This window comes from Parus major, chromosome Z, assembly GCF_001522545.3.
Source record: "Parus major isolate Abel chromosome Z, Parus_major1.1, whole genome shotgun sequence".
Classification (NCBI taxonomy): Eukaryota; Metazoa; Chordata; class Aves; order Passeriformes; family Paridae; genus Parus; species Parus major.
Window position 1 is genome coordinate 44,900,294 of NC_031799.1, and position 72,089 is coordinate 44,972,382.

General features: G+C 37.9%; 1 protein-coding gene across 5 annotated transcripts; it reads left to right on the forward strand.

Moving 5' to 3' along the window:
* The first annotated feature begins 2,184 nt into the window (after positions 1-2,184).
* Positions 2,185-54,308, forward strand: PCGF3 (polycomb group ring finger 3). 5 transcript variants are annotated; one of them, XM_015614895.3, is made up of 10 exons: positions 2,186-4,530; positions 25,851-25,893; positions 33,174-33,291; positions 38,032-38,128; positions 41,831-41,886; positions 43,010-43,120; positions 43,663-43,751; positions 45,374-45,511; positions 47,487-47,567; positions 48,998-54,308. In XM_015614895.3, exons 3-10 carry the CDS (start codon positions 33,183-33,185, stop codon positions 49,043-49,045), a joined length of 729 nt encoding a protein of 242 aa, XP_015470381.1. In that variant the 5' UTR covers positions 2,186-4,530; positions 25,851-25,893; positions 33,174-33,182; the 3' UTR covers positions 49,046-54,308. The 5 variants fall into 5 exon arrangements, with proteins under 5 accessions (XP_015470384.1, XP_015470381.1, XP_033376309.1 ...); XM_033520418.1 differs by lacking the exon at positions 2,186-4,530 and adding an exon at positions 30,409-31,453 and having other exon boundaries at positions 25,879-25,893; XM_033520419.1 differs by lacking the exons at positions 2,186-4,530; positions 25,851-25,893 and adding exons at positions 30,409-30,471; positions 31,392-31,453.
* Positions 54,309-72,089: the final 17,781 nt, after the last annotated feature.

Genomic DNA, 72,089 nt, shown 5'->3' on the forward strand with positions numbered 1-72,089 from the left:
AGTTTGTGGATAAAAAGCTTTGAATTAAAAAAAATAAAATAAAAAAAAAAAAAAACTGAGATGAGCCTTTATGTTTAAGGAGCATCCCATGTATGTGTCCTCCATTCTAGATTGGTTTTGTTTATACTGAATGAAAAATAAAACATATGCTAGATATGTTGTTAATGATCATTTTAGTACTAAGTAATGTGCTGTTTAAAAATTATTATTAGTTAATTTGGGATAGGATACTTGTGAAGTTTTGTTTTTATTCTTTTAGTGCAAATCAGATTAGAATAAACTGTGATACTCATCATGTATTTAATAAAGGTGCTCTGAAAGTCATAAAATTCTTTGGTAACAAGGGGAATAGAAACAGAAACTTTGTACCCTTTCAGTAGCTTTACTATTTCTGTTAAAGCTATACTTGCATACAGTTTATAATGTGTTTAAGGGACTACAGAAGCTGTGCAGAACCCAAGATACTTGGTGAAAACATAAGGTGTACTAGAAGAGGGTCAGGTGACTTTCTAGAGATGCATAGGTGCACAGTGACAGAAAGCTTGGAAATAAAACATTTCATAAAACAATTTTTGAGGAAAATCTATTGGATTTCTTTCTGTGGGCTGATCTAGCTGCTTTGATCTTGTTACTCTTGTGTCACCATAGAAAATCAAGACTGAACACTTGTAAATGCTGTAATAAAGTCTACTTAGAGTTTGTAATTATCCTAGCCTAATACTAATACCAAGAATGGCAGAAATTAATTACTATGATATAAAAGATTTCTGCTACTAAGAGAGTGTACAGTACAGCATTTAGTCACTGCAGCAGTCCTGCTCTTACTGTCTACTTACGCAATTTAGAGGAGGTCATCTCAAAGCTCTGTATTTGAGATACAGGTAAGTTCTCTCATCAAGAGCCATTCTACACTTAATTTAATAGCTTTCATTTCTGTTTTCCCATATGGTCATTTAATCTAAGTATTGTGGCCTTTTTAGCTTTTGTCATGTAATGAACTCCCAGGATTGAAATAATTCTGGATTCAATTCCTGAACTCCTTGGGCAGTACTGTGAGAAGAAGTTGAAGCATTTCCATTGAAACTCTTAAGTGGAACTACTAAGCTTTAAGCTACAAAATGGATGTGGACATGATGTTTTGAAAAACATGCATATTGATAGCATTTCACTCTGTAACTTAGATCTTAAATTATGATACCAGTTTACAAGAAAGTATAAGGACGTCTTGTATTTTATAAAAGAAATATTTTCTTTACTTCCTGCTTTGGAACTACATGTTTGATACAAGTATGTAGTAATTCAGTAGTTAGTAAGTGAAAGCTTGTTTTGATAGTAGTGTTTGGAGATGCAGTTGATTTAAGACTGTCAGCATTCCTGAGAGTTTATTAATGTAAACTCTGGTCTCTTTTTGTCTGTGCTACTGAAGATGTTTAATGATGTTTGAAACTTCTCTGATTTGCTAGGTTAGGTTTGCTGTCATGTTTAAAGAAAATGTGAAGGCCAGTTTGACTGGAGTAGGTTAGAAGCTAGGTGGAAGGTGACCATGTCTTTTAGCCTATACAAGACTTATTTGGAAGCTCTGTCTTGAAGTAGTTTTGCATTTGTTACACCTCCCTTTTTAAAATTTAAGCTTGCTGTATTCGACTGCAAGTATGTGAAAATCTTATATGCAGTACAAGAGAAAAAAGAAGCAGATTATTCTGTGTTAAAAGCAATCTTACCTATTGTGATATGTAACACAGTTTCATAGCTAACTGAAGAAACACTATAAATAGTGGTTTGTTCTATAATTGCTTTGAAGAGTCTGGAGAAAATTTGGGTCTCGTATTGAAATTTCATAGAATCACAGGATGTTTGGGTTGGAAGGGACCTTGAATATGATTTTGTCCCAACTTCGCTGCTGTGGACAGGGACACCTCTCACTAGAGCCAGGTGCTCAGGGCAGCATCCAAACTGGCCTTGAACACTTCTAGGGATGGAGCATCCACAGCTTCTCTGGGCAACCTGTTTCAGTGTCTCACCACCCTTACAGAAAATAATTTCCTTGTAATATCTAGTCTAAACCTCCTGTCTTTCACTTTGAAGTCTTTCTCTCTTGTCCTGTCCTTACATGCTCTTGTAAAAAAATCCCTCTCTTTTCTTGTAGCCTGCCTTCAGGTACTGGAAGGCTGCTACAAGGTCACCTAAAGTTTTTTCTTTTCCAGGCTGAGCAATACCAGTTTGCTCAGCCTTTCCTTTTAGGACCTGCTCCTTCCCTCTGATCATCTCGATTGCCTCCTCTGGACTTGCTCCAAAAGGTCTGTCTCCCTGTGCTGAGACCCCAGAGCTGAATGCAGGGTTAGGGTTAGATCCATGTGGGATCTCACCAGAGCAGAGGCAGAATCCCCTGGCTGGCCACCACCAGCACCCCCAAGTTCTTCTCCCCAGGGCTGCTCTCCATCTATTCATCCACCAGCTTGATTGGATCAATAAGGCTTCCAGATCTGGATGCAGCTCTGAGCCCTTGCTCTAGAGTCCCTGAGCTTGGGAAACCCCTGTACAACTTGATCTAGTGTTTACCCCCACACTTATCTCAGTTACTGCTTGTGATGCTGCCTCATTGACTGAAAATTAGCTTTTCTCAAGTTAATTTTACTGAATAAGTTCATCTATACTTAAATCAACAGAATATGAAATTGAAATACTCAGTGTGATGGGAACTAATTGGACAAAAAACCTTGTGTGCTACTGAAAGTTTGATTGAAGTTTGTAGAGACCTGAAGTCTTTAAATCATACTGGAGAGCCAGCACTGTAGGAACGAATAAACCAGCAGTGAGTTCTTCAATGACACTATTTTCTTTCCCCTCTCTGCCTTTTCTTTTTTCTCCTTAATCAGAAACAGTACTTTAGACTAGGAATTTCAAAGTGTATGTAGGAACTTAAGGGTCTCTTTATTCCTTTGACAAACACAACACATACTTTTCAAAAGTAGGGGGTGGTACAGATCATTAAAAGTAGGGAGAATGACGAACTCTGGTGAGCTCAAGTTACTTGTTCTTTGTGTCAGAAAATGACTGTTCTCACAGTTATGACTGCCTTTTTGAAATCACAATTATAAGCTGATGGAGCCAGTGGGGGAAATTGTTGAGGGGGTGAGAACTGGAGTAAATCAAGGTATGTGTGGTAGCATTACGATAGGGCAGAGATTGTAAGGAAGAAATATGCAAGAGTGATAATTAGTCTTTTTTTGTAGTTTTGTTGCCAGCAGAGGAACTTCCTTATAGTTCTGACACTATTTTTCATCTCTGCAAAGTGGCATGGAGGAGGCTTATTCTCCCTGCAGACATTTATTTTGGATGATTTTGAGAAAACTATTTTGTATTCTGAAATTTTAACTGAGAGTAGCTTAGAACTTTGTCTACATTAAAAATGTCTGTATTCTGGCAGTAGTTAGGATCCTTCTTGTTTGGTACTGAGACTGTCCTTACTGGTGGAAACTGTTGGTTTATGGATAGTGTAAGTTCATTTTGATTTAAGACAGAAAGCATTCTCTTAAATACACTCTTAAATACATTATTTGGTGTCAATGAGAAAATCCTGTGCAGTGCCTGTGTAATTAAGAGAGGAAAAGTTAATTTTTTAGGTTAATGGAATGAGTTTGATGTTATTTGCTAACTTGCAAATGGCTGTTTTGTCAAGCTTTTCACTTAAGAACTTTGTTTCCTCTCTACATAGACAGCATACAATACCTTCTCTAGTTGATTATTATCCAGTAACATCGCAATTATTATATATAATGCAGATTTTGTGTGAATTATGATGATGTTATGCTAGTACAGGTCATCCTTTTTCTTCTTTTTCAATATGTGTGCAAACAATATAGTTTTTGTAAACATAAATGTCATTTTTTCATGCAAATATGTCAGTGCAGTGTTTGATGAGTTTTCATTTAATGTGTTGTGCTGTACAGTTTTTTTCTAGTTTGTCACCTGAAAGAACAAGCTGAAAGATATAGTAAAGCTGGCTAAATTATAAATTCTTCATTTATGAATCATTGTATGTAACACATATTGCTGTATTTGAACTATTGAGTTCATTGAGTATTGATTGGCATAATGAAAGCCATGGGTCAGTTGATTACTTAGTTAAAGGACATTGCCAAATTTATTTTAAATGACTGGACAAAAGGTTTTTATGATAAAAAATTATTTGTTGTACTAAGCAATGGCAATCAATAGAACAGATCTGAGGAACAGGACTTTTTGGGTTATTTTTTTTCCAATATAGTGCCATCCTTTGTTCCTCCTGAGTGACTTTTCCCAAAAATTATTTGAACATGGAGACATTTAGAAGCTTAAGCTCTTCTTTGGCACTAGTAATCAAGATGGTCTGGGATCTTTACTCCTGCATTTCAGATGATCGTATTTCATACTTTTTTGTTGTGATAATAACTGGATTTTTCTTTCATTTATCTTTTTTTCCCTAATATATAAATTATGTTCTAGACACAAGGACTCAGATATTGATTTCAGGATTCAAAATAGGAAGAGGTAAGGGGATTTTTTATGTACTGTGTAAGTATCTAATAATGCATGTTCCTGAAAGTATATATGCTTCTTTTCCTACATCCAAGTATTTGCATTTCAGAGCACAGCTTCTATTAAATCTATACCTATTAAAGATACTTGTAATAGTATTTCATCACTTTCTTAAAGTGTTAACGCACTGTATTCAAACCCATCTTCTTAAGGCTTGAAATGGTATTCTTTCCATTTTTGAGTATTCCTTTCCTTTGAGGTCTGGACCCCACACCAGATTGTTTCTGTCTGTAATTAGGAAAGCCCCCCCCAGCTGAAAGTGCTAGAGCAAATGATTAATCTTTCTTGCTTTAGCATTGTACTAATTGGTTGTTTACTGCCTGTTTTCTAAGCTTTACTGAACCTTTTTTAGGAAAAAGCAAACATAACTTGTTAAATGCTCGCTTAAAATTTCTTACCCACATGTGCAAGTTGTCCTTGCCATGTGCAAAAGACTACACTTGTGGAAAAGTTCTTTGGTGTGAAAAGTGTAGTAAAAAATTACACTCTTGTGTGAAATCCGTGGTCTTAAACATTTACCTTTTGTAGTAACATTTGCATGGATTTATTTAATTTGTTGAAAGAAATGAGTAATTAAACTACCTTCTCCTTGTAGCAGTTCCCTTAAACTAATTGCAAAGTAGACTTGCATCTTAAGTAAATTTAAGCTTTAAGATCATGCTTTTTTAATTGGTTTGCCATAACATGATGATTACTTCACAGATATTTAGTTTGAATATTGGCAAAAGAAAGTTCTCTGATTTATGCTTACCCTGTTCTCAGACAAATTGCAGATGCCCAATATTTTTCTATTTTCTTTGAAAAATCCATATGGGTCTTTTCTGTGATTGAAATACTGTGATAATAACATATTTTACCAAAAGTTTCAGTCTAACTATTATTGAGTAGGAGCAGTTGAATTGAAATGCTTTTTAATAGCATGTATACTTGTTAATAGTAGTGTCAGGCTTGGTAGCACCAGAGTAAGTAATTTATTTGCATATCAGTTTATTAATTTTTTGTTTCTATTCTTGTACTTCTCTTTCTTGATTGATGAGGTAGAAATCCCTCCCAGGATCAGGGTATTCTGCAACAATTTCAGAAGATTTGTGTTTATATTAGTAAAATACTTAATTTGTTATTCTTTGACCATTTGCCACAGGGAAAGTAGCCTAGACTTATATGGGCTTGTATTAGATATGTTGTAAACGGCACCACACCAGGTAAAAAGGACTCTGGGTGGAGCAGTTTTCTTCACCTTCTTGCTTGTGAGATTCTTTCAAGTTTTGATAAAAGTCACCAAAAGCAGTCTGCACCTATGTGGTATTAAATGAATTTTGGCGCTTCAACGTTTTGTTTTATTCTCTTGGAAATACATAGGTGTAAAAATTACTGTATTAGTTGCAGTCATTTTTAATGTAACATTTTAGGGATAATCTTAGATACTGCCACTGGAAATTATTTATCTTAATTTGTTTTCTCTAATCTCTAGCAGTTACTCAAATTATGTAAGGTTATTTTGTCCATACAATAATGGCTCTTGGGTTGTGTGATTATGATTAAAAATGGCTTGAATTTGGACAAAGTTTTGCAGATACATGGAGGATAATATTTTGTTTATTTTCCCACTGGTTTTGGTGGCTTTGGTTTTTTTTTTTTTTTTTGGACAAGGATGTATTTTACCATGGGCTTTTTTCTAATTTACTGAATTTATCAATGCTATGGATTGAAAATAATTGTAGAACTAATTCTTTACATAAGCGATTCTGTGGTCAAATATGTAAATCAGTTATGGTCTTCAAATGAAATATTTTTGCTTCCATTAGGGAAGAGAAAGTACATCCTGCCCCCATTCTTCAGTTCTTCTCTCCATCACTCCACCAAATGGGTCAAATTACTTTCTTAATGGAATTTGAGGTACACTTTCAAAGGCAGTGCTCTGTCAGAGCATTTGTTCTCCAAGTCACAAGCATTAGTTGCTAATGAATTGAATTTCTGGAGGTGTTTGGAAAGTGTCATAGTTTTTTGGTTTTTTGTTTTTTTTTTTTAGTCTTTAGAATGGGAAATTTAGAGTATAAGTACATGTGAAAAGTTTCTCAAGTCCTCTTGTGTAGCTTCCTTTATTAAACTTGCTGTTACCTTAAGATATATTCACTGTAAGAGTGAAGAGAAGGGAAAAATGAGCTGCTTTTGCTTTCCCCCCCCAAGCTTCCTTAGCCGTTTATGGCTTCTCATAAGTAACCTTTTTTTCAACTTACTCATCCATTATCGCCATCTGCAGAGTTTGACAATTTTAGCATTCAAATGGAAAAAAAACCCCAAATTCAGCTCTCTTTTCCAAACTTTCATCCAAAAACCAAAGGAATTATTTTTTTTTCTTATTCCTCTGAAATGACTTCTTTCTAGTATGAAGAGATCTATACATGGTAAATCCTAAGAGCAGAAAGTCTTCGGATGCTCAGGATTTGCTTTGTGGAGATCGCTGGGAGACATGGTCCTTTCTGACCTTGTCAACCAAACCTTTACTGGTGCATGTTTATTGTGATGTATGTTGTGTTCTGAAGAATGGAGGGAGACAAGTGTCAGTGTGGGTGTCATCTTTTAAAAAAATACTACATTTTTAATGAAGTTGGTCAGTTATGTTATTTTGATTGTCTCTTATGGTATAGTTCAGTCACCAGAAGCAGGTCTTTTTGAATTGCAGAGAAGGACCAAATTCAAGCCTACAGATACTACTAGCAGGTTGCAGCAGTTAATAACTTTCAGTGAAAGATTTTCTTCTCTCTTTACTGTATGTTATACATCCATCTAGAATTTGAATTTTTTTGTAGGAGGCAATAGGGTCTATGAAAGTGATTTGGCATTAAGAAATTATTGAGGGTAGTTTAAAAGTGTATCTGGAATATGATTATTAAGATAAGTACCAGAGATAGTGTTTATTTACTTTTTCCTTGCATGGACTGTCAGACTCTGTTTAAGCCGAGTCTTTTTAGAGAATAGTTTCTTGCTGTGGTTTTTGAACAGTTTGTATCAATGTGCAGCTGAACAGTTTTGCGTGGAAATGGCTGTCTCTTTGAATGTTAATTATTAATTCTGTAAGTTCAGTGATGTTTCTAGTGATGGATACCTTTTTATACAGACTGAATAAAAGATAATTACAAAAAGCTGTAGCTCATAAGTGACTTGCCACTTCTTTCTTTGTAATTTGCTGATTTCTGATCTTAAACTGTGGATTAGAAAAATTTGTCAGTATATCAGAAACTCATTATGTCCATGTGAAATGCTGTCATGACTCCTCACAGCATAAAAGTAATTTCAGACATTATTTTAGTCATTATTTGTCTGCTTTTATACTAGTTTTCCACATAGGTGTTGTTACTTTGTTTCACCTATTAGTACTGTCTTTTTCACTTGAAGTTGGCAAGAGCTAGGTGGTTTTTAGGTTGCTGTTCCAGTTTCTTTTTTTTCACTAACGATATCCCATTCCTTTCAAAGTTGATATCAATGTCTGGTTTTAAAGGATTCTGAGTTTTGTGTAAAGAGCTAAATACAGAACATGTCTTCAATTCTTCTTTGGACTAAAACTAAACTGTTCTAGAGACTGTAAAGTACCATTACCAGGACTGGATAGGGAAGAGCAATTTCACTTTTGCACTTCTCAAGTATCTGACTCCAGAGAGACAGGACTCTGTTTGGCAAAATGTCTATAGACAAGGCTGGAAAGGGAAACTTCTACTAGCTGGATTGCGTGATTTTTTTATAGTGTTGCAGTAGTGCTGATATGCTTGTAAGAGAAGCTGGTAACTGTTTACTTTCTCTGGGATTCAGGTAAGCAGCTGGTATTTGGCAATTTAGCAGGGTTTCCTTGGCTACTCCTTCCAGATTAAACTATCACTCTTAATGAACCCAAGGAAGGAAATGCAAACTATCATTTTGACAGATCTTAATAATGTATACTGTTAAAACAGTGCTTGAGAATTATGTCTGTTCAGCAGGTCAGTGGATGTAGCTCTTCTTACACCTGCCTTGTTTCCTGAAGTTTCTGCTTGCTTTTTCGCCATATGAAGCCTGTACTGCCATAAAGTTGCCTTCATCATTCATTTGTGATAGTATCTGTTAAAATAAGCACCTGATGTGTAAGAAGGTTTTGCTTCCAGGGATTAGAGAGGAGAGGAGTGGACAGTTCCAATCAGTAGTTTCTAAAACTGCAGAAGTGAGTTTGTCTAGGCTCTTGCACAAGTGAAACTAGTCTCCTGGGGAGATTTTGTTGACTTAGTAATTTAGACCTTTCAGCTCCTGCATACTGCAAATTTTCTCCATTTGAAATACCAGCAAATGTCACATCATGGCAGTGTTTAGGTCACAGCAAAGAATTCAGATGTAAATGCTGAAGCCTCTCATGCTGTTGTTGTCCACTGTCAGCAATGTTCTTCATTGACACTGACAGACAAGAATAGTGATGGTGTAATGGTGTCAGTCTGCTGGTAACAGAGTTTGAGGAAGTATCTGTTAATGACTTTGATGCAGCAACGTTTGGAATTATCAGGTTTTCTTGAACAGTGATGCATTATTAGACTGCAGTGAAGAAAATTCTCAACAGTTAGACTTTGGAAATCTTTTCTTTCTGCAACATTGACAGTTAAATATAAAAACAAACCCCAAACTCACAAACCTACCAACAGTATAAAACAAAATAATAAAAAAAACCTCAAACCAAAACCCAGCAAAACAGAAAAAGCTTTGTTAACTGCGGGTGTTTTTTCTGTGAAGTGTCATTTCATTGAGGAAGATAATGCATGTTTTCATATTGCTAGACATTTAACTTTTCCCCTTTGTTCCTACATGCATGCAAAACACCAGATCTAATGATGACAAAAAAAATGAAAATAAGTAGAATGTGAGTGCTTTAAAGGTATAATTCTTTCTACAAGTGTAAGTTTTCAAATGCTGTTACCCTGCTGAGAATATTTTGAACTGGAAAGTGGAGTAATCCTCATTGCTGAAGTCATTCAGACTTGGAAGTGTAGTAGTTGTTTTATATGAGCACATATAGCAACACAAAGAAATTTCAGAGATGCCAGGCTCATGTCTTTAATTATTTCATTAAGCCTGCCACAAGCATGAGTGGAATCTTTCCTTCACATAATGGGAGCAATCCTAAGTACAAACATAGTAAGACAAATTCAGAACATATGAAATGTGAGAGACATAGCTGATGAAATGTAGTTATGAATGTCTTCTGTGTTTTGGTAGAAGATACTTTGAGATCTCTCTGCTGTCTGCTGGTTCTAATGGATACAGCACCTAATTGGTGAAAGGTTGTAAAGATTAAAAAGAAAACCTCTTAAGATGGCTGGGTTAGTAGTTCAGGACTGCTCTTTATGTTCCCATTTTTATTTAATATGGTAAAACTGGTATGTTCATCATGTCAAAATAAGCTCAGATCTTAAAAGCTAGAATTTTACTCTATTGAAAGGATGTGGTTTCATGCTTATAGGGTGAGTGTAGGCATTTTTTGCCCTCAGTCCTCCCTCATTCAAACTACTATTTTTCACTTTGCTTTTTATTACCTGTTAATGCATCCATTTCTTTCGTAATTCCTCTCATCTATTCCTTCTTCTACTAGAAGCTTACTTTTTTTTTCATTCTAATGGCAGCCTTCCTTTTAGGCTTTTTATATTGAAGGCTGTTATTTGAGTGCAGTTTGCATTGGTACAGAGGGAGAAAAGGAGAGTTCTGCTAGGTTTGATTTGTCCAGGTTGCTGTTTTTTCCCTGCCTTTGTAGGGTTGACAAGTGCTTATTCGTTGCCCTTGATTCTGCAGAAGACAAAAGGGCCTAAGGGGTTTTTGTGCAGCTGAGGAATAGTGTCTCACATTTTTCAGACAGTTTGGCTGCTCAGTTGTGGGCTGATGTAAATGGCTTTCGGACCTCCACTGCTGGCTGTCCACTTTCTTTCAAGGGAAGTTTATCACATGTCATCAGTGGTACATGAATGAAAAAGACTTAACCATGAGAAACATATGTGTAGTAAAAGGCCTGTGGGGTTGACACTGAAGAAAGGTCTGTTAGAGTAGGAGTGGATGCTGCTTTGTGACAAGTGCGCTCTCACTAATAAGTGATGATTTTTTTCCTGGCATATTCCTGTATTTCCTGGAGTGACTGACAGGTTTGCTTTAGCCCAAGTGTTAATGGGTTAATATATCATTGAAATTATTTGTTGGTCTCCTTGTTAAAAAAGGGAAGCCTTTAATAGTGTATTCTAGCATATATTTGAAAAGGAGAAATCTTCCAGTCTTTGTAAATAACACATCAAAGCCTCTTGTGGTTTAACTCCAGCCAGCAGCCAAGTAGATCCCTTTATTATCAACGTGGTTCAGCACACATCCAGAACACAGCCCCATACAAGCCACTGTGAAGAGAATTAGCTCTGCCCTGTTCAAAACCAGCAGATTCTACCCCTTATTCCGTACTATTTGCATCATGCTCAGGTCCCACACTATTCAGTACAAGTGCATTAACCACCATTCCACTTTCCACTCTTTGATAAAATACTCAGGTGTCATTCCCACAGTCTGTGGCCCACCCCTGCAAAATGTCCATGATATAGCCTTTGATTTTGTTTAGTCCATGACTTTGAGCTCCATCTGTTGTGGTAGTCACTCAGGAGAGGAGATGCATTGCATGCAATTACGGGGCACCAAAGCCAGCTCAGATTGTGTCACTGCTGTGCTTGGACTTCTTGGAAGGCTTGTCCTCTGTTGGTTTGAGTAGTCCTGTTATATTTATTCCTGTAACATACAATTCAGATAATGGAACAATTTAATGATATATCCATTATAATCTCTACACCTGATCCTTTTGGGTTTATAGGGTATAATATTGCAGTGAACTCTTATTCTTGTCCCCAACCTGGTTGCAGCAAGGGGTTCCTGTTAGAGTCGACTGTTAGTGGAGTCCACATCATAGTCCTCCTGAGGCTTCAGGGACACAGCCTCCTTCACCATGGTCTTCACCACAGGCTGCAGGGAGCTCTCTGCTTCCCCTACTCCAGTGTGAGGCCCCACTAATGGGAAACAATTGTCCTTGAACTTGTCCAGTGTGGGTCCTTGCCACCGGCTGCTGTTGTTCATAAACTGATCCAATGAGAGTTCCCCATGGAGCTACAGGTCCTTCCAGAAAACCTGATCCAGCATGGGCTTCTTACAAGGTCTCAGCTTCCTTAAGGCATCTGTCTGCTCCAGCAGGGGATTCTACCTGGGCTGCAGGTGCATCAGTCCTCCACCATTGAAGCATTCACACATCACCATCTCCAGCTCAACTTCAGACTGAAGTTCAGCCTGTCAGCACAGCAGCACTACCCTGGCCATCTGCCAGCCCAGGCACATTGATGTGGTGTTACCAGTGTTCCCCGGCACAATTCATTAATGTGAGAAGCAGCGCAGCAGTACAGAAAGCAGCAAAAGCAAAAAGCGAGCACTAGTAAGCAGTTGGTTCTTAACACACATCAGGAAAGCAAGCCCTATGGCAAGCACAGGAGGCTGCTGTTTACCAGCTGAACAGTACTAACAGCTATGTATTCAGTCTGATACGTCCCAATGGAATCTGTCATTATCTTGAATCCTTTGTGCCTCACGTCTGGTGCAAAAAAGGACTGTCATGGTTTAACCAAGCCCCGCACAGCCTCTCACCCACTCCCCTGGAGCAGGAAGGAGGAGAGAATCAGAAGGTCCTACTCTAGAAAAACTCATGGGTTTAGATAATGGCAGTTTAACCGGAAAAGCAAAAGCTGTGCACAGAAGCAGAGAAAATAAGAAGTTCACCACTACCCATGGGCAGTTGTTCAGCCAGGAACAGGGCCCCATCACTTTTAACTGTCACTTGGGAAGACAAATCATGCCAAATGTTTCCTTTCTTCCCCCCCTCCCCCCCCGCTTAATATACTGAGCATGATGTCACTTTACAATTACATTTGTTTTGAGAGAGGAAAAAAGATGGAAAATGTTTTCAAAGCCAGAGTTTCAAGACTTCAAGTTAAGAATTGAGAGAATTGAATGCTGAAAGAAATGGAGGACTGAACAGCTGTAAGTAGAAAGAAAAATAGCTTTTGTGCTCTATTGGTTAAAATCCTGCTGTAGTATTTAATATGAAATAAATAATGCAAACTATCAGGTTTGTTTTCACATTGCCAGGCATGAGGATTGTGTCTGGGGTAAGAAAACTGCAGCAGCAAGAGTTCCAAGGAGACTGAGTGTGTTTTATCATTGCTGCAATTTATATTTGAAAGAATTGAATGTCAGAATAATGAGAGATGTGTATGAACAGAGTGCATCTTAAGAGTCATCCCAGGCTTTCAGAAACAAAAGAACAATTTTGCAAGGCACCTGTGTAATTTGAATTACATGGTACATGGATAGCTAATTTTCTGTAATTTACTATCTGTACATTTGAATCCAGAAAGACTTCAGAATACCTGCTAACCACTTCCAGGTTATGGAGCAATTCTAGCAACGTTTTCTTGTCATCTGTTGTAGCAGTGCCGAGGCAATTATTGGACAGATGGGTGAAGTTAAAAGCTTTAGTCACTTAATTTTTAATTATAGGTACTTTCTCAGGCCCTTCCAGATCTTTGTTTGGATTAATTAACCATCATCAAGTGCTGCTATCTGGGCTTGATCTACATAGATACGTGTAAAAAGTGACTGCTAGTAAAGTGTGCCTTCAGTTGAATTGTACTTGACCTTCCTACTTTTTACCAGCTAGTAGCTTCTGGACTCTCACTACATATTTCTGTTTAAGAGCTGCTGTTTTACTGGTCTGACAGTGTACCTGGACCAGTAAGTGGAGTCAGGTGACTGAAAACCTGAATTTTTAAGGGCCTTTTAATAGATACCAAGAGGAATTGTCTTATGACTATTATATGAATATTCTTCCCCTCTTTTCCAGAAACAATTGATAGAGAAAATTATAATTTCTGGTAGACATGTGTGATGAAAGATATAAAAATCCTAGTACTCAGGCTATCATAAAGTTACTTACCAGGGACACACATTTTTCTTGTCTTTGTTAATAAGTGGTTGATTTCTGAGGTTATAGCTTTTATTGTATGAGAAGATGCTTTCATTGTGTGATTAGGATTTTTCAACAATGGAAGTCAAAACATATATGTGTAAATGGAACAAGGTAGGCAAATATCACCATAGCTTAAAGATTTTGAGGAGTTGATGGCACAGATCCATAAGGCTTCTTGCTTCTTCATGCTTCTTGCTTCTTCAGGCCCTTGTTTTCTTGTCAGCATGGAGTCAGAGCAATCAGTTCAAATGTACACCATCAGATTCAAACGACAACTGAAAGTCATTTGTTATTTTGAGTTGTCCATCTGTTCTGCAGAGGTCTTCATTATGAACATTACAGTTTGTTTCAGCTTTGGTTAAGATCTTAAATTACTTCTCTGAAGTGCATGGATATTAAACATTCAAAAAGTGATGTGAAATCAGGTAGTAAAATCTCACTGAAGATTTTTTTTCTTCATGAGATTCAGGACTGGTTTTGATCTCAGTTTTAATTCAAGAAGTCAGGGAAGTCAATGATCTCTTGGTCTCCTAGTCCATGTGAAACAAAGTGCTTTTTAATGACTTGTAGTTTACATCTCTAAATTCTCAGCAAATAGGATGTTGGAATATATTCTTCAAGTCTGTGACAAATGTCTCCATAACATTTTTGTCAAGACTTGATATGTGATAGCACTGAAGAGTAGTATTTACTTCAAAAGCCTCCTGCCTCTAGCAGTGATTTTGATTTCTGATAATGAGTTAGATTTTATTTAGAGAAGGTCATAGTGTTGTTCATTACAGAAAATAAGTTCACTACTTCAATAATGCTTTGCTTTTATAATATTTTAAGACTTTAGGAATTTTGACACTCTTAAGACTGCTTCCCAGTTTTATCCATGCTTGTAAATGCATGTTGGTTGGAAATGACCTCAGCACTAAAAAAAGGAAATAGCAGAATGTAAAGAGTAATCTGAATGTAATTAAATCAGTGTTTCTTTGTCAGAAGTTGGAAAATGTTTAGGAGGATAAAATCTTGCCAGACAAATGTTTTTATTCAAGCTATCTTGCAGAGAATTTTATCTGTTGTTGTACAAATATTTTTCTGTGTCCTTGTATTTGTTACTTTGTTCTTAGGGCTGTGTCAAGACCTTGTCATGAGCATCTCATGGGATGAACAGCTAAGCCTGTTTTAATTGGAAGAAGGGTCTGGAAAGCACCTAAATTAAGAGTTTTAAAGGAAGTGGTTTCACAGACTGCAGCCAAGCTAGTTGTGTTTCACTGCCAAACAAATTTCAGTTTTCACTGTGTAGTGCATGCTCTTTGCTTGAGCATTCTCAAGTTCTCCATTAACCTTCCTGTGAATAAGTGAATTTGGTAGTCCAGCAGAAGATCATCCACAGATTTGAGTCATTCCCAAAGCATCTCTAAGCTTTGAAGCAGCACTGCCTGCCTGGAAGATACTGTTTAAATGTGACTCTATTAGGAAGTGCTTTGAACAGTACAGTGATGATATTTTAAAGTTCTGCTAATCCAGACAGGCTAGATGTCAGTTAAGAAAACATATTTTCTAATGTAAAGTGCAACAAAATATTTTTCTTGCAAGGAATTTTTCTGACAATGTAATTTATAAAAGCTTTTCTAAGCAATGGTTTCATTAACTAAATTGTATTTTAAATGTATACCATACTCGTCTATATAGGACTTTGTGCACATACAGTAAACCACAGATACAAGTAATAGATACACAGTAGTAAGTCCATTTGATTTTTTTGAAAATCCATCAAAATAAAAACAAATAATAACTGATATTTTAGAACTTTTAGACCATTAAATCACCTTTTCTAGTTGGATCATATTACAGTTTCATGAGATCTCTTAGGTTTTCTCTAACAAAATGAAATATCTGCTTTAAGGGAGTGTTTTCCTGTTGTAGTTCTTCTCTGTTTATGCTGCAGCTGCCTAAGTCTTACCAGAATAAAATGGAAATGGCCTACATTACCATAACGTGATTTCAGATAGATACATTGAATACTTGCTGTTGGTGAAAGCAACTGTGTCAAAATGGTTTCTGTGGAGGACAAAGTAGTGGCTGAGCTGAAATACGAATTGTACGGGTTTGCATGAGTTAAGTGAGTTTTAAAAACTACGCCCTCCCTATTAACAGATGAGCACAAAAGTTGCGAATAATAATTTTTTTGTCTTATGACTCTTTATATTTATATTTTATATACCTTTTTTTTTTTTTCCTGGAGATGGTACTCAGTCTACCAGGGTTTGTAGAAGAAAGGCATAAAATTCTTGGTAATAGAATTCCCTCCTCTTTCTAAATGGGCTTAATAGTGTGATAACTGACATTATAGTTAACTAACCATCCCTAATTTCAGTGATACAGAGTGCAAGCACAACCAAAACCAGTACAAGGCACAAAGTTTTAAAGGTGTTTTGTTGTTTTCAAAACCTTTTTGTCTTGCCCTTTCTTTCCCTCTACTGATTCCTTTCCCTTTTGTGCTGCTGGCTCCTGCTCTGCCCACTACATTACTTGTCTCAGAGGTTAAAAGGAGTGAATGATTTGGAAGGCTGGAGCTGAAAATAAAAGAATCAAGTTTCCTTAGCAGCTGGCACTGCAGGTACAACAAAACTTAGAAATTTTTGAGCTGTTGCAGTAGGGCCATTTCATATGCTCTCAGTCTGAGTCTCCAGATACACTGCTGCTCAATGCAGATCTTTTGCCAGACACTCTTCCTCCCAAGATACAGAAATTCAGTACAATTTAAAAAGCTTGTAAATCTGATCCCAGTGATTAGGGTTTCATACTAATGCAATTCAATATCCTGCATCTGAAATTTGGCTGGCTAGCCAGTTGCCTCCTAGTGCCCAATGAAGAAAATGTTGATGTGGAAAAAGCATGTTTAAATTATAGGATTTCACAACACTAAATATCCCTGTATTTTTCTGGTAGTATGCTTACTGATGTTTTAAATGTCATTCAAGAAACCTTGAAGAGTTGAATCACCTTTTTATCCCCTTTACTGAGGTTTACAGTCTGGGTTTAGTATGTAAGACAAACTTGTAAGACAAAGTTGAGGAATACTGACCTGTAGCATGTAGTTTTGAGATGACTTCTTGGAGACAAAATAGTGAACCACTGTATAAAGAAACAATACTCCAAACTGTAGTATCCTAATACATTTTGGTAAAGTAATAGGAAAAAGAAATTAGCCATTCTGAAAGTACTCTGAGAATTGGATTTAACTTGTGTTTTGTACATTTTTGGCTAGCTACAGGAATACATGGTCTTTATAATTAATGTTTCTTTCTCTATGATAAATGTTTTTTCCAGTAGTCAGCCCTTTTTTTTTCTTTTTTTAATCCTTTTTCTTTTGTAACAGCAGCAGTCTTTGGATTAGTTTCAATAAATCTTGAATATTGATTTTAAAATAAGATATTTTACAGTGAAATCTGTATTGAACTAACATGCTCACGTCAAAGCACTATAACTGCACTTACTGTAACTTTTTAACTTAATACTCTGAAAGAAAACTGAAACTACCTATAAAAAAATCTCATACAATGTATTACTTTATGTTCATTATCATGTTTATTTCTGATAAGAAGTGCCTGCCATCTGTTGCCACTTGAAAAGCTTCCTATTGATGAGCTATGGAAATATGATCACTTCCATAATAACACTTCCAGTGTGTCTTGGGTGGATGTAATACATATTTATCCCTTGTCTGACTCTAAGAAATGTTGAGGTAGTGGAAAAAGTGGAGGAGGAAGGATATGGGGAATAACGCACTGGGGCTGACAGTTGTGATGGTAGGTGGGAAGCAATCAAGTAAGTAGGCCAGGTTGTTGCATTTAGTGTATATGTACATGTTCCTTATTTTAAAAATCTGCCATTCTCTTATTTTTCACTCTCATTGCTCTTCTTCCTAAACAGAACCTTTTAAAATGCCAACTCTGATTTAGTATTGGCGCTTTATGCATATTAATATAAGACAATTTTTAATCATCATTGCTTGACGTCAGGAAAACCTTAGTCTTTAATTTCTTTGCACTGTGTTTGCTTTTGCCTTCAGAGCTGGAGGCAGCTAATGCCAAAATCTGTCTCCAGCTTCCTATAGAAAAGCAGGATGCTTATTTTTCTGCTCTGTTGGATTCCCATTTGTACATTTTAACTGCACTTCCATTTTCTTTCCTCATGACATAGTCCTGCCACAAAACTCTGCAGTGGGCTTCTATAATAAATATTTGGAGAGGTTACAGGTAATCTTTATGGGAGGGGTTTAATAATGGTTGTGCTGCAAGTCAGAGTGAGGGTTGACATAATTTGCATTTGTTTTTCTGCAGCTAGCATACTGGGAAGAAAAAAACACATTTATTGTAATTTTCCTGTGTTTGCGGTGACCTTGCTGTATCAAAGGCTCCATCTTAGAGAAACTATAACAGCCTGAAGCACTGCCTGGATCATTTAGTTAACTCACAGTGTCTTTAAGTAAACAAACAAGGTGCCTGATTATTTTTCTACATTATCTGAAGTATAAGAGTATTACAGATATTTGGGAATAAAGCCCATCCAAATTTAACTCTTAGATGGTTTGCCCATGTGGTTTCTTTCCAGTGTATATTTAATTTAAATAACTCTTTTTGTTTTCTCCTCATCTTGTAAGTAACAGTCATACAGCCCTCTCAGACCAGGATATGATAGGTGAATATAGGAAAGACAGAGGGTTTTTTCTTATTCACACAGTGTTCTGATGTTTGGTCCGGTTTCATGTCATTCTTCCTTAATGTCTTCATCTAGAATTGTGCATTATTTCAGAAGGTGCTTTACTTAGTGGCTTACAACCCTGCACTTAAGGCAGACGGTAGTTACTTGAGTTGGCCCATGATATAGTCTGGATTAGTCTCTATCTGATTATGGCTGCAGTAAATATCGTTAATGTTTGAAGCCTGTGCTTTCACATGTTTGGATGGAAGGCACAGTCCATCTGTCCATGGGAGGTTTTTATACTGCTAAGTTTTGGCATCTGTGAATTCAAATCTGCAATGAATTTTGAGTCTGGTGAAACTCAATATTTATTGAAAACGAAATAGGAATCTCAGTGCAGGGATTATGTCTTCCTTCTGTGAAGTGTTCTATTATGTTGTTGGTAGGTGAAGATGTAGATGTGTTTTTAAAGTAAAAACTGTGTATAAGTACTCTCTAGTTAGTCCATTTTTCTGACAAATAGATATTTCTTGTCTTCAGTTGATTATATTAGAGAAATAATGATTACTTACTTGATTTTCTATATATCTTCCTTAATTTAGTGCTTTATAAGCATCTGTTAGTTTAGTTTTATAAGCATCTGTTTGAAGATGTAAAGAACACTAACGTTGATGATTTTGATATTTGTTTATCTCTTTGGCTGCAAACATTGATGGATCAGTTTTGCAACCATCTATTAGCTAAATTTAACAGGTTGCTTCACAGTTCAGGACTCCAGTGCAGTCAATTAATTTTAATAAAGACTCCAAATCTAAGCAATGTATAAGAGAAAATACTGAAATAAAACCTTATATCAAAATGTCATTGTATTCAACCCTGGTATTATTCACATGTTTAGTAAATGAGATTTTAAAGATACTTGGCAAACCGAAATTGAATGGCTCTTGTTGTTGTTTGTGGTGATGGCTTTGTGTGGGGGGAACTAAGTTTATTTTTAATATGTTTAACATTTTAATAGTACTTATATCTTACAAATTTTCTAAGAAAGTTAATTCCTGTGACAGCTGGGAGGAGGTGGTGTTTTATGTTTATCATTTGCTTCTTCAAATTAAAATGACAGAAAATGTTACCAAAATTTGTCTGAAGGGGTGTGGGACCCAGTTTTGAGTCACTCAGTCACTTAGACTTCAACTTCATTGCTATTTCTCCTGCCTTAATGAAATCCTTCTTTTCTTTATTATGCCTTTCACTAATGACATGTAAGACAGAAATTTTGAACATCTTTGCTGCTTTGACAATTTACTGCAGGGCCTGTTTCATTTTCTCTGGACAGAAACACATGTTTGATGGAGAACTACCAGATAGATCAGTCTCTCATTGTACCATAAAAGAAAGTATGTGATATGAATAGAGAGTAGATGGGTAGATTTAACGCTACTGTGTTCTGATTATTGCTTCTACTTAATCTCAAACATTTGTGTCAGTTTTTACATGTCATTTATTATCAGTGCTGTCTTCTATTTTACATTGAAATGAATGAAACCTGTGTAAAAGTGAATGTGTTTTGCTTTGGGGTGGACATTTCTTAAGCCACCTTAATGCAACTATTAGTAATGGTGTGAATACACTCCAAGTAGTTTTTCTTTAAGCAGTTAGTCAAGTCTCCTCAAAAAAAGAGCTAGGTTCTTTTGAGTATAATAGATCAATGGTCATTTTCAAGGATATTTTCGTAAAAGTAGTGCGATATCAAAGACTTCCTTGTTTTGCATTACCTGATAGCTGACATTATCATTAATCATGATCCAAGTTCTATAAAGTGACATGGCAAACTCAATTACAGAGAATTTGCCTCAAGATCACATGGTTTGTGCTTTGGTTTACTTCTCAGCTCTTTGTCTTTTGATGAATGTGAAATGTGAATTGGCTAATGAATAGGAAGAACTTCTAGACTAAAAATCTGTCTAGCATAAAGTTCATCACTTAATCAGTCTCATGGGTAGCAATATTGAGGATCAAGTTATACTTCCTATGTATAGTAAATTTTACTACAGAAGTGTTCAGATGGAGCTTATTTGGGTTGCTAGCTTGTTGCTGGGAGGGAGAAAAAAACATTTCACTCATTTGTTTAGTTCCAGAACAAAGACTAGAGATGAAAAAACCAAAATAACTAAATCTAAACAGCCTTTTCAGTTACCAACTCTCACAGTTGCTTTAAAACTAGGATTGTAAGCTTTGTTTTTTTAAAATTTTTTCCAGTATTCTTGTTTCAATAGTAATGCTCTTGTATAAATTAGAAATTTTAATGTCTGTATTTAGGATGCTTTTACTTGCTGTGTGCAAAATAAGGTGGGGGTTTTGTCCTTGGTTGGCTTATTTGGGTTTTTTCCCCTTTTGTGAATTCCTCTGAGCTGTACTTGCAACAAATAAACTTAGACCTGGGAGTATTTCAGGGAGAAAAATGTGGTAGTCTAGAGTTTGAAGTACTGCTCCAGTTCTTCTTCTCCTATCACCTTCCCTTTTGCTTAGTTGTCTTCTTGAAGTTTGTGAATATGTTTGTTAAGCATTGTTCTTGGAAGCAGTACCTCTGACACAAGTGTGTAATAGTATGAGTTACTGGGAAGAAATCCATAACTTTCTTACATCTTATAAAGTTATGCCTGCTAAAGAAAGTTCCTGGTTTATTAAGGAACAGTGAAATATCCCAGCATCCCCACACACCTCGTCCTTCCCAAATACTGGGATACGTAAAAACAAAATAGATGTGGATGTTAGCTTGGAGTATGAAGGCATGGTGATTTTCTTCCTAGTCACTTCATGAAAACCAAGTGCATTCTGATAACTTTTATATAGGCCTTGTATTGACCTAGTTTTTGATCTTGATTGACTGACTTGATCTCCTTCAGTGACAAGGTGACCCACTTAGTGAATGAGGGAAAGGCTCATCTTGTTTATATGAACTTTAGTAGACCCTTTGGCACAATTTTCCACAGTATTTTTAAGAAACTGGCTGCTCGTGGCTTGGACAGGTACAGTCTTTGCTGGCTAAAAGGCGCTCTGGATAGCCAAGCTTAGAGACTGGTGGGAAATGGAATTAAATTCAGTTGGCCATTGGTCGCAGATGGCCAAGTGCTCAGTATTGGGGCCAGATCTGTTTAATGTTTTTATCAGCAACCTGTATCAGGAGATCCAATGCTGCTTCAGTCAGCCTGCAGATGACACAAAATTGGGTGGGAGTGTTGATCTGGAGGGCAGGAAGGCTCTACAGGGTTATCTGGGCAGGATGTATTGGTAGGCTGAGGCTGGCAGTATGAGACTGAACAAGGCCCAGTGCCATGTCCTGCCCTTGGGTCAGAACAACCCGATGCAGTGCTATGGGTTGGGAGCAGATTGGCTAGAAAACGTCCCAACAGAAAAGGGCCTGGGTGTGCTGGTTGACAGTGACTGCACGTGAGCCAGGAGTGTTCCCTGGTGTCCAAGAAGGCCAATGGCATCCTGGCTTGTATGAGCAATAGTGTGGCCAGTGGGCCCAGGGCAGTGATTGTCCCCCTACACTTGTTACTGGTGAGACTGCACCTCGAGTTCCATGTCTAGTTCTGGGCCCTTCATAACAGGAAGGACATTGAAGAGCTGGAGCGAGTCCAGAGAAGGGCAAAGGAGCTGGTGAAGGGTCTGGAGCACAAATTCTATGAAGAGCAGCTGAGGGAGCAGGGGTTGTTTAGTCTGGACAAAAGGAGGCTTGTGGAAGCCTCAATCTCCACCTGCGAGGAGGCTGTAACCAGGTGGGGGTCAATCTCTTCTCCCCGGAAGCAAGTGATACAAGAAGAGGAAGTGGCCTCAAACTATGCCAGGTGAGGTTTAGACTGGATATTTGGAAAAATTTCTGTGCTGAAATAGTGGTCAGGCTTCAAACCAGGCTGTCCAGGGTAGTGTTGGAACCCTGAAGTTGTTGAAAAGATGAGTAGATGTGGCACTAAGGGACATGGTTTAGTGGTGTGCTTGGCTGAATCCATAGTCTATAGTGCCAGCAATTACAGGGAAGTGAGCGAGTGCTACTGACAAACCAGCCAAGCTCGCCAGCATGGACAGGCATGTGTGTAAGGGGGAGACAGGAGGAACTGACTATTGGGGTGACCAGGTGAGTCTGGATGGCTGCCAGGGACACAGCAGGATCTGGAAGTCTCCATCATGAGATTGCTGGTGAATATGTTGTTTTTATATAATTCATTCTGTTTCTAGGCTCCTGGTTTTTTCTGTGTTAATTAGATACAACTACCTGCTTTATTGAAGTTAGACTACTGGTGCCATCTGGTGGTGTTAGGACATTCCCAGGAACAAGAAAAACAACTTATGAGGAATTCCACTGAGATGTGAAAAATTGCTGGCAGGATATATTTTCTGCCTTAACATGTAATTATTCTCTTGAATTAAGTCATAAAAGTCTTACATGCACTCATAACTAGGCTTGCTACAGCAAATTTAAATCTTTTTCTGCTTTCTGCACAACAGAAAGGTTTGTTTCTAGTAGTTTCTTTTATGAAACAGTGCTTTGCAAATAAAACATAAGAGTTTTATTGGAGCTTACAATATTTTAAAACTTAATTTGAAAGACAAATTATCTTCTGTTACTGCATTTTGCTAAACTTAGCACAAACTTCTCAGTGCTAATGTTTGATGTCATTGTGCTCTTCTGTAAGTCACTTATATGTTGTTTCAAGGTGAAAGTTCAACAACATACATCTGACAACAATTGAAATAAAAAACTTTGATATCTGAAGCCAAAGCAACCACAATACTGTTTTCTTTGTCCTTCCATCTGTTGAAATCATGTCCTGCATCCTGCATTGCTTACCTGAGGTAATATCCTCATCCTTCAGAATATTGTACAGGATGTATTGACATTTCTAGCAATGGAAGTAGGACTATGACTGCTTCTCCAGTTCTCTTGAGATAAATTTCTGAGTGATAAGTATCTTCTCTACAATGGAAAAACTTACAAAAGTGGAAGGCACTTTATTTTAATGCGGTGAGACTCTTTAATTAATTTAACTGTTACTCTTCATCTGTTGCAGGTCAGTGTATTATTCTAGTAAGTCAATTTTAAATAAATTTCCTTACAGAGCAGAGCTCTGTCTATTCAGTCATTAACAACTTCTGGTTTTCTATTGCAACTGATTTGCAATTTCTGTCTTTTCAACTATTTTTGTTTCAATCCAGCTAGCTGAAAAACACAGATTCTGTGCTTGTATCTCTTCATAATCTCTGACCTCATGACCGTCAACACTTTACTTGCATTGTGATTGAAATGTGAATTAGACTTAATTCTAGTAACTGACTGCATTAGTTCTCTTATTACGTGGTTGTGCTCACAATATCAGGAGCCATTTTTTAATTCTGTCTTTATGGAATGAGGTGTTTCCAGGCCTGTTCAGCTAGTGTAGTTTGTGGAATTATTAAAATTGAACCTATATAATAGTACTTAAGAATTTAATGTTAATATTTAAAATGTTAATTTATCAATACCTACTGGTCATCTTTGAGAATAATGAAACTGATTGCTGTAGCAAGGGGAGTATTCTTTTTCCACACTTAGTTTTGAATCTCAACAAAGTTCTATTATTGTAATGCTTTGTTCTTAGAGCTGTGACTTTCACCTTAAATATACTGTCCTTGTGAATTGAGGTACACCTGTTGCTTCCAGTACTGTTGTCATTCAGCTTTCAGTGCTGTATGGCTTTAGTACCTTTCTGTAATTATTTGGTGAAATTGTTTTTATTTGCTATATTTAGCTGTTTTTCTCAGGGTTTCCCCACTGTGAGCATTTCTGCTTTTTAGTCAATTAATGTTATTGTGCTATGTTTCAGCAAAAGAAAAATATGCATGCTTATTCTGTTAAAATAGAGCAAAGTTGTAGTGCTTTGTAAATCTGCCATTCATTTGAATTCTGGATTTGTACCTGATAGGCATAACTTCCTGTTTAGCTTTACAAAGCTAGGTGGTACAAACAGCAGTTACAGTTTGATAGTGTGAGAAGTTGTTAAGAGCAATCACAACACTTAGGAAATCCTTCAAAGAAAATATTAGTACTCACTTCTAACTTTTTACAGAATCGGTAGAATGATCCACCTGCCCAGTCTCCAGCAATTAACTAGATTTAGAAAAGAACTGAATTTCCCTGGCTTTAGTTTTCATAGCATCACTATTACCCTGTTACTGGAACAGCAAGAATATGGTGATAATTTAGGACCAATTTGATTGTTGTTTTTTTTTCTCACAAATTGAGTGCCATTTCCTTCTTCCACGTGAACCAAAGTGTAACTTTTCCAGCAGCAATGAGGGAAGATGCATTCCAAGTCCTTTGGAAAGACTGTTACTTGAGTTCATGTTGTGATACGCTTTTGGAGTGGTGATAAGCCTCTGAGCTGGTTTCTTTAGAAGCAGAGTCACTGCTCTGTTCTCCACATTTTGCTGGAGAAATAGAATTAAATTTAAAATGACAAAGTCTTACGGAGTTTATTCTACTGTATGAGGGGCTTTCTGTCCTCAATGGGAATCTTTTTTTGTGGGTTCCAACAAAAGAGCATCTTGTGCAACTTTGCATTGCTTTCAGTTAATAGTAATTCTTTATTTTGAATTCAATCAAAGAAAGTGGAACTGCAAAGAGATTTTTACTGGCATTGTTCTGAAGTTTTCATCAAGTGTTATCATTAACATCTTGTTTTGTCATTGTTTTCATAATTCCTTTAGCCATGTAACAGCAAAATCAGTAACTACAGTCTATACCTTTGATGTTTTTGGACAGGAAGATGGAACTAGTAGTACTCTTTACCTGTCTCTGTAACAGCTGAATCTTCCCTGTGTGAATCAATAAGAAAAATTGCTTCTTCTGTCAAACTTAGCTATTCACATGAGATTGCATCACCTTTAGCCAAAGAATAAAGTTCTTTTTTACTATTTTTTAAAGTACAATTTTATTCACAGAATCACAGTCAAATTATTCTGTCAAATACCTAGAGATTCTGCCAATACTAATTATTTCCTTGAAAGTATTTTGGAAGATTAAAATACAAAGTGCAAATTGCTTGAAAACAACTTGAAAACTGAGAGTGCGGTTCATCTAAATGTGCATCTTCAATTCAGAGTATTTTCTTTCCTTACAGACTTTCTATCCATAGATTGTTGTTCAAGAATTCTTCTTATTTATTTGGTTATTTTCCCAGTCATTTTTGAAGATAATGAGTTTTTTTTTTTTTTTCATCACATGGTAAGAGGACTTCTTAGGACTTCTTTTTTGGTCAGTTTTCCTTGTCTAGTGGGAGACTGTGTTAAAACTTTTTTTTCTTTCTTTTTCCTGAGGATCAAATTTTTCCCCCTTTTCTGGCTTACAAGTGCTTTTGCCCCACTGTTATCTTAAATTAATAGAGATACCTAAAAACTTAGGTGGACTTAGTGAGCTGAGTATTTCTTTGTGGCAGCTGTATTTTGAGGAATTTTGGATGTTAACTTTCAGACTATTTTTCTGTCTTTTCAGGTCTCTGGATGGCAGACTCTGAAAAGAGATGCTGTTTTAAGAGGTATGCCTCATGTAGGCCAAAATATTCTGGACTGGTTTCTATATAAATGATAAGGTTGTACTTCTGAGGAGTCCCTCTGTGGATCCTCTCTATAATCTTGCATGAATAATAGTTTTAGTGCTGACATCTCTCTGAAATGTGAATGCTTGTACCGAGATATGCTGGCTTATCAGTGACACAATTTTAGTTGAGAGGCCTGTAATACATTGCCTAACTTTTTGCTTGATCATCTTAAAAGAACATTGCCATAGTGGACGAAGTGGATGAAGCGCAAACAAAATGAGTTGACTTTCTGAAATGTGCATATCCCCTTCCAGCCTCTCCTGATCTCTATGTGTGTGGGTTCATTTGTTTGCTTGTTTCTTAATTGGGAATTTAGTCCAGATTTTGTAAATGTCCTCAGTCTCTTTTTGGTGTTTTGTAAGACTTCCAGACAGTGAAAGGCTGACACCATGCCAACAGTGTGGTTTAAAGTAATGTCAGCTGGAACCAAGATGAAGAAATACTAATCTTTTTGCAAATTATCTTTTTTTTTTCATGTTAGCTGAATGTTTGGAACATTTTCTGTGTTTGTTTGGGATTTCGTGTTCCAGCACTGAAAGAAAGTGTCTCTTGTCTCTTCATTGTTGGTATGTTGTTTCTGAATAATTGATTGCTTGGCAGCTGTTAAGAAAACAGTCTCTTCAAAATGGAATTCTTCTACCAGGTCTCCCATCCATTTCAAGCAGATGTGGTGGCATATTAGAAAAGTAGGCTTTGTAAGAGAAAGATTGGTGTATTTTCTTAACTTTTTTAAACAGGATCTCTTAATTCTTTATAACCACTTCAGAGGGCTTCCTATTTTTCTAAAGCAGTGCAATGCTGATTTGTTCTGCCTCCAGAATAATAATAAGAATGAAGTACTAATAACTTGGGTTAAGAGTGGCTCTTCAGTTATTAAGTAAGATTTAGATGTTGCTCGCTTTTATGCAGTGTTTACAAAAGTCCTAAAGAAAGTGATGCTAAGAATTAGGGAGGATGTTACTGCTATTTTCAATACAACCTGTATAGAGAAATTGAGATGAGGGTACTGCACTGCTCTTGGAGGTGCACACTTGTAGACTGAGAGGTGTTGTATGCAAGTTGCAATGCAGAGGATTCCTATGAGACAGTAGGAGCTTTTATTGCCAGGGAGGGTGATCTGGCCCTGGATCTGGCCCTGGATCTGGCTGCCCAAAGAGGCTGTGAAATTTTCATTGTTGAGCATTTTCTGAGTGAAGCAGGAATAGCCCACTGTAACTCAATTTAAGTGGGCCCACTTTGAGTGCAAGGTAGAGCAGCTTGGAGAGGTTACTTCATTATATCCATATGTAACATGCTGAAGGGACACTTCTTATGAATTTTACATTTCCTATAAAAACAGTTGAGGCTCAGGTTGGTGTGTTGTGTGTCTTTTTTGTGTGGTGGTGGTTTTTTTCGTGGGGTTTTTTTTGTTTTTTGTTTCATTGTTTTTTTGGGGGGTTTTGGGGGGTTTTTTGGTTTTTTTTTTGTTTTGGTTTTTTTGTTTGGTTTGGTTTTTTTTGTTTTTTTTTGTTTGGTTTTGTTTTGTTTTGTTGGTTGGTTGGCGAGTTGAAAATAGTTTTGTGATTATAGGTCTGAGGAGTTATTTCTTACTATTCCTGCAACATGGTTTTGAGGAAGAAGAACTGTATTTTGGCTTCAGTGTCCATTTGTTGACTCACTAAAAAATAAGATTTTAAATTTCTTTACTGAAATGTCATGGTTCAGTCCGTGGGTTGAAAGTTTCAAAGTTATCTACAGTTCTTAAAGTTTGAGATTGCTTGCTGTCATAGGTTTCTATTTGAGCAGGTAAATCTTAGAACAACTAACAATTTAATGTAGGAGAACTAAAGAATTTCTGTGTTACGGAGATTTGACTTTCTTTACTTTGGCATTGTAAAAACTAAATTAAAGGATGGTTTTCTGTTGTTTGTTATCTGCTGTAAGGGTTTAGTGGGAGCCTGAGGTTTTGCAGTGTTCAAATGAGCCATTAGGTTTGGAAAATCATATTGTAAATGTTCCGAATTTGGTCTGTCCTCTAATTTACCTGTTTTCATATAGAATGGTAGCTTTCTATGAAACTTTCTCCTCTGAGCTTGACTGTGATCCTGTGAAAGATTTAGAAGCTCTTGAGCACGCATCTTCTACAGTGAATGATGGGTCACATTACAAAATAAGGAAAATGTAAATAGTCTTTTAGAAGCTTGCTAGTCTTACTAAATCCTGCACAGTCTAGGGAGTCTGTAAAAAAAGTAGTATCAATTGGGTGATACGTTTTTGGTCTGATTTTTTTTTAATATATTTTTTGGCAAGAAGGTATCAGCCTAGGTTGTGCTCTGGAAAAATAAACTTATCATCTGCTGTTATTGCTTCAAGCTGGTGTGCATGACTTTACTGTCAAGCTGATTCTCTGTGTTTTCTTTTTACAGCAGTCAGTTCTAGATGTTGAGCTCACACTAACTTCATGGAGTTGGTGTCTATGATTGTGATGGTCTACCAGTCATCCATAGCTTGAGAACAGTGTTTAGTAAGAAGTTCAGCTTGTTTATTACACAGATAGGCAGAGATAGTAAATTCATAGGATCACATGATAATTCAGGTTAGAAAACACATCAGGAGTTCATGTCCTTCATGTGATGTAACCTGTAATTGGACCTGAGGGAATGGCATTACCTGTGTCAGGGGGGATTTGGGTTACATATTGGGGAAAGGTTCTTCTCTCAGAGGCTAGTTGGGCACTGGAACACAGGCTCCCCAGGGAAATGGTCACAGCACCCAGCCTGACAAGAAGCATTTGGACAACACTCTCAGGCACATGATGTGATTCTTAGGAATTTGGACTTTATGATTCCGTGGGTCTCTTCCAACTCAGGATATGCTATATAATCCAGCTGCTCAAAGCAGAGTAAACTGAGGTCAAACCAAGTGGCTCAGTGTGTTATCCAGATATCTGTCTGTGTTTTTAAGCTGCACAGTTTCTTGGGAAGGTGTATTTAGACTCCTGTGGGTTTTGTTTTTAAGGTTAGATTACTTGTTTTGGAGGTATGTGAAGTAATTTTTAGCTTTCCATTCAGCATATAACTGTTTGAGAGATGGGAAGATGTGTTCTGTGAAAGAGATACCTGAAATTCAGATTCGAAAAAAATACCCCTTTTTCAAAGGGAAGGTGTTTAAGGGAGACCTGGATTTGTCTGAAAAATAGAAAAGTAGGTTGTGTGATTCTTAGTCAAACTTGATGTTTTGGATGTTGTGTGGTTTTGCTGTTTAGTTCCAGTTTGTATGAGATTGCTGGCATGAATTAATTGCGTGTGCAGAACACTCTAGCCTAAGCAAAAGGATGTCACTTCATTCAGAATACTTTGGAGGAATCCAGCATCTGGCAAACATGCTTTGCTTCTTTTACATTACTACATGTTTATATACCAAAAGTAGCTCTTTGAAAGTCTACTTAAATAATAATAAAAACAGATGCAGAGACTTGTGAAGGACAAAATTGAGATTTTCTCAAAAAATTGAGATTTTGTCAAGAGAAGGGTCATCTTGCATTCATGGGAGGCCAGCAGTTAAAAAAAAAACTAGTTCGGTCTTCATTTGCTACAGTTTGGTAAACTCAGTATTTGCATGTTTGATAAACTCAAATAAACTGAAATTTTCAGGGTGATTGGACTGATATAAATCTTAAATATTTGGGAAATATATTTTTAATTAAAATCTGTACTCTTAATGTTAAAGTAGCAGTCTTTACAACAAGCTGGGATTGAGATAACATAGAACTTGGACTTGGCATATCAATTATTATATACAGTGTTAACATCTTGTGAATATTTTGAACTTCCATCTTGCTTCTAATATCCAGATCTAATGCACATTTTTCTCCTGCAGCAGTGTACTTCAGATTATATATGATTACTTAAAATAAGTGTGTGGTGTGTTTTTTTGTGGTGGGGTGGTAACAACTTGGTTATCTTATATGATAAAAGTAGTACTTAATTTTTGTTTGGCGGTAGGCTGTAGAAACATGGGTATCTTGGGATGCCTTCCCAAAAGCAGATGTGTGGTTCAAATAGCCTAGTATCCCTTCTGAGGTGATAGCTAATGTATTCCAGGTAGGAACATGAAAGACATTCTGTATTAGCCACCTATTCACATGGAGAGTTTCTTCTTAAGCATTGTGTGTAGTAGCTTAGCTTTGTATTTCCTAGTATGACTGTATATTATCTAAAAATGCAGTAATAATGAGAAAAAAAACACCAACTCGATGATGAAATCTGAAATTATGTTATTACTGAAGTGATACAGAGCAGGCAGGTGATAAATGTGGAATTACTTTACATATTGTGGAATTACTTTATGTTTCTAATTAGTTGCTATGATTAGTGGATTTAATTTCTTATATGAGGTTGTAACATTAGTGTCTCTATTTTTTCTTTATATGTGTCATTAGTTCTGCTAAATTTTTTTTCTATTTCCCTTTAGGAAGCAGTTCAAGTTTTCTGCAAAGTCTGAGTATTTATGTTATCTGACTGAACTGACATCTTGGTAATATGCCATTTTTTTGAGAGCTTCTCACTACCTTTCTAAATAGATAAGAAGTGGTCTGGCCTTTTTAATTTTTTTTTTTTTTTTTAATAAGTTCTCTTGTGGTAGCATGTTAACTGCTTTGAAAGGCAAGAGAGTCATTCTGAGTTCTTCTTTTTCCTAAGCCTAGAGGACATGGGTCACAACTGTACAAAACCCAGGCTTACGTAAACTCTGACACTGATAGTTTGCTTACAGACCTTAAAAGTTGTATTGTTTATTGGAGATCCCATGTGTGCTGAAGCAACCATGTCTGAATCACTCCATGAACAGAGAAGAGATCCTTTTCCTGTTTCAATAGCTGGAAGAAAGCAGCTTCTTCCAGGCCTTCTGGAGAAATCTCCTACTGTGGGCTCTATTACCATTTGAAACTGAGATGTCTACTGCCCTGGAAAGACCTGTTACCTTTCTGTTACTTCTTCCAATAGTTCTTACTTTCAGTCCTTTAAACATCTAATGAGTGAGACTTTCTGTCCTCCTTAAAAGGTGTATGAAATTTTCATAAGGTTGATTTGATAGGCTTGCTTTTGATATTCTAGATGATACTCATTTGTCCAGTTCTAAAATGTATACAGTTTTTTTTCCTGTTAAATTGGAAAAGTGTGTATTATTCTTGTTATCATCTTTTTTTTGTTTTTTTTTTCTCTGGCACAATGGGCTTTACTATTTTTTTATATTATTTTTGCCTTTGTTGTATGGTTTTATCACTGTTCTTGTAATATTATACTCCACCTGAAATTTTTTCTTTGTTTGTTGATGTTTCTTCTAGTGGCAGTGTTTATCTCTACTGTTCTGAGGAAAAATTATATTTTTTTTTCTAGAAAATAAACAAATTCTTTGCTTCAGATTTCACTATTAAGTCTTTGCCTCTTCTGCCTTAGTTGTGCTTGGATTCTGCCTGTGGTTATCCTGAACACCTTCATCTGAATTCCTGCCTAGACAAGTAACTAGACTTGTATTGATATAGCCCTTTTTAGGATCTGTGTAGCCTAATTTCACTTTTGTCTGTCATGAATTGTGGTTTTTTAGCATGCTCACTTTGTATTTAACTGGTGTCTTGGTGCCATCCCTTGAACTCTTCTTGAAGTGTGATGTTGAATAGCTCTTCCTCAGCACCACAGAAATGTACATAGCTCTTGCAGTAGCTTCTAACTGATGATCTCATGCACTGACTTGCAAGGATTTAATGTGTGGCTGGTTTTCAGAGGGTTAAAGATAATTCTAGAGTTTAGAAAAGTAATTCAGTTTCTGGGTATAGGTTCTCACCTCTTTTGTCCACCGTAAAACCAATCTGCTCTTTTATTCTGCTGTAATCAGAGGTCACTAGATTTATAACTAAAACTCAAATACTGTAAATTTGAATTTTTTTCCCCCATTGTTTACGTCTTAACTATGAGAACTGGAGGTCTGTGTAGTGCTTTTTGTATAGGACAATGCAGATTTGAATGGGTGGGTGTTGGATATGTTTCTCCATAGTTTATAATAGAACATACGGTACTTCTCTGCACTGGAATAGTTCAGATGGGTGTGGAAGTTTGCTGTTTGATAGTTCTTTTTTCTTAGTACCACTTCACTGAACATAGGAAAAAAAAAAAAAAAAAAAGACAAAATTAAAGATCAGACAACCTTGTTACAATATCTCTGTGTGAAACTTGGGGAACATGTGTCGCCATTCAAATTCTGTAACGTTTTCCAAACCAAGCTAGATGGAAACCAGTATTTGTGAGCCAGGGACAGTAAAATCACTTTAAAGGAAAGCAGTGTAATTTGGTAATTTCTGCAGTGTGAGAACCAAAGGTAGTAGGCTGTAAGCAAGTGTAGCCTGCTCTGTTAATTAACTAGAATGCTGGTCAAGTTCTGGGAACAGTAAAGTTTCCAAAATATTTTTTAACAGTATATTTGTAAAGGCATGGGCTTTGTGTGGTGTTTTCTCTCCAAGGAAATGGTGTTGCTGCAAAGAAAAGTTAAATGAGCTTTTCTATTTTTGATTTCTAATTTTTTTTCCTTTTAAATATGCTTATGTCATCCCATGCTCAAAAAAAAGGAAAAATGTCTAGTTCAAGTTTTAGCACAACATACTGCTCCTCTGCCAATGGGATTATTTTAATCTGTAATGTAATCTTTAATTAACTTGTGTTTAAATGAAAGGGTTTTCAGAAGGTTTACTGTCTGGCCCCATTATTGAGAGACAGATTCAAAATTCTGCTTTAACATAGTGACACAAGACAAGCACTTAAAAGTGTGGTTAAACCTAACAGTTGCTTTGACTTTTCAGTTGTCAAAACATTTTTGAATCTGAAATTACTTTGGGGATTTTCCCCCTTCATATTTTGTGAGTTTTCCATCATTACTAGACCAAATATGATGACTCAAGTTACCAGGATAGTAGGGTTTCACCTTAGATCTGAGTCTGTTGGTTGGTAAAGGAGCTTATTAGTAGCATATAGGAAAGGCCATTTTCTATGCTCTTGCAGTACTGACTTGCAAAATAGTGTGGGGTTTACACTGTTTAGCTTCTGTGAAATGACATAAAAGCTAGTGCCACCACTGTGCGTCCACATCCATGTATGTTGTACCGAAGTCTGGAGCCGGGCTAGCACAAGAGAACCATTTATTCCCAAATGACTACAACTGTGTTACTTTATGATATGTCTCTTCCACAGACACCAAAGATGCTAACAAGGAAGATTAAGCTTTGGGACATTAATGCCCACATAACCTGTCGTCTGTGCAATGGATACCTGATAGATGCTACTACTGTAACAGAATGCTTGCATACTTGTAAGTAGAAGCATAATTAAGTTAAAGTTGCTGGCTTGGTTTTTTTTTTTTTTTTTTTTTTTTTTTTTTTTTTTTTTTTTTAAACTTGATGTGCAACATGCTGTAGTGGTTTTCAGCTGAAATTTAAATACCTATTGTTCATCAGCCAAATTAGTATGTGCTTTACTAGATCGCTTTTCTTTAACAGATGAATTGCTTTCTTAACAAAGCAAATGAAGGGAACTACTTCCTTTGCATCTGTGCTGCATAAACTTGAAGCCATGTGCAATTAGTGGTAATGGAAATATTCAAGAATGCAGTCTGTCTTCATACTAAAGGAATGTGGAATACCTAGTTCTCTCTTCTGTGACAGTTGATGTAGCTTATGTTCTCCACCTGGAGCCTTTCACATGTCTGTTTCTGTCCTGTTCCTCTGCAGAAAGCAGAGTAGTTTATTGATAAAGAAGAATTATATTGTATTGTATCCTAGAAATAAGTTAGTATTCCAAAACATTGTGATTAAGTAGTTTGTTGTTAAGTTACTTTGTGACTTTTTACTTTAATGTAAACAAAGGATGACTTAGAACCTTGCAACACATCCCATGTTTTAAAATTACTCTGCCACAATATTTATGTTCATTGGAAAAAGCTAGTATGTTATTTAATTAGTTTAATGACATAGTCATACATTTTCTTGAAAGGCAATTATTTGGTGACTGTGTCTTCATCAGAAAACAGAAAGTGTCAGCAGACTTCTTCACGTTATATATCTGACAAAGGGGAAAGGCAGTGCTCACAATTTGTTAGTGATTATGCTTTTTATTATATTCCATAATATAATAAAGCTCTGCTTATAATATATAAAGCTCTGTTTATCAGCCTTGATTAATTTGTTGTACTTGTCACGCTTTGTGTTGTTCTGGATATCCTCATAGAATCTAGGATTATATAATGATTCGTTCTGAGATTCCAAGAACCACAGAATGGGTCTGGAATCTATATCCAAACCCCGGGCCATGGGCCTATCTGGTCAACATCTACTGGATCAGGTTGCTCAAAGCCCCATAAAACCTGGCCTTGAATGCTTCCAGGGTTGGGACATCCACAATTTCTTTGGGCAACCTGTGCCAGTTACCCTCACAGTAAAGAATTTCTTTCTAATACCTAATCTGATCCTATCCTTCTTCAGTTTGAAGCCATTCTCCCTTGTCCTGCTAGTACGCACCCCTGTACAAAGTCCCTCCCCATCTCTCTTGTGGTGTCCTTCAACTTCAGGAAAACTGCTTTAAGGTCTCTGCAGAGCCTTCTTGCTTCATGTCTCAATTTCTGTAGTACTGTTTTCAGAGCTAGACTTCTACTTAGTTTTGCCCAAATTTCTTTACTGCTGCTAGTAAGTAGAGTGTATAGAAAATTAGTATCATAACAAGTTAAGATGGCTGTCAGAGAGCTAGAGAGAGGTCATTTTTCATTGTTTTTTTAAAAATAAAACCTCACAAATACCCTTCAGCTGATATCATCCACACTATACCTTATGTTTGCTAATGGAGGATATACATAGATTAATCCACAGTGGTACAGTGCTTGCTGCAAAAGTCAGGGAATGTTATCTTAGAACCTTTTCCTGCTTCTTTTTCTGGGGTTTTCTTTGTGTTGTTTCTCCTTTACTTTGACAGTTTATATTTTATGAATATTACTTCACTCAGTGCTCTGTAGAATTAGTTTTGTGAGAAGAGGCACAGGGTCCTGTCTTTTAAAAAAATCTACATGCATGTTGGCATTGTTTGCATTGTATAAGATAATGCTAATAATGTATGTTCCTGGAAAAGCAGTCTTGCGAAATCTATCATGAAATTACCCTGTGTGTTGAGATGGTGATTTCTCTTCTAAATTATACCACTTTGAAACTTTAATTCTCCTTTACTCAGAACTACACATTTTTCTGAACTTTGCAATTTTTCTCTAATTTCCTGATCTTCAGCCATTCAAAGTCTCTTCAGTAGCAAATGAAGTTCCTGAGTCCTTTAGTGGAAGTAATTTGGAGGACCAAGGCCAGTCCTTAGGAGGAACAGGGCAAGTTTTTTGTAAAACTGAATTCAGGAGGAATTCTTTTATTTGTTTCTCTGCTGTGGTTTTAGCTTATTGGTGACAGGTAGGCCTGTAGGTCAGTTGCTAAAAACTTCATTAGTAGTAAAGTCTTAAGTATTTTTTTTTACTTGATATCTGTTCCCTGATTAAACTGGGCTAGATGATATATGCAGGTCTTGTTAAACTTTGTGTTTGTAATGTCAGTTTTGTTAGTGTTTACATGTGAAAGCTATCCTTCTATTTTATGAAAGGGAAAACCTCATGTTATTGAAGGTTTCATCTTCTGGATTCATCAGGATGATAAAAGGTTGTCTTAAACTAGATACTGAAATGAAGAAAGTCAAGAGAAGTAAAACTGTTAAAATAAAAAAGTGAGCATTAGCCTTTCCTCTTCCTGTTTTTGATGAAACTTCTCTGATGTGTTTAAGAAATAAGAAAATGTACTGCTCAGTTCATGTCCACATCAGTGCCGAAATATCTGGGTAAACAGATTAGAAATACTGGAAAACCAAGGTAATAAAAAATACTGGTAATAATATTGTTTGAAACCATAGAATGATTTCCATGTTGTCTATCCATTACTCTAAAGACTATCAGTTTCAGGAGAGTTTATTAATCCAAACCTGACCCCAGAAAAAAGGAATCTAGGTGGCTGCACTGCCCTTCATGAGCCATCTAGTGGCATTTATTTGGATACTATGCTGAGACTGAAACTTGCCAGAACATTAGCCAATTTGTGACCAGTTAATTTTGAGAGGAGTTAGTGCTTACCTAGTCCAGGCTGGAAGATGTACTGACATAGGATGATGTTTCAGATACCACAGACCACAGAATGCTTTGGGTTGGAAGGGACCTTAAAAAAGTCACCTAATGCATCACCACTGCAATGGGCAGGGGTGTCTTCTGCTGCATCAAGTTGCTCAGAGCTCTTGGTGAAGCTGTGCTGGCTGCCTGCAATCACCTCCCTGTCCTCCATGTGCCTTAGCACAGCTTCTAGGAAGATCTGTTCCATGATCTTTCCAGATACAGAATGAAGGCAGTCAGGTTGGTGATTTCCAGGTCTCTCTACCACTTCCTAAAAGTGGAAGCAATGTTTCCCTTTTTCTGGTCACCAGGGATTTCACCTGACTGTCAGGTATATTGCTGTGAGTGGCTTGGAAGCTACATCAGCCAATTCAAGACACTGGATCTTCAAGACATCTCATCAGATCCTAGAGACTTAAGTGTATTCATGTTCCCAGGTGTTCATGAGTCTGATCTTTTCATATAGTGGAAGGGACTTTACGTCCCCAGTGCCTCCTTTGCAGTTCAGTCTCCTTTGCAGTTCAACTGTGCGAGAGCTGCGGGAAGAGAAATTGCTAGAGAAGACTGAGGCAGAAAAGTAGAATACCTCAGCTTTCTTCTTGTTCATTGTTACTGGTTTGCCAGTCTTGTTCATCTAGGGGTGGGTACACATTATTTTACCACCTTTTTCTGACATACTTACAGAAACTCTTACAATTCTTCATATCCATTGCCAAGTTCAGCTGTGATTTGGCCTTTCTGACCCCTCCTTACACAACTTACCTTACAACATCCTTGTACTCTTTCCAGGATACTTGTCCCTACATCCTCAGTCAGATTCTTGCTTTTATTGACTTGTTAGGAATGGAGTTTTGCTTCACTTTTGCAAATGGATCCACTGTTCTGGCACTCTGCTGGAACAAGCTACTGTGCGAGATGTGTGCTTAATGTGCAGATCTATGAGGCTTTGTCTGACCTCTGCCACCAACAGTCCTGTCACCCTAGGTGTGTAAATACAAAGCACAATGCAAAGTTATAATGCCTCATTTACTGTTACTTTATTTTTTTAATTAACCAGTGTTTATGTAACTTTAGTGTCTTCTTGTTTGAGAGGTAGATGGCACTACAGTTACAGAAATCCTTTCATTTTGTGTGATAAGTGCATTAATACCAAGACTACATGAACTAGTGCGCTTCAAGAAAACCTCTGTTCTTTTCTCCATACCCCTTTCAGTTCTAACTTCAAGTTAGTGATTATAGCATGTAGTGGTGTATTTTATGAGTACTATTTTGGGGCAGGACACAGGAGAGTGGTGTATAAATAGTTTAATTTGAAAGAGATCAGTGATTATGTGTATCCATATACAAATGTGCAGCTTAATAGTGAAAGACTGCTTTAGCAACTCCTAGCAGGACATTTTACTAATACTGAGCGTTTGTGACAATGCAGTTGTTTTTTTTCTGGTGGAAGTTGAGCTGTAGTATACTCTGTGAAGGTTAGAATTAAAATAACACCCAGATAGCCACTTTCCTGCTTCGGATTTTTTTTTTCTTTTTTTTTTTGTGTTGGCTTTATTGCCACCATACACATTTGTTCTGTGTGCAGCCATGGTTAAAGCAAATATGTTTAGTTTAGTATCTTAATGGAAAGTAGTTCCTGTAATGTCATCTATGCAAACTGAATGCTGACCTGCTAGAAATTGTTATTCTAGTAAATTTCAGATTTGTTGTATGTATATGTTTTATGCTGTGTTAAGAAGGTTTTCGATAGGTACGGATGCTTTAATTCTACTGCATCCCTTCCGTGTATCAAGAAGATTAATGAATTAGACATCATCATGCATATATGATGTAAAAAAATAACTTTTTAATTGTGACTGTCTTTGTTACTAGTCTGTAGAAGCTGCCTAGTAAAATATTTGGAGGAAAACAACACCTGTCCAACCTGTCGGATTGTTATACATCAGAGCCACCCATTACAGTATATTGGGTAAGTATAAAAGCAAAAATGCAAGTAGCTTCATTCTGGTTTATACCCTTTGATACAGTACAGCTTCTCCCAAAATTTTCATTCCTGCTCATCAGCATGTTGAATATTTAAAAAGAAGTTTGAAGGAGATTGAGGAGGAGATACAGGATGAAACTTCTGCTATGAATTTGCAAGGCTGTAGCATGGCAGCTTGTTCCAGACTTAAAAACAAATGAATACTTAAATGTTTAATTTCTGTGTGATTTTTAATAGGATTTAGTAATTACTAATTCTGTACACTTGGGTTGTAAAAATTATATATATATATATATATAAATATTTATAGGAGTTACACTTTTAGAAAGTCATCAAACATTAGTCTCAGTTGAACAATGCTTTTCAGCTTCTGACAGTAATGAACAAAATAATTTTCAGCTTTATTGTTCAGTTAATCTTTCAAAGGTCTGATTAGGTCATAGGAGCAGATAAGAATGTCATAGAATCATCATAAAATGGTTTTGGTTGGAAGGGACCTTTTGACATCTAGTTCCAGCTGCCCTGCTGTGGGCAGGGATGCCCGTTACCTGGATCAGATCTCTCAAAGTTCCATGCAGCCTGGACTGAACATTTCTGGGGATGAGATATGCACAATTTCTCTGGGCCACCTCTTCCAGTCTTATCACTCTCAGTGAAATATTTCTACCTATTATCTAACCTACACCTCCTCTCTTTTAGTTTAAAACTATTCCTCCTTGTCATATGACTACATGGTCATGTAAAAAGTCTGTTTCCAGCCTTCCTACGGGTTCTCTGCATGTGCTGGAAGGCTGCTCTGAGGGCTCCCTGCAACCTTTGTTTTCCAGACTCTACAGCCCCAACTCTCTCAGCTTGTTTTCACAGGAGAGGAGGTCTGTCCCTCCCATCATTTTCATGCCTGTCCTCTGGACTCACTCCAGCGGGTCCACATCCTTTTTATTTGAGGGCCCCAGAGCTGAAAGCAGTGGTTTAGGTGGGGTCTTTTGCAGGCAGAGTAGGACAGAATCACTTGCTTTGATTTGCTGCCAGGTTTCTTTTGATGCAGCCCAGGATGCAATTTGCTTTCTGTGCATATGCATATGCAAGTGCATATTGCCAGGTAATGCTAATTCTCCCATTCTTTAATACCCCCAAAGTCCTTATCCTCAGAGCTGCTCTCAATCACTTCTCTGCCCAGCCTGTATTTGTACTTGGGATTACCCCTACCCAGGTGCAGGACCTTGTACTTGGCCATGTTGAACTTTGAGCTTCACATGGACCCACCTCCTAAGCTTTCCTTCCTTCTTCCAGTGTGTGAACTGCCCCACAGATCTTGGTGTTGCTGGCAAATTTGCTGAGGGTGCCCGCCATCCCACTGTCACTGACAAAGATGTTAAACAGCAATGGTTCCACTACTGACCCCTGAGGGACCTCTTGGCTATTGAACCATTCATCACAACTCTTTTGAATGCAGCCATCCAGCCAATTCCTTATCCACCAAGTGCTGCATTGGTCAAATCCATGTTTCTCCAGATAGGGTCAAGGATGTTGTTGCAGGACAGCATCTAATGTTTTTGCACAGTTCCAAGGCAGATGCCTTTCCTCATCTGCTGTCTCTGTAACCTCATCATAGAAGACCACCAAATCTGTCAGACACAGTTTAGTCTTAGTGAAAGCCATGTTGGCTGTTGCCAGTCACCTCCTTATTTTCCATCTGCATTTACATAGTATAATTGCATTTTCACTAAGTATTTTTGTTGGGGTTTTTTCTCCTTTTCTTGTCAGAAAAGACATTCTTTCTTTTCCGTGAGTGCTTTCTTTTCATTTTACTGCAGTGTAGTAACTCTGCTGAAAATGCATTGTGATGGTGTGTCTGCATTAGCTGTTGCATATCAAGTAGTGTTTTGTCTTCCATTATAAAGAACTTGAATTGTTCATAGCATTTTTCAATGTGCCTTTCTCACTTCTATAAAAATTTCAGAAGCAATGGTTATAGCAAATAAGTTTGATTGCACTTCTACAGAAAACTGTCAGTATTTCATATACAGTTATGTTGCTCAAGCCATCCTCATTCAGGAGCCTGAAACTAAGTATGCTGTCTCCACATTTATATAATACACTGATAATATCCTGTATGAGTGTGTAATTAAAGGGATAGGTAGATGCAAATAGGCAAGAATGAGTAAATGACATGTAAACAAAAACAACATATTGGTCTTGTTTTTTTGTTCAAAAAGGGGCCAGGAAACAACATGATATTGAGAACACCTGGAAGGCAATTTGTTATTTGACTTTCGTTGTTGAATAGACTTCAACTCAAGTCAGTTAGAACTAGTTGTAAAATATTGTCTCATCAAAACTGAAGCAAACTTTGTCCTACGTTTGGATATATTCACGTACCTTTTTAAAAAAATAATTGACAGTCTAGAGTTTTACAAGGTATTTGAAAGTAGAGGTTTAAACTTCTATTCATCTCAGTCTGTCTGGAAAATAGGTAAACCAAATGTGTCTCCTTGTTTATATTTCTAAATACTGTTAAATGGCATCATAAAATCTTAAAATTTTTTAAGACCTTAAAGATGATCTGTATGATCTAGTTCCAGCCCCCAGATTGCCACCTCTGATGTAATGATGATGTCTTACTTACATAGTTCTGTTGAAATATTTGTGGCAATGTATTTGCAGTCCATATGTGACACTTCATAGTCCAAGCCTGAGATTGCTACTGGTCAAAATGACATGAATTTAGGATAAGTGATATTCTGAATATTTTTGAATGACATGAATTTAGGATAAGTGATATTTTGAATATTTTTGTAGTGCTACTTAAAATATTGTTACTACTGTTTGTAATGTCGTGATTTGTCGCCGTTTCTGTACTTGCTTACTGATTTCCACTGCAGATTCAGGACATGATACTGCAGATTCTTTGGGGTAATGACATTGCAGCAGCCAAGGCAGACATTTGAATTGCTTCTTAGATTATTTCTTAATTGGAATTTAATGTAATATTTAATTTCTTTTGACACTGTAACTTATTTTAGACTAGAATGGGATTTTTCTGGGTGAGCTGAGGATTTGAGTTTAGAATCTTAAGTGGCCCTGCTGTTCTACTTGTGGTGGGATTATTACCTTTTTTTCATTTGAGCCACACTACCTCTACAAGCTACTTCGGTACATAATGCTTCTCACAGTTAAAATGTTGTCTTTTAAGAACAAAGTAAAATTTAGGTTTTTTTGTGTTCTTTTTGTGTGAACTGTTCTCATGCATTTTAGAAGAATCTTAGTAAAGGTAACTAATCTAGAAGTGTGAGAAATTAGTCTATAGAGTGAGAAACAAGCTATCCTTGATTGTTTTGTAATAAAAAAGAGTTTATCTCTAAGTTGGAAAAGAATTTTAGATTATTAGTTACATAATTGTTTTGATGCAGCAGGATGTATTCAGTGGGGTGATTTCCTCCACAGCATAGTCTTTCTCAAACTTTCGTTTATTTTCTGTCTTAGCCTGTACTTTTTTCATAATTTGTTTTGTATTGCTGTTCTTTCTGATTTAATAGGAATATTGATTGAGAAGTAAAATTCTGCTTAGGTAAATTTAAAGATTTTTGCATATGGTTAGTACTGGAACTTTTTAAAGAGAAATGTTTTCAATTAAGATGGTGAACTTAAACTTTTGATTTTGTTTTTTGGTTTTTTTTTCCTTGCTAGTCATGACAGAACAATGCAAGATATTGTTTACAAACTTGTGCCAGGCCTCCAAGAAGGTAAGTTGTGGTGTGACCTTTTTAAAGGTCAGTTTGCAGATAATTCTTTGACATTAAAAAAACCAAAATTTTCAAGTAATGGAAAAGGGGGTGAGAGGGGGCAACTGAGAAAAATATACAGTAGAAAGCCAGACTCTTTCATTTGTGTAATTAACACCAAGACTATATGAACTAGTACACTTCAAGAAAACCTCTGTTCTTTTCTCCATACCCTTTTCAGTTGTAACTTCAAGTTAGTGAGGATATCATGTAATGTAGTATTTTATAAGTTTTGGGACTGGATAGAGGATTAATAGCTGATTTTTAGCAATTACTTTAATTTAATTTCATACCTGTATTAGCAGCAACTGGGTGTGGGGGTGGTGAGAGGCAACATGGGATGTTTCTACCAAAAGCAATATTACGTAAAGCAGAATGGTCATTCAGCTTTTGAATGTTGCCATACCATAACTGATTTGTTTTTGTCAAACTGTGTACCTGTTGTCCAGGCTTTCTAGAATTCTCAGAGGTGAAATGCAATGCAGACTGCTTTTAGTTTCTATTTTGAGAGTTCTTTCCTATCAGGGAACTTCCAATTTCTGTTTTCATAATCCTATTTGACATTAGATCTGATAAACTAAAGAAATACTTTATAAAACTTTCTCAGTATTTTTTTTCTCTTAATGCATGTTAAAGCTTCCATTTAAATAGAGTATTTTAATCTCTTTAAGCTGCTTTTTAACCAGAGCATTTTCAAATATCGGTGTGATTAAGTAGGTACTTCAAAAATTATTTCTAGGATATTGAAAATCAGAAGTATATATAAAAAATCAAAACCAATGTTTTGACTGAAATAGGGTCATATTCAGAATGGGAGATATTCAAAATTAGCTGCTGTATTTTAAATTCCATCTCATTTTAGCAGTGATGGTATAAGTAGTAATTATACAGATAGCTTTATGCTGTTGTAATTCTGAAAAATAAGATGAGGCATGACTTGATGCGATAGGAGAGATAGAAGACAGTAAATAATGACACCACCACCACTTGTTGGCAATCCTTAAGTGGGAAGGGATTTGGAATAACTTCATAAATATTGCATTAGAACTTTATTACAGGGATTAATATTTGCAATTTTAAACAGCGGAAATGAAAAAGCAAAGGGAGTTTTATCACAAACTGGGCATGGAAGTTCCAGGGGACATCAAAGGGGAGACATGTTCTACAAAACAGCACCTAGATTCTCATCGAAATGGTAAATAGTCCTTTTTTTATTCTATCTTTGGTGGGTGACAGCTAGTAAATTGATCAACAGATCTGTTGGCAGTATGTGCCCAGTGGGTATATTACATTTACAATTTTCCTAACACTGTTTCCTAACAGTGAAGAATTGAGTCAGCATAGGATTGTTGCCTTGTCCCTTATTTGTGCACAGAATTCTTTTTTAGCTGTTACTAGCACATTGCTTGTGGCAAAATCGGTCTCCATAGTAGTGCGTACATGGGGACTGTGAAATTACCCTGCTTCTGGGCTGCTGGCAGCTGAACTCCGTAGGTATTTTCCTCTTTCGTGTCATAAGCTGTTGGCTGCAAGTGTTACTTGAGCCGATAAGCACAATTTGGGAATAGCAAAGCTTATTCTATACTTTTGTCCTGAAATGTGCTGTTTTAATTGTATTAGCATTATAATGCTAATACGACTAAACAACTGACAGCTAAACAACTGCTGAGTTTATCTGGGGTTTATATATAAAAATAATATGTATGTGTCCTGTATATCTGGGTTTTTTTATCTAAGGTGAAACTAAAGCAGATGAAAATATTAACAAAGAAACTTCGGAGGAAAAACAGGAAGAAGATAATGACTACCACCGAAGTGATGAACAGGTGGGCTCAAAGGGCACGCTCCAGTTTTATCTTGTGTTTTAGCTGTTGTGCTTTGGTAGGATAACTTGGATAATCTAACAGAGAAGAAAATAAGCTTCTTTCAAGCTACTTTTTTTGCTCTCTGATACAAATACGATGCAGTTTGGGTAATGCTTTTTTGTAAGCATGAGGTTTTACTTCTGGGTTTTGGCACGAAGGGAGAATACATTCAAATTTTCATGCAAATATCTTTATAGTTCCTGCTGCTTATGAGTTTTCAAAGATTGCTGTCAAAACAAATCTCTGTAATTTTCTGCCTTCTACAGGAGTGTACCCCATTGTTACCATGATACATTGAGCTGAATGTATATTGATAATTACGAATTAAACCTCTGGCACTGTTAACACATTCAGTGCAGGTAGCTCGGGTTGCAATTGCAATGAGAGCTACAGGCTGAGCTCTGGCTGGGAGCCCAAGGCAAGAGGCCATGAGCTGGTAACCCTTCGCACAGGAAGGGGCACAGGGACCTGTGGCACCATCAGGGACTGGACACTGAGATCCAGAAGGAGCTGAGACCCCACCAGACACTGGTGCTGTGAGGGTATGAAAGCTCAGGGGTTCCTTTGTTCAGGGTCCCTTCTCAGAGGCACCAGCTGGAGCTGTTGTTATTTAGTTATTGCACCACAATTAAGCTGTTTGAAGGACATGGATGTCTGAGAATCTGCTATGGGAAACCTGGGGTTGAGCTGAAATCCTGGTCTGACTGTGAGTGTGAGGAGTGTAGCTGTGAAGGGGCTTCATTCCCAGCACAGGTGGTGTGAATGTGACTGCCAGAATGCCTCCTGGATGGTCAGACAGGGAAGCTTCCCTAACAGCACTCTCAGTAATCTACTACATATTTTGTTTTCAGCCTTTAATACTAAGTCAGAGTTAGCCCTATATCAGAAAAGCAGGGAAGCCCAATGTTAAGTTTTGAACACAACCTTGCTTGAAAGGTGAAAACTCCTTTTGGGATAAACAAGCCATGCCTTTTATGTTTTCTGGTTATTTGTGTCCAGAGTAACTTTAGCTTGGGTTAATTTTCTTTTCAGTTGCCATGTGAGGGAACTTTCAAAGGGATTGTACTTGTTACTAAATCCTCCTAGTGCAATACAAGCATATCATCACAAAGAGCTTAGACTGTAACAAATAGCTGGATGTGAAAAGAAATGAGAATTTGAAAAAATAGTCATATAATTTGTATTCATTCTTTTTAAACATGTTAGAATTAAACTCGATTAGCAGTTGCATTAACAGTAAGAAATTGTTAGAAGCAGTCATTAAGAATTGGAAGTGGTTCTTCTTACTTTTTTCTTGCTCTAGCTTTTAACATACAGTCCTCGTAAGCTATTGACAGCCTATGGAATTTGGACTAAAGCAGCGTTCTGACACCAAAAATTACTACTTGAACATTTTTGTCTTATTACTTACACTCAGCTTTTGAGATCTTGGAAAATGTGATTTTTTAAATAGGTGTTTCAGTTTAAAGAATACTAGTATGGTACTTCACTTTATTGGATCAATAAAAACTGCGGGTGGAATACATAAGGGGACTGCAGAAAATTGTTGCAGCCAGCACTTGATTGTTTGCCTTTTCCTGAAGGTAAGCATCTGCTTGGAGTGCAATAGCAGCAAACTGCGTGGACTGAAACGAAAATGGATTCGTTGCTCTGCACAAGCAACAGTCTTGCATCTAAAGAAGTTCATTGCCAAAAAACTCAACCTTTCTTCTTTTAATGAGGTACTATTTTAATTTTTTAAAGTAAATTTACAGATATAAAAACTTTAAAGGGATGTGTTTGTTCCTTTGCAAAAGGATGTATTTTATTTTCAGAAAACAGAAGCATACACTGCTTATTGAATTATATGTTATATAGCCATTTTCTTGTCCTTTCTTGGGACTTTCCACTTAGTTTGCAGTGCATCTTTTCATGTGCATTTATAAATAGTTGAGCTGAAAGGCTTGGTTATATGCTTCCACATATGTTGAAATGGACTCCGGCAAGACGATTTGTTTGATCAGTTGTAGCTGGGTTTATCCCCAGTGTTTCAGGAAGTTTGCAGTCTACAGGGGCCAGGCAGAAACCAACACTTGAACAACACTGAAGCCTGGTTGAAGAGAAAGCACCACAAATACTTTGTTCTTTTCTGAGCTCTTAGTGGAGCTCAATCTGAAGGAGCTGCCTACACAGCCGGAGTGTTACCAGATGCCTGCTTTTCCCTGTCTTTACAAGGAATCATGGGAAGAGTTTAAATTGAAAGGTACAGAAGGAAAGGCAATACTTTGCACTTCTCCTAGATCAGATTCAAAAATTAACAATGTCAAACTATGAATGCAGCCCCTGTTTATCATTTGGGTGGAAATTGGTCACAGTTTTTGGACATCTCAGCTGACTCTTAACTTGACATCTTTCAGTTCCATATTGTGACACTGATTCACTGAATTTCATTAAGACATTTCATCCAAATCAGATCATCTGCTTCCAGTCCAGTGTGTCAACACCTTTCCACTCAGACTTGTCAACAGCCAATTTGAATCTCTTACTACTTTTCTGTCATAGCTTCTGTACACTTCAAACTGACATTCTTTCTGTCTTGTGATTCAAGTGCATCCCCAAACTCTGCCAGTCTTCCTGAAACAAAACCATTTATCCTGTTCTGTCCCCATATGGCTCAGAGGTGGCTGACTCCCAGCTTTACCCCAGCAGCTGCATAGCTAGAAGGATTGTTCAGAAGGCTTTTTTTTAATGTATTCTTTTGGTATATACATGTGTACGCCCACCAGTGTATTGTGCCAATCTGTGACTTAAAGATCTACTTGGTTTCTACTGAAAGAAAGACTTTTCAGGAGTACTGTTTATCCCTTTCTGCCTTCTTAAAAAGGACATAAGTGACTGTGTAATTGTACCAGTACCAAGTAACATAGAAGGAGAATTTGAGTTTGTGGTCACTTGGTTGCTTGATACAGACTATTCCAGGTTTGAAATATTGCCATGTAAGTAGACTTGTATGCGTATTCAGATCTTTCTGGGCTGTGGGGTAAAGCATTGTGATATAAGCCACCTTGCTGGAACTAACTGTTTTCATACATGTTCCCTGGTTTTAGTTCATGTTCAGTTATTGTAGGTGAGTAGTCATACGATCCTTTTGTTTTTTTGTTGAGATACTCACTGTTTCTAATATCAAGATATTTTTTAAAACTGGGGTAAAAATCAAAAGATATTTATTCACGATCTGTAAAAACCCCATAAATATAGCATATGAGTATATGGCAGACTAGATAGTTTTTGAAAAAGTCTGTCCTTTTAACAATGCCATCTGACTGGTGTTAGTTAAAAAAAAAAAATCATACTATGCTAAATAACAGGTCTCTTTGAGATTTTTTGCTCCTTGTTCATGTATGCAGCCTTTTTAAAAGCACGTAAAGCTTTCAGGAAGGGCCATTAGTACTCTTCAGGAAGATAAATCAAGCAGTTAAGTCCAGATCATAATGTGTTTCCTAGGCAGGCATTGACATGGTCTTTCAGTACTCTGTGTTGAGAGCAGATATTATCTTTTCTTTCCTGGTATGTTTTTTGTCTGCAGGACAGCTGCAGGATTACCAGTTCCAGTATATTCAGGGAAAAAGAAGTCTTGTCAAATGTGTAGCATTACGTGAAATATGTTTTTTGGTCTGTTGGGTCCCAATGAATTAACTGTTACCTTTATTTTGTCAGCTGGACATATTATGCAATGAAGAGATTCTTGGCAAGGACCACACACTCAAGTTTGTAGTTGTTACTAGATGGAGATTTAAGGTATGACACAGTGGTACAATGTAAATCATGAAGTGGCTAAATAAAATGTTTATAAAATAACAATAATTTGGAACTATACTGCAGTATACTTTTATAAAAGCTACTTTTATAAATATCTACTACAACATTCTTAGACACCAAGTATTTATTTGTTTCCAGTAAATGAAGGAAAGGAGAAGTATTCATTGCAAGAGAAAAGAGAAAAGACTTATTTTATATATGTCAAATTATTATAAAGTCTGGCAGAGGAAGTAGCAGCTACAAAAAGTGCTGTTTTTAGCCCCTTCAAACAGTAAGGATGAATAGCAAAACCAAACACTTAGGAGGGAAGTCAACACTGAACAGAGTCAGTATGTGTATACATGGAGTTATTGGAACAAGAAGTTCATAATTGTAATGCAAAAGCAACACATTCTGAGCATACAGTGAGTGTACACTGAGGTGAAATCACTTGGTGGCCTTGGATGCATACCTAGAAGCGGTCCACATGTGAGTAGAGAAGCATTTTTCTGTCTTGGAGTTAAAAAAAAAATTGACCTGTGTAAGAGTCACAAGATAAAGTCAATGATCAGTGTTAAAAATGCAGATGTCACAAGTGGAATCTTGCTGGAATCTGTTTCATGCAGTGTTTCTGAATGACCTGGAAATGGATTTGAGTAGTTCATTAAGAGTGCAGTGACAGCAATGACATTATTTAGGTTAGTGACAGATGGATGATAAAGTCTTGGATGAAGTCTTCACAGTTCCTGATTGACCGGTGATTAACACCTGAAGTTGAATGTAGGTATAGATAAAAAGATACAATGCAAATAGTAGGGTTTTGTGGTGTAGCAGGGAGAACCAAACAGGGGCATCAAATTAATATTCATCTGTACATAGTCGACTCTTCACCTGTGAGAGATCTGTGTAATTGAGATGTGGAAGGCAGAACTGTAAACTGTCTTCCCAAGTGAAAGATGTGGTGGATGTAAAATGAAACTGAGACATGGAAGGTCCAGAACAAACAAGCTGAAGCAATTGTTTTCATGAGACACAGAACATCATGGTGCAGGATGTTGTGGTTTTTAGAAGTTTGCCTATTCATAAAAAAAAAAATCAATGGATGCTTTCACAGAAGAAAAATCAAGTGAGAGCTATTACATGTGAAGTAGCACATACTCTAATGCTGCTTTCTAGACATGTCCATTGCTTTGGGGAGTTTCCCAAGATAAACAAATCTGTTCCTGAAGTAAAGGGGAAGGGATTCTTTATCACTTGTTTGAGCCCCACAGATGAAGTTGCCCATTGTCTTTGTCTTGGTGAATTTTTGATAAGTCAGATAGCTGCTCTCATCTTTAATTGAAGCTTTGGTTTATGACACGGAAGTTTTTCCTACTGAACAGATTAATTCTGGATTTGTTTCTTAATTTAATGGTATTTCTCTTTTACAGAAAGCACCTCTACTGCTACACTATAGACCCAAAATGGACTTGCTGTAAGGGAACTTTATTGTCCTTCTGGACAGAGCTTTTTGCAGAGACTATCATCTGGCACCTTCTTAGTGCATCACTAATCACATGACACAAACCAGCTGAATAATTTTGGAAGACTGGAGGGCTTTCATAGTGGACTGTCCTGAATATTTCATCTAGGTATGTTTTACCTAGGCTTCTGGGCAGACAATATTTATACTTTTTTTGTATGGAAGAAAGAAGTTTCAACTCAGCAAGACACTACCAGCATTAAGTTTACAGATACTGAAAACACTTCACAGTTCCATGTAGCTCAGCCTGATTTGTCTCTTACAGTTACACACAGAAAAAAAATTAGAGTGTTGTGGGGTGATATAAATATGTTGCTTTTGACACCAAGTTGCATTTAGTTACTTCTCGCATTCTAAATCTTTAAAAACTATATTTTTGCAAAGTGTTATTGTCTTATATAGTATGCCTGATTGCATTGGCTTTATTCAAGTTATTCTGTAGAGCATTGAACATACCTGATAATACAGTGACTGGTGATAATTTATTATGCTGCATTGAAAACTTAAGAAAATCTGGGAAACCAATAAATTTGTCATTTTTGCCCAGTTATTGCTTTCCCTCACCTTGTGTTTTAATAAAGTTTTGATACTTCTGTAAACGTGTTAATTTGGTAAGACTAATAGAAATAATTTCAGTTGGTTTTAATGTGCCGTGATATATATTTTGCTATGGTATAAATTGCACCATGTAATGACAAATACTCACAAGTGCTAGATTTGTGAATTTCTTAAAAAATAAGCATTTCTTATGTATTTGTGGCTTGCAGAAATCAGTTTTTAATTTGGAGAGACTTTGCTATCACTAGCTGTTGAAACAGTGGCTCTTGGCAACTTTGAGAGTATTGCAGATTTTTCATTTCACTGATTAAAACTTCTTCAGATATTACGGGCAGCTTTAAATTTCTTTAGCTGTTTTCTTATGAAACCATAGCATTTTCCTTACTGGAATTCCTAGCTTACGTGGGGTAGGGAGGAATGGGGAGTCAAGACAAGATTATTTTAGCACCTTTTGGCCTTAACTAGTAATTTTGCTTGCATCAGCCCTAATGGATGCAAGGTAGTACACATTCATGTATGTATGGGTACATACATCTATATACACATATAACTATGTATGTTATAGAAAGCACCCTCAATGGCACTTAGCAGGGCTCACTGCACTTTTTGTAAGGCTTTTTGAAATAATTGGCTTTGAAAAAAAGCAGTAGTTGAAAGTGATTTCTGCAAGCTATATCCACTATGTATCGTCCATAGTACGATTGTAAGAACATTTGTCTGGCACAGGTGTGAAGTCACTGAAAACAGTGTATGCCCTATAACTGCCAGATGGAAATAGTTAACCTAATTTTTGGTTTTGCGTTTTCCTGTCAGCTGAAAATGCTAGTTGCTATTTCTATTATTAAACCCTGTTATTGTTTGATAAATTGTCTTTGGATAAGAAGCCCTGCTTCCTCTTGCTTGCTCCTTTGCTTCTTCTGCTAGAAAGTGTTACTTGATAACCGGAAGCTGATACTGCAAGAGATTATCTAAGCATTTTAAATATTCTTCCTCTTGAGTTTTCAAAGCGCTACATTCCTCAGCACATTTCCCTTAATTTCTCTCTCTGGAGTCTTCAGTTCTCCTTTCCCAGCTCTGCTGCTGCTTGTGCTTACCTCTGACAACAGGGCTCCTTATTTTTGATTACAGTCACAGACGTGAGTGGGAAGGAAATAAAAAAATATTACGTGAGCAGAGAATGAAAGGGAGCCTCCTGAATTGTGGAGATGGAAAGGAGAGCCACACTAAGGCCAGAACATGCTGCTGTCCTTGTGGGTGGAAGTCTAAGATAGCTGCATTTGAATGTTTAGGTTACACAAAAATCCACATCTGGTTCTTGTGTGGCATTGTGTGTGTGCATGTCTGTGATTCATTGAGTCAAATTTGGCTCTGATTTTGTCTTGCTGTTTGTGTATTTTCAGCTTTTTTTCTGTCTATAGAATTACTTGATCTGGCAGAAAAGAACAGATGAGATCATGTGTCTACCATTTTTAAAACTTTCCATGAAAGCAGTGAATGCAGGTGATATGGATGTGTACACAAGCTGACATACTGGGCCTCTCTGGAACTGTTTCTTACATGGTTGTTACTGTTCTAGTAAAGAAGGGGCTGGCTTTGTCACTGAGGCGCTGAGAATATGGACAGGACTGTAAAGAGTCCCCGCTCTCTGTACCCAGAGTATACACACAGTGGCTGTACCTGGTGTAGACATAAAACTAAAGCTGCCAGACAGCATTCTGATTAACCACCTTAATCAGAATATATATATATACACACACACAAAAATATATATACATAGACACATATAAATGAGATCTGTCTACCTCAAGTGTGTGTACTGCAGAAAACTTTTGTATGACTAGGTATCGACGCAGTGCTGTTAAAGTACATTGGGATTTCATTACTTCCTCGTGTACTTGAGCAACTGAGAAATTAATTATGAACACACAAATTCAGAAGCCTTTCAAATCTTTCTCTTGCTGTAACAACTTACAATACAAACTTAAAAGTTTATAACCATCTTTAGAATCACTTGAATTTGTTATGGTGCTATCAGTATATAGAAAACTGTTTATATGGATACATAAATTCAAGCCAGTATTAATACCTATAGCTGGGGTTTTTGCTTATAATTGTGTGTAACTGCTTTTGCAATGTGTTTAATCTGATAAAACCGCACCAGTAAAAAAAAAAAAAACAACAACAAAAACTAACAAAGAAAACCAAACAAAAAACCCCCAAACCAACAAAGAAACCCAAAGTTACTCAGTTGTTTTTCTGAATCACATGTGATAACATCTTCACTATAAATTTGCCCTCGGAAGTGGTGTGACTGTGTCTGTACCATATGTTAGTCTCACTAAAAGACTACAATGTAGAGCAAGGTTTTCTTTGGGTCAGAGCCTTGTTTAATTTCTGTGACACTTAAAAGAATTTATATCAAGATTATATTGGGTAAAGTTATCCTGATACTGTTCAAAGTTGAACTAAAATTTGGACTCGGACATAGATATTTCTTAGTCCTGGTGAGATCATGGTTATTTTGGCTTTTGTGAAGATGCCATTACTGTGAAGTAGTTTTTACAATTTCTTACGCTGGTAAATAGTTGCAGTAAGGAAGTATCTTGTTGCATTATCCTCAGCAGCAATGAGACTGATGAATCACCTGGGCTTAGAGTCTCATTAAGTATACTTTCATTAAAAATAAAGAATTCAGATAGAATATATAATATTGAATTTAAATAAGATTTGGGGGTTTAAATTTTAACTTTATAAAATTATTTATTCTATTTTAAGCCTTCTGTCTTATTTTACCATCCAAGTATTTTTGGTTTCAATGGTTCAGCTTTATTTACGGGCATATAGAATGAAATTTTAAGATGTTTTTACAAGCTTCTTCCTTTTACATTGAGTTTAAGTAGCTTTCATCTGTATGATTTTGTTTTGTACGGATAAAGAGCATTACTTATGCTTTTGTGCAATAGGTTTGAAACATGCATTTTTTAGGCTTATGTTTAAATTGTAAATGTAGCATCTACTTACCATACATTTAAAAGGAATGTAGATGGCTTTTCTCACTTGTTTAAATGGAGTTTTATTTGGGGCTGTTATTTGGGGGTGGTGTGTGTGTTTTATGCTTTGTTCCATTTTTTATTTTAAGAGTGAAATGGGGGATTTAAAATATCTGTAAGTACAAGAACTATCTGTCAGCAATATTTTAAAATAAACGATCTTGCAAGAAACCTTAATGTGAATTGTGGAAGCAATCGACAAGACTTGCAGCCTATCTGAAAATGTTTTGTGCCATTGTTAGGTCTGGTATATTTGTGTACCATCACACCTGGGAATATTTTTTTCTACTGGTTGTGCAATAGTATGCACAACACTGTCACTCAGGAGATATGGGACCATAAAAAATATCAGACTACAACTATGATGGTGCTATTTTTTCCAATAGGCTACTAGCCTTTGAAAGCTTATCTGGCTCTTATTGTCTTTATAACAACACAGTCCTAGGGGATTTACAGATTTTTTTTTTTTTCTACTAGATGATAAATATAACTTGCTATTTTACAGCATTCTGCATATTACATTGAGATAAATATAATAGGAAAAAGCCAACCAGTCTGTACATCAGTGAGATGAATCTTAGGTACATGTTTTGTACAGAAGGCTTTACTGAACAGAAAAACAAAGTTTCTGCTTTTCCTCAGGTAATCACTTCAGTTTGTATGTTTCACTGAAAACATTAATGCAACTTCAGTTAGTCTGCCTAAAGTTGGTAACAGGGAAAGAAATAGTTCCACACACAAGTCTCCCTACAGAAGATATAATTTGATGTTACTTGGGTCTTGAGATCTATTTTTGAAGAAAAAGCTGCAGAGAACAAGATTAAAGAGCATGGAATCATCCTCAATCTCTGCACTAACTTACAATCAGGACAAAAATTACCTAGGAACTTGGGTCCTGTGGCAAGTCAACAGGTAATGTTTTACCTGTTTATTTATATACAACTTAAAGGTGTGACTTTACTATTTGCTCCATATTTTATCCTACTTAGAGTTTTTGGAAATCTTTTGAAGCCACGAAGACCTGTACAATGTCCTGGTAGGGTAGGAACTAAATGTCCAATTCTATGAATATTTACATTGGTAACCTTACTAATAACCTGGATGGTTCCACAGAAACCAGTGGGATCATTCATTCAAACAGAGGGATGGCTGAAGGAAGAACTCCTGAGTTTTGAATACTGATATTCCACTATTTTTGTTATTTCTGTTTGAAACTGAAAGTATTGGTTTGATGGAATCTTTAATTCAAGTGACTTATCTGGACAAAAGGAAAGTTTGTTCTTTCCTTCTGCAAACAGGATCATTTTGCAGTTAAGGGACAATTAGCCAGTGCAACCACTAAGCCTTTTATCCTCATATATGGCATAATAAAGATTCTGGAACTGTCAGAGTGTAAAACCATATTTTTGGCTTAGCTTCATTTAAAAGTTTACAATTTTTTATGCTTTGTGTTGCTGTGTAATTTCTGTACTACTGGTGGCTAGTTTTGTCTGAATAAGCCTTTTGGGGATTAATGCTTAATGTTCGATTTTATGATAGTGAAGCTTGTATCCAGTGTTTTGCCAATGAATATTATATGCTTGTTAATAAAAGCAGAGAAACTAACTGAAATGCTGTGAGGCTGGAAATTTTTGTCCCATTCTTTCCCGGGTAAATAAGGAATTAACCGTCATCGTAGCACTGAATAAATGCAGTGTGACTGAAACAGAGGTGGTGTGGCATTGCATTGTCATAAAATCTGCCTTTTGCTCAAAACACAGGGATGGACTGAAGTATTACTCGACTGGCAGTATGTCTGTGACAATTGTGTGTCAAGTAACTGCCAGATAGGCAGATTAAAACTGCCAGATTAAATGGCTTCAGTCACCCAGAGGGCAAACAGCATTATCCCGGTGTCTTTATGTACCTGGATAAAAAGGCACTTACTTACCTGACCTGTGTGTGTTCCTTTGTTTATGCTCTTGGTCTGTTGGGAACTGTCAGCAACTCTGGGCTGCTTTGAAGGCAGTTTTATTCATACACGTATTTCTTAGTTGCACTGATACTACCCGGGCATAATTGTCCTGAGGAAATTAGGGATTTGCCACCTACTAGCTTCGTTGAAATATTAGTATGACAAACTATCTGCAGAGAAGTCCCGTTGCTTGTGTGTAGTTACTTAAAAGAGAATGAAAATTAGCACTAATTCAGCAAGTTACATTTTATAAGTCTTCCATGCCTTTATTATAAGTGGTTCTAATACTTACCTGAACTTTTTACTACTATTTGCTTCCATCTATCTGTGAAGTAACCAGTGATGGGCCTGGATCCCTCCTTTCCTGAACATGGTATTATTCTAATAAAGAGTAAAAACTTTTCCTCTTGGACTGAAATTCGTAAGCATCACACAAAGAAATTGTGCTAATGCATGTGTTTGCTAGCCCCGAAAGCATTAACCTGCCCTGCAGCCAGTAGGAGCTAACTACATTTTTTTCCCCCAGAGGTAATACAATATGAAAAAGTTTTTACTGATATTTCTTACTGTATATGTAACTGATATTTTCTTATTTTGCTGATTGACAATTCTGCTATAAAAAAAATCATTACTTTGAGTGGAATACCTTTTTTGTGCAATAACTTAATCCTTGGGATTAGAGCAGTCAGGGAAAAAAATCCATATGAATGGAATATGTGCAGGTGAAATAGATAAATTCAGCTGTTTAAATCCAGGTGTATACATAGTCATTCAGGAGTCAATTGGTCTCAAATTAGGCTTAATCCAGTGTCACATATGAATAGAGGTATACTGCAGTGCAAATCTCTATGTACCTCTGTAACCAGTCCCTGCATCTTTAATTTCCAACATCATCATCGTTTAGCTTTTTATATTCTTGATTTTTTCTTAGCCTTCATTTTGATTAGATTTTTGGGGGTTTTTTTGAGAGAGTGAAGCAATGATCTGATGTTAGTAGAGAAAAAGGTTTACAAGAGTAGTCTGAGAGATTCAGCTACAAAGAGGAAGATGTGGTCCCCATCTGTATAAATATGTCTAGTCTTTCACATTACTGTACACTTGCACTTGTCACTGTGTAGAGGTGTTTTACTGAAGGGTTTGAATTGGACCTATCTGTCCAATGCTTTATGTGTTTTGTACACATGATTGCATGTTGATGTGTCCATGGAAATAAGAGCAGAACAAAACTGAAAGCCATTGGCTTCAGTACGAAGACTGATTGCCGTTAAAGCCTTGCCTGTTGTTTTCTGCCCATTTGTAGGTTGTAATTGTTTCTTCACATACCTGAAGAAAGTGAAACTTCATTCTCATTAAATTCTTAAAGGCTATTTGTTTATTTGTTTTCTCCTTTGATGCGAAGTTCACTATCCCTTGCCCAAATCCCTGTTTTAAGAGAACACAAAGGCTTTGATTCTGGGTGCTCCAAGGCTGCATCATATGACAGTTTCAATTGCTGTTGGGAACAGTGCTGACTGCTGATGCAGAAAATAATGTCTCTACTTCAGGTCTTTTCTGCTGGTTCTCAGGAGGGTGCAGAGCAGTTCTGCTTTGGTGTATTTTGTATCGTCCAATTGCTTCTGTTTTTCCATTTAAGCAATGCATTTGTAACCAGATGTATTAGCATTACTTGGGTTATTGTTTACATGCATTTTGCTATTTTACAGAAGTTCCTGGGAAGAGACTTAGTACACTAGTGAATCTGGATGTCAGGTAGAATGTATCCCTTGGGCCTGCTCTCACATCTCTGGGAAAGATCCTGTTCTCTGCTTCATGTCAGTGTTACAGACTGCAGCTGCAACATCTGACACTTAATGATTTCAACTGAAATGCTCATCTTTGAGGGTCTCTCTAGATTTTATTGCAGCCATTGCAGTGGGCATTGCTTTAAAATGGTCAATGCTGTTTTGAAGCATAGATGATGAGTTGTTTCTGGATCCTCTGCCACTGGCACCTCAACAGGTGTAGTGTGTTGTGACTCAAGAGAAAGCAGGCACCTCTTTCTGATGACTGTCTCCTCTTTCCCTAGAAAACAAGCAGTCCCAAGTCTGTGCATTCTGATATGTCAGGGACTACTTCCCCATTCTCTCTTCAAGAGGTTTTTGAGATTAGAGTATCCTTTATAGACAAGGTTGTTTATTCAGGCTTGTGAGGTCTCACAAATAACTTACCTAGTTTTAGTCAGAATGGTTGGAGGCTAAACAGGTACAGAGTTGCTTACAGAGCTGTGGTGGGCAGCTGGGGAACCCCACATTGCTTTAAAGAAGTTTTCAGGTCTGAGATATTAGATGGGTCTTACCTTCAGCATTTTCCATATCTGATTGACATCTTGGTATTGTTTGTCTGGTCTCTGAGGGTCCTTCTCAAGTAACTGTGCTCTCATCTTGCCTTGGGCCTCATCCTCCTGCTTCATTGCCTTTGGTGGGTTGACTGCCTTTGTTGCTGCAGTGTGGGAGCTGTTCCTGCTGGATATGCCAAGGCCCCATCTCTCCATCCTTCCCTGTTCCATTACTCTGATCTGTGGCCCGTTTGATGTTGCAAATTGTGTTGTAAGTGGTGCAGGTGACAGTTCAGCTTCCTGCTTCCAGCTAGGAGCAGGAGCCAGTTCTGTTGGTGTTGTTACGACCCATCCCCTTCATGAAAGAGCAAAGAAAACTCTTGTGAATGAAGCAGGATGAACTCAAGGTCCAATTATTCCCAGAAATAAGAATAAAATCAAAATGAGGTTAAACACTGATGCCTAAAAAAAATTATATCTTTATTTAACAATAAAAGAGGCAAGGAGAAAGAAAAATTAGAAAAACCTAAGGTTACTTTAAAAAGTGTAGTATAGGTCACTACCACACTGTTGCTACCTTTTTTTTGTCACTGATACCAGGCTGGGGCAAAGCAGTTTGTGCCTTTTTTTTTTCCTTATTTTTTGCCATTTGAAGCATCTTATCTCTCCTCTCTGATCTCAGGAACAGTTTAGCTGGGGCTGCCCATCCTTTGAAATGCAGGCACAGTGCCCAATCCCTGTGGTCAAGCCTTGGTCCACTTGCTGATTTTATTACTAATGAATAATTTTCCACAATTCATGGAAGAGGCAAGAACTGTGTAGATTAACACACTAGGTTCCTGGAACATACAAAATGTGATTATTGTGGCTGTGGATCTGAAAGGACAGCCACTGTTTACATAATAGATTATAGACTTAATTTGAAGTCAAAGGAAAAAAAAATGGAATACTACAGGAGATTCTGAAGGTCATCAGGAAGGGTGAGCTAACTGTGAAACAGTGAAGTCAAGGGAAAAAGTACGGGCTTCACAGGGGTTACTTGAGATGTCTGGGAAGTCTATGCCCTTCTGAGTGCAAAGTAATTGGAAAAGGACACAATGGAAAAGAGAGGTGAGTTGGGAAATGCCTTTTCCAGTACATGAGGTTGCTTTGGATTTTGTGTTGTTTTAATGTCTTGTTGGATGCTGGAGGTGCTGGGCATGTGTTCCTGCACATTTGCTGGTGACCCAGCAGCTCCGGTGCAGAAGCTGTGCAAGAAGGCCCTTACTGAGTCCTTTGGCTGTGAGGGAGTCAGGTCCTGGATTGGAAAGGTAGCTCCAAGGTGGCCAGTCACAGCTGAGAGGGCAAGAAACTGTGTCCTGGGGTGTTCCAGGGTCATTGGATCACCTCTGAGGTGATCATGTAGCCAGTCGGAGAGGTCAGGCCTGGAAGTAACAAGGAGGGTATCCAAAGACAGTTGTGTTACCAGACAGATGGTTACCAGCCTGACAGCCTCAGGGAAAAGAAAGCATATCTTTGAAAGAATGGATATTCCACACCATCAAAGTGACAGCTAGGGTGCAGTCATTAACTGAGAAGTCAATGGTTCACGTATCATCCCTTATCTGCCCTCTGACAGATCAGTTTTACCAGAGATGCATGCTGCTGTTTTAAACTTAGTACTGATCCAGAGCCAATGTCAGCTAGACCCCACCCATCTGCTGTCAGGTACTCACAGGAGCTCTAGGAGCACATGTCTGCAAGATTTCAATGTGAAGGTAGGCATAACATGGCATTCTAGGTCCTCAAAGGGTTATTCCATATTGAGGCTCTTTGCTCATTCTCTTCTGTAAGCCTTCCTGGTCTTGGAGTCCAGAAATGGCTCTGATTATTTTACAACTGGATTTTCCTGATTTAGCTGCAACTTTATTTATTTATCAAAGAACTCCTTAGTTAGTTTCCCTTACTTCTGTTTCACTTTAGGGCGTCTCGTATCACACTATGGCAGCTCCTTTCCAAGTGTATTTTTGGTCTGGTTCAATGGTAATGAGGCAGTGTTGGGCAGCTCACCCAACAACCCACAAAGCAAGCAACTGGGCCAAGGCAATGGTGAATCCATTCTCTGAACTGCAGCATAGGAACAGTTGGAAATCCCCTCGTAACTAAAGGGGATCTTTAGTTACAGTCTAGAGATCTACAGATCTCAGAGTAGTGGATGGGGTAGATAATGGCTTCAGATAATCTGATGCAGTAGGGACAGCCAACTTTGTCACTGTACACTGTATGCTAACACATCTCTTTTAACCATTAGAATTGTAATTCAGGAAGCCTGTCGGTTTTATTCTCCACTGTGTATAAACCAAACCTCTTGATAACAGGCATGAAAGCTGAGTTATATGGGCTTTCCTTGACATTCATGTATCTGTTTCTAGTTGTACTCTGCAATGGGTCTGTTTGAAAACTGTGCTCTTTTGCATTTGCAGTCATTTGCAGCTTGTTTCAGAGCCGCCAAAGTCATGCATAATGTAGCAAAAAAACCCAGATGCTGAACAGCACACTGCTCACAAAAGTGTGTTTGTTACGAAGAGCAAAGTTTGGAGAAACAGAGGCACTTTTGTCTAGAAACCAAAGATGAGACAAAAGCTCAGAACGGACACCAGCAGCAGAACATGTGTCTTGCATGTGCTTATGTGTGTGTGTGCTGGGCTGTCTGAGCTTCAGCTGTAGTCATTCACAGAAAGCACTTACTCAGTACAAGGTGGACTGGACTCACCAGGACCCTGCCTGTCCGAAGGTTGGACATCAAATCCCAGTCTCGCCAGTTGCTGTTGCTTGGGCATAGGTGCTTTGGAGGCCACAGCTCCGTTCTGGCTCCTGGTTCTGACCAGCACACACAGATCACTCACCGTCCCCCAGACACCTGTGCACAGAACTGAGTGCCCCTCATGCAGGAAGGGGTAGAAAGGAGTTTGCTATGAAAGATGAGACAGATGCATACCAGGTACAGAGCACAGTAACTCATAGGTACTGACAAGCTGACTGTTTACACAAACCTGGTCTTTTAAAATCCCTTTACAGCTCTGTTTTCCTATGGGTTTTTTCATCCCTCAAATCACCTAAGCCTCTCCCTTTCCCCACCTTTGTTTCTTCCCCTAAACATTCCATAGTAGGTCCTGTGCAATCCAGATTTGCTTTTCCCCTGCATTTCATAAAACATCTCATAGCCCTAGGCAGCAAAACCCCTCAGACACCTGATCTGGAGAGCTGGTCCTGAATGACTCATGAAGGTGGGTATGACACCTGAACATTGGGTTGGTGGATCTCCTGGGACAGCCCTCAGGGGGGTCAGACAAGGCTCCTCGAGAGTCATTAATTTTCCTGCCATTGTGTCCTTGTATCAGAATTAAATAAAGTCTAAAAAGAAATCATCCTGGTGCATAAGTGATTCGGTTTTGGTGCTGTGAACATGCAGAGTAGCAGGAGGGGTAATAGACAAAAGCTGGTTGCAGATCTTGCTCACTTCTCTTGTTGAGAAGACTGGACAGGATGCCCACTGCTGTAAGCTATACTTAAAGGACAACAAAGCACATCTCAGCTTAGCTGCAGTCAGACTTTGTATGTTTATTAATTAATTAAGGCATTTTCAATAAACTTCCTTTAAAGCCCACCACTACTTTGTAGAAGAGGTCTTTTAACACTATCAAGCATGCCTATGTTAAATACTTCCCATCTCTTATGGTGTGGTGGCAGTTCTCACCTTTGCAGGAAAAACAATTTTTCCAGGAAATCCCCTGTAGGTGATCATCATGAGGTTTGGTAAGTGCTTTGCACAGATTCTTCTTTTCATGTGTTCAGCTTTGCTAGGGATGGAATATATTTCTTCAGGGTAAGAATAAAGGATTATAGCTGGCAAGCTAAAGTACAAGCTGAGCTGCCCACAGGCTTTGAGTGAACTAACAGCAGTGTGGCAGCCACCTGATGGCTTTTCAAAGCAACAGGCTTTCTAGACAGACTGGAAGTGGGGTCACAGTCAGGGGTGGATTGTTGTGAAATGTCGCAGGAGGGAGGACTGACATTTAGAGAGCACTTAAACTAGTGGCTTTTTTTATGCTATGCCTCCTCCTGGTTTACATTCTGGGGGTATGTCCATGCTCATGCTTTCAAAAGTCAATTTGCTTGAGCTAATTGTGGGCTCTGCAGAGCACATCCTACTCCAGGGAGTGCAAAAAAAGCTGAGTTTAGTTTAATGTGCTGTTTGATGTCTTCTCTTTGTCCTGGTCAGCCTTGCTTTTCTCCAGCCATTTTGTAAAACTCCCCTCATCCAGCCATGCTTTTTATGTGCAGTCTGTGGCCACGAAGGAGCTTCAATAGATTTGGATCACTGATTATGGTATTGGACAAAATGAAGGGGCCTGGGGACAGGAGAAGCAGAGTTCTCATGGTCTTCTTGGCCGTAAGTTTGGAAGTACTTAGGTAAAACTGGCCTTTTCCAGATTTGAAATAGAAACAGACTGAGAGTCTAAGGTTAGCCTTGGAAGTCTGCATCATTTTTTGGAGCTTTTTCCAGGCTTTCATTGGCTTTCTGGAACATAAACTAAAGCTCCTCTTTGCAGGGCAATTCTTTCAACTGCTTTGCGCCAGAGGGAACCAGCAGTGTGTGCAGAATGTTATATGCTGACATAATGAAATATTTCAAGGGCACCTCAGATGGCTGGGCTGGTTATAAATAGTACTGGAGGAAAGCTGCATGAGAGTCACATAAACCACTCCTAAAAATCTCTGCAGGGAGGTATTTTTAAAACCCACCCACTGCAGTTTCATTAGCACCACCTGCCTTACATTTGGAGAAAGACAGAGATGATGTTCTCCAAATATTTGTGGTACCCTAAAAAGTAATGCATGCAAGTGATTAAATACTCATAATGCCCTTTAATATTTCTTTTTTAAGCCTGCAGCTGACCATTGCCTGCCTTAGAGAAACACTTGAGGACTGCAGGATTCTGTGAGATTTCACAGCTAATATCTGAAGCAAATTAACTGTTGGCCCTAGGAAACTTTCAGTTGAGATGTCTGCAATAAACTCAGCTGTGAGAAACCAGCAGAAATTCCTGTGTATTTCATAATTGCTAATCTTATTTCACTTTCCAAAGGAATATTTGAAATTATGAGAAGATAGTAGAAATATGTAAAATTCAGGGGGCTAGTTGAGTAATACATTAGGATTTTAATGAGTAGATATTGTTCTGTCTGTCCCAGGGAGCTAGCAGAGGACATTTGAAACATGCTGTAGCTTGGTGGCTGCTCTGCAGATTTAGTTAGGAAGAGTAAATGGAAGATTTGGGACCAGTTAGACTGGTCCCAAAACAGTTACTGAGATTTCCCTCAAGATACAAACAAACTTTATCAGACTTCCTCCTGCTTCAACCACCCGTACTTTCAGACCTAGGACTTCAGTAATGCAAAGTAGTTCCTGGAGTGATTCCTTTCTAGGGCATTTCTAGTCCACATCCCAGCTTTTCTTGTAAGTGAAGAACTGCAGTGGTTCAGTTAAACCGGGAAGTGGCACTGTTTGAAAGGAATGAGAAGTCAAGTCAGCTCTGAAGCTCCCAGGAAGGCAAATTCACAAGGAGACGGATAATCGAGTGGGACAGTGGGATGGAGTGTCTGACCTGACCGCCAAGGCTGTGAGTAACCTTTCTGTGTCACTGTGTCAACTCTGAACCCTCTCTGGGGGTCACTTCTGTTCAAGATTTAGCAAAGACATGTAATGGCAGAAATCACTGGTTTCTTCACTTCTTGCCCTTCAGAATTTCTACCAGAATACAGATAATTTGGCAGGTTCCATTTCTGCAGTGCCTATTCTTTTAATGTTTCAGAAGGTACAACACAGAGAAGACATACAAGCCCGGGCTGTTCTCTTAAGGCCTCAGATCTCTTCTGGAAAGCCTTTTCTTCTCTGGAAAAAAATAAATAAATCAGAAATGATACTGAGAGACTGACACCTGCAAAATTAAAGATGTGTCTCTCATTTTGCATGGTGATCTGGTGATGCTGTGGTTCTATTCTACAGTACTATTACCTGTGAGACAAAAGAGTACACTTGAAAATTTTCAAGGCATAAGACACTGACTTAACTCTTAGAAGTTGTGATTCTTTCTGAGAGAGAAAGAATCTCTCTGCCCAAGGAAGCATTTATTTCACAGCTTCTTCTCTTGTGGGCCACTGATGTAAACCTTAGCATTTCCCAAAATGATCAAACACCAAACAGTGACGTCCATAGTTGCCCCTGTGCACTGTCTGTTTGATCTCTTCCTGTAGCTTGATGGCAAAGAGCTGATAAGTCTGCTAGAAGGAAGACACCAGGAGGTTGGCCATTGTGTAGCATTTGATCTGTGGAGTCACCAGCTGTATTTTTCTGAGATTAAATTTACAGCAGCAATTTTTGGAAGTTATCAGAGTTTACTAAAAAGTAGAAGAAATGTTCTTTTTCCTTTCCTCTCCTTGCCTTGTCTTTTGGACAGCTATGCTCTAGGTAATGCCATGCCTTGATAAACTGACTGACATGCAGCTCCTTCAGGTTTTCAGAAGGAAACAGTTCCTTGATTTGGGTGTCTGTGCCGGTGCCCAGCAGCATGGTGCCATCATATGCCAATGTGACCGTGCAGAGCTCCAGGGCCTGGCCAGTGGGTGGGTGCAAGCTGGTGAAAAACTGAGTAAAAGTCCCCTGCCATTGCAGAGATTTGCATCCTCATTCAGTGTGAACTCTCTGTGTCATTCACACTGTGTCTTCAAAGATTTAGGGGTGCTGTCATGGGGTAGCTTTACCTTTAAGGCAGCTGAGGAAAGAGGGGAAGTTGGAGGTTCTACCGAGATTAAGCCTGTTTTGCTCTTATTCTAATCCATATCTCACAGCAAAAAAATAAGTAATTTTTTTTAGTTACTGGTTTAAAACCACGACAGGTGCATCAGTCAGAGCCTCTAACAGGAGTGGCCTGGGAGATGAACATGAGCCTGGACACTGCTGATGGATTTCTCCCATGTTGTCCTGTCCTGTTTCCTGTTCATGTTGGTTAGCATTGCTGTCCAGGTGTGTAGAAGTGGAAAGGTAAAGCAGTCCTAAAGACTGAGGTATTGTCCTGAATGGGTTTATCTGATCTTGGTTTCTGGGCAATTTCATTCATTCAAATCTGCTGTAGGATTGTCATGGGTTATTTGAACAAAAATTTGTGTTAGATTTCTTTTAGAGAGGCAGCTGAAACAGCTAGCTCACCACCCAAACATTTTCAGTGTTAATATTTCTTCTGCATTCCCCGACCTGCCAATATAAACTGCTACTGAGGATCTCCTAGCAGAGCTGTAGTAGTAAACATATAATTCTTTTGGCAGTCTGTAGCTGTTTTATAAATTTAGACAAACTAAAATATATAAGCATTTCTGAGTAATATATTGAGGTTTCAAAAAAATGATCTATCCACTTTGGATCATTTTTTTACTAAATAAAACATCTTTTGTTAAGTGAACAGGTGGTCCAAAAGAGAAAGTTAATTATTTAGATTTTAGTTACATTAAAAATCTTCAATGTTTCTTTCTAAATATCCATCTCTTGCAGTTCTTATGAGAATACTCGTATCTCCTCTTGGGAGAATACTGTATTTAATTAAATACCTGTATAATGGTAGTTCAATGACTCACATTTTACTTTTCACTCCCATATAACCTGCTTTGGGTGATGCATTTTCAGTGCATGAGGCATTTAAGACTTCTGGTCCAAGCATTTTTTTATACAGGGATTTCTGTTTCTGGGAAAACCTGTGGTCTCAGACTTTCCCCTCAAGGCTGGAACAAAACTGCTTTCTCACAAGGCTCCTCCCTCTGGAGAGAGACCAGGGCTGGTGAAGGTTATGAACCAAAAGTCTTATGAGGAGAAACTGAGGAAGCTATGTGTGTCCTGCCTGGAGAGAAGGAGGCCCTTATCACTCTCTGCAACACCCTGAAAAGAGGCTGTAGTCAGGTGGGGACCAGCCTCTTCTCTCAGGCATCAAGTGACAGGACAAGAAGACAGTCTTAAGCTGCACCAGTGGAGGTTTAGGTTGGACATTAGGAGGAGTTTCTTCACAGAAAGGATGATTAGACATTGGAATGGGCTGCCCAGGAAGGTGGTGGAGTCACCATCCATGGAGGTGTTTAAGCTTTGGGCTTGATGGTATCAGAATCTGAAGCCTAATCTATTTTCCATCGTAATCAGTTCTGCAGTTCTGTGCCTGCATTGCACTGCCCTTTCCCAACAACCTTGCTGGGCCACCATAAAATTTACCTTCAACAAAATCAAGGTGCTTTCTTGGAATTTTGACACCCCGGACCAGCCCGTTCCCATTGTGAAGAGCAAGGCATGTGCCTGCTGACAGGGAAGATTGAGGCTCTGTGAGGACAGCTGGCTGCTCTGTCTGCCCTTGGTTAATGACATGAGCCAGTCCAGCTGGCAGGATTACCCAGAGTACATTAGAGAAACTACTTCGGCACCGATCGATGACTTTATCCCTTGCTTAAATTCCATTACTTAATTTTGGAGGCCACAGCCTGAAAGTTATTCTGCAGTAATGTAATTTGGGTGGATAATAAAAAAGGAAAAAGCAAAACCACCCTTACAAATAGTCAAGAAACATCTATTTCACATATGGGATAAGAGATGATATCTCTTAATTCAATGCAGAATAAAGTTTATTAATCTTTATTTTCCTGCAAAGTTGTTGTGTATTCACCTTATTTGAGGGTGAAAGCCATTGCCATATTGCTTTATTAATGCAGAATATGTCACTACACGTTTCCCACCTATCTTCTTTAGTCTGACTCCTTTATACCTTTGCTTTGTTTAGTCTGGTTTCACACATCAGGTCTAAAAAGAGAATAAAAGCTGCCCCAGGAGGGACAGTTTCTGTTTTAAAATTCATGGTAAAATGAGTTTTCTGCAAGTTATTACTGATAAGTATGTTCTTTTTTAATTAAGCTTTTTAGCCTGTCAAGACCAAGGAAGTCAAACTGGTGATTTAGTACAGGAGAAAGTACCAGTGCGCATTTTGACACTTGCACTTCTTATTTCTCTATGATTTATTGCTGAAACAGCTAGGACTGAACATCAAAATAGATTACTTTTATTTTACTGCCAGGCTGTAAGAAATGGATAAAAATACCTGGTTTTGTTTGAGAAAAGTTATGCTGGACTTTAAAACATACTGCTCATGGATTTGCAGGTAAGATCTTTCTCTCTGATTAGGAGTAGTGCTTGTCTTCTATTCAATATTCTTCTATGGAATTTGCAGTAGAGTGGATGGGATCCTCACATTGTCTTCATTTCCACCTGGGCAAGAGACAAAGAAAGATGATCAGAGATGGGAAGAACAAATTATTTCAGTTTTCAAAAATATTTGTCAGAATATTTTGGAACAGACACAATCACCGCTTACTAAGTTTACCACACTTGGTAGTATGAGTAAAGAGGAGGAGTCTTGAGTTATTTTGTTTGGAGCCTTGTTCTCCCACAAGATAAATAAGTAAAAAAAACTTGGTCACAGTGAGGATTAAATGGGGGACAAGTGTGGAGTTCCTGGCAGCTCTCTACTGAGAAAAGAGAAAGTATTGCTATGACAGACTAATTATAAAAATTTTGGGGAAGTGATATCCCTGTAACACATCTGGATGGAAGTTCTCTTGAATAGCTCATTAATTTTACAAATTGAGTCCAATCATGTAGCATGGCACTAAGTGAAATATTGTATTTCACACTTTTTGGTTATTGCTTGATGGATCCTTGTTTTGCAGCATCTGAAATCCCAACACAGCTTTTGACTAAGAGAGCAATTCATGTCTGACTTGGCTGAGCAGTGTGGGCAAACCTGCAGCAATCTGCAGTGGAGCATACCAGCACCCTCTCATTCCATCTCTGGGAAGACAGGAAGGTTGTGTTCACGTCATTCATCCTGGTGGGCATAGAAAAAGCTTGGGGAGAGCTGGGGAGGAACATTCTCCACAGAAATTTTGTCACAAGTAAACTGTGTCCCTTTGGGCTGGTACAGAATGAAATCCCTCCAAGGTCTGCAGGCTGGCAGACAAAGACCTGGACACTAATGCTCCACTGAGCTCTGGCTGGTTTTAAATTTCACCTTCCCTTTGGCTCCCTCCTCCCCCACATGCTGCTGATGCTGCTGTTGCAAGATGTTAATTTACATCTTCTACAGCAGTTCCCACCTGATGGAGACATGGCTGCTGTTGTTTCTCATTAGGTCTGCAGGACTGGGTCTGAGCCAGAGGCTGGGAGGAGATTTCTGAGGAACTGACCCGAGGCCCTGCCTGCCAGCTTCTCTGCCTCATTAGGTAACAGATTGAAAGAAGAGTTAATAGCAAGGTAACCTAGAGTGACACTTGGTAAACAGCCCAGCAGTTGGAGGCACAAACTGTATGATCCTTCTTGCAAACATTTTGGTTAGTAACCAGCAGCTCTGATCTGCAAGTGTAAGATTCCTGAGACCAATAAGTTGGAGAGGACTGCCTGGGATGGCTCTCCCGGGATTGCTCAAAGGGAGGTGGAGAGAAAGCTACTTGGAAATCTTGATAACCATGTCCACAGGGAAGAATTTCATTTTGCAAAACCAAGAAACTATTCTCTCCTTCCTTTGTCTCCTTATTCTCTTCTTCTGACTCTTAATGCAGCAATCTCGGATTCCCTGCACAGTGTGTGTGCAGGGCGCATTATGGATGAGGGCAAATAGCTACACATTTCACTGATAACTCTGCAGGGTGCTTCAGAAGACTGGCCATTTCAGGCTTCTGATTCTTCTGTCTGGTTACTGAATTTCATCTGCCATCATGCTCATGAGATCTGCTTGAATGTGCTTCCCTCCCACCTGGGGAAAGTAGAAACTCTGAGAGGGAGAAAAGGAAATTTTCCTAGTTCAGATAGAGGTAATGATTTCAGCCTCTCTCAAGCTGTGATAATATCTGCTGTGATTGGTCCATCACTGCTAACACAAGGCAGCTTAAACTGCACCTGAAAATGGAAATAAAAGACAGAGAGACATGTTAGGACTTCAGCTGCTCACAGCATCCACTTCTGCTTTAAGCCTTTCTCTGGCACAAACTGAAACAATCTAAGTGTAAAACTTTGACACTTCTAATGAAAATGGGGTGCTTGGCAAGGGGGAAGAAGTTTGGTTTATGATCAGACAACAGCCAGAAGTTACTTGTAAGACATGGGACCCCATGCATTTTGAGGTTATATGGGAATGAGCATTTTTTTCTTTAGAGAGGAAGGTGTATGTAAGAGAAAAATAGCATTACTTGATTGAAGCAATAGCAAAACTTAGAAAGTAACTGTAACATAGCTAGGATGTTGATTAACCTGCTGGAACATCTCTGCTGATCTCGTTCCTATGGTGTGCCAGAGGCAACTCTTGGCAGGATTATAATTATATTGCTTTTAATTATGTCCACCTTTAGACATTATTGATTTTGTAAGGTGCTACTATTCCAGCATGCTAGACTTTATAATCTATAATTAGATAGGTTTGCACATAGCCCAGAAAACATGCTGCAAAGTGTGACTACAGTGTCAACAAGAGCTATTTACCCTGCAAACTCCTCCTTCCCTCAGGTATTAATTCTACTTCCTTCATGTCCTGTACTGCTGTCTCCAAGAAGCTGTGTTATGCTAGTCTATAAGGAATAAATTCAATGACAACAGATCAGGGGAGCAAGTTGCAGTTTATATCTGGACTAGAGTTATGTAGTTACATACTTACCTAACTATAGGTCTATAGCTCTAGTGAGCTGTCAGGGCAACTTGTGCAGAGAACTTGAGATTTATTCACCTATACAGGAAGATAATAATTATGCTCTCTATAATGTCTTCCACCACTTGTGTAATAATTCTGAGTACGAAGGTTTTGACTACTGCTGAGTAAAGAACTGATATTTTTGGTGTATCATCAGCTAAGATACGATTGCTGAGGTGATTGTATTAGATCAGATACCATCATTTTATATATTAAATTGATGGCAGTATTTTCCCCATCCATGTGCATAATTTTATGCTTATCCACATAGAATTTAATCTGTTCTTTTATTGTCTAGTCACTTGATATTACCAGATACATATGCAAAGTCAGCTCTTGTCTGGATAACTGTGATTAGGCTAGTGAAGTTTCTGGCCTCCCTGCTTCTCTTCTTCTGACCTTTTACAAGCTTGTTTGGGACTCTGTTGAGCAGCAGAGGTCACTGATCTGCACCTCTCTTGAGATTTTCCTCTTCTGAAATAAACCCCCACTTTCTCCTGCTCTTTCTCTTTTTTAACCATTTATTTGAGGGCTTTAGCCTGCCATCCTGCAGTAGAGTTGTATCTCTCGAGGGCTGTGTTGAGAGCCATCAGAACTGTTTCAAGTTGGCATGTTTGCTAGGCCATACCAAGAAGACAAATAAATTAGTAAGGCATGTATTTCCTTCATAAACACCACTGTGACCTGTTCCTAGTGCCTGTGGATTATCCATGTACCTGTAAGCTCTGTTGATTGGAAGACTCTCCGTGAATTTGCCAAATTCAGACAGAGTGTTTGCAGGCCTGTGACTCCCCAGGTCTCATGGCTCTGGCTCTTGGTGACCCAGTTGTCTCTAGAGAGGTTCCCGTCAGCAGCAGCGTCTGGACATGTTAATCAGGTCAGATAAATATAGATTTGCCTGAGAACATGCTGGGAAGAAAAGTAGAGGGAGAGGGGGCCACGTAGGACACTCATTGTCCTTTAGAGCTCTGGGCAGAAAGGAACAGAGGAGCTTTCAACTCTCTGAGTGAAGAAGAGTGAAGACAAAAGTTGTGTTAGTTGTGTTTGTGAAGACAAAAGCAGGAAGCTAGGTGAGGAATGAAAAGCCATTCAGGGATAATGGGAGAACTAGTGACAGAATGTTGCTTTTTGGGAAGGGCACACAGGCATCCATAGTCTGATTTTTGGCTGAAGTGTAGAAATGAGAAGAATTTCTATCTTCTTGCTAATGATTTATAAATAAAATAATAAATATAAATAAAAGAAGCAGTAATATAAAAACAATCAGTCAGGTCATGTTTGTTAATTTTCAAATCAAAGTCAGTTGCTTTAGCAGAGGAGAATTGATGATAGACTCATATGGTAGAGATATTTATCCCTGTTGTGGTGTTGTTTTATGGATGTCAAGCTATTCTAGCAGATAGAAAAAATAATCCATGATAGTGCAAGCTTCTGTTTGTGTAGCTAATTCTCTCCTGGCAGAAAAGTTCTTGGGACGTATACCTTGGCTACCTGATGTCAGAGCTGCATCCAGAGCAGTTTTCTACATTCACCCTTAGCCATCAAGACCGCTTATCCCATCTTCCCTAAGACTGTCACAGTTGTTCTTGCCCCCTGGCTGCCTCCAGCAGTTTCTGCTCAGGACACAGTACACCATGTGTGAAACCTTCCTTGCCCCAATTATTGGATGTTAAACTTTCCTTGTAGTATGGGACTTTGCCAAAAGCCTAGTGCAACCATCAGTAGTAATAACAGAAAGCTATCATTTTAGGTGTGACTAACAGAGTGAAGAATAGAGTGAAGTCTTCATTACAGTAAAGGCCTTGCAGACAGGAAAAAGTAATTATTGCCACCTTTGAAAGCTTATGGCCTAGGGATGTATTTAGTGTTCAACACCTTGTGATTATTTTTCTGTTGATTCAATAGAAAAATGGTAACCTTGTCTTCAAATCATAAAGGCTTCTGAACTTCTAAAAAGTAAAGCTGTGAATTCCACCCTCTCCAAAGCTGTTATCACTGATTCCATAATTTTCCGTTCAGTTTTAAGCAGTGTTGGTCTCATAGTAACAGAGGCATTTTCTTACAGGTTACTGAAAAGGAGCTGTGAGAGCAGCACAGATCTTTCCTGTCCTCTGTATATTCTTTAAAAGGCCAGTGCACACATACAGATATATCAAGATCTCCAATCCTCCCCAAAACTATAGAACTCAATATGTGGATTTGTAGGTAATTTTTTGTGTTCTTTTGCTGCAGAGCTGGCTTTCCCTAAAGATGTTGAACAGTTAGTGATGCTGATAAGATGAATTCACAGTCACAACATTTTCATGACAGCATCTCCTCTTTTGCAATTCCTGAGCCTCTGAGGATTAGTAAGCTGTACCACAGTTATTCCTAGGCACCTCTGTGATGCCAGTCAGGTTCACAGTTTCCATTACTCTGCCTGTGACAAGGCTCTGTGATATCCTGGAAACAGAACTGCACTTGGCTGGGCATGCCTCTTCATCTCCCTCCTGCTCTGGTGTTGGTTTGAGTGATCAGGCATGTGATTCAGAATGACCTGCTTGCTCTTCTTGCAGTGCTCACATGGCAGTACAGAGCAGTGTCTGTGCACTGCTGTGACACAAACAAAAGGGAAAATGATGCAGAGGTGAGAAGATACAATGAAGAAAAGCTGCTGTGGTACATGCACCATCAAGAGAGATAGTGAATTGAGAGAAGGGGATTATGAAGCCCTTTCAAAGATGCACAGTCTAATAGTGAGGAAAAATGTAAAGGGACAGCTTCTGACCTCTTCTGTGCTTTAATCAAATGGAAACTGGGAATCATTGAAACCATAGGAGGCAAGCCAAGCAATGTGCAAAACCTGTGCATGTACAGGAGTCATACTGTAGGACTTCACCAGTGAAGAAAGATTCTTATATTTTTTATCATGCCATGGCTTACCTCACTTGGGAAAAAAAGCAGTGGGAAAGTTGTTTTGAAACAAAATAAATCCTTTCAGCCATTATGTACAAGTGGTACAAATGTATGTGCTTCCCAAGCTCTTTAGAGTTCACATAAACCATCTGAATGAAATGTTAAAAGGGTCTTTGAACTTACCTCTGTTGCAGGTAAAACCCAGATGCTGATGGATGATATACACCAAATTTCTGCAAAACACTGGAAAAATCTTCATCAGAAGCTTCATTGTGTCTAGATGCTTGGAGCTGGAGTCTTTCCTGTGTCTGAAAACTGTGAACCAGGAATTTTCAGGTTGTGCCATGGGAGAAACACCCCACAAGCATGAAGATTTCTAGTGATAAAATCTTTTGGCTCTCTGTTGACAGAACTTTGCACAGAAT

What these genes read in the sequence shown, in the direction of transcription:
- PCGF3 (XM_015614894.1), top strand. Translation starts at nt 33,159, where the DNA reads ATGTCTCTTCCACAGACACCAAAGATGCTAACAAGGAAGATTAAGCTT. An exon ending in AACAGAATGCTTGCATACTT is followed by an intron (nt 33,292 to 38,031) that starts GTAAGTAGAAGC and finishes CTTTGTTACTAG; the next exon opens with TCTGTAGAAGCTGCCTAGTA. An exon ending in CCTAGATTCTCATCGAAATG is followed by an intron (nt 43,121 to 43,662) that starts GTAAATAGTCCT and finishes TTTTTATCTAAG; the next exon opens with GTGAAACTAAAGCAGATGAA.